General features: G+C 43.3%; 1 protein-coding gene across 4 annotated transcripts; it reads left to right on the top strand.

Annotated features, from left to right (window-relative positions):
• The first annotated feature begins 29,800 nt into the window (after positions 1-29,800).
• Positions 29,801-51,809, top strand: AKR1B10 (aldo-keto reductase family 1 member B10). Of its 4 annotated transcripts, none has more exons than XM_027538954.1 (10): positions 29,801-29,969; positions 31,549-31,716; positions 35,441-35,557; positions 36,555-36,632; positions 44,319-44,441; positions 44,715-44,821; positions 45,201-45,282; positions 46,083-46,166; positions 47,348-47,412; positions 51,465-51,809. In XM_027538954.1, the coding sequence occupies exons 1-10, from the start codon at positions 29,904-29,906 to the stop codon at positions 51,505-51,507; spliced, it is 933 nt and encodes a 310-aa protein (XP_027394755.1). In that variant the 5' UTR covers positions 29,801-29,903; the 3' UTR covers positions 51,508-51,809. The 4 variants fall into 4 exon arrangements, with proteins under 4 accessions (XP_027394755.1, XP_027394757.1, XP_027394753.1 ...); XM_027538952.1 differs by having other exon boundaries at positions 29,802-29,969; positions 47,348-47,430; XM_027538956.1 differs by lacking the exon at positions 31,549-31,716.
• The last annotated feature ends 20,280 nt before the right edge of the window (positions 51,810-72,089 follow it).

Below are 72,089 nucleotides of genomic sequence, written 5' to 3'. Positions count from 1 at the left end.
TACACAGAAGAACTGTACAAAAAAGAGCTTCACGACCCAGATAATCACAATGGTTTGATCACTGACCTAAAGCCGGACATCCTGGAATGTGAAGTCAAGTGGGCCTTAGGAAGCATCACTAGGAACAAAGCTAGTGGAGGTGATGGAATTCCAGTTGAGCTATTTCAAATCCTGAAAGATGATGCTGTGAAAGTGCTGCACTCAATATGCCAGCAAATTTGGAAAAGTCAGCAGTGGCCACAGGACTGGAAAAGGTCAGTTTTCATTCCAATCCCAAAGAAAGGCAATGCCAAAGAATGCTCAAACTACTGCACAATTGCACTCATCTCACACGCTAGTAAAGTGTGAGATTACTGCAGGATAAAACCACCTCCATTCTCTTCTCACAGGAGGGAGGGCAAAGCTAATTGGCTCTGTTGATAAGTTCTTCAAGAAACTTGTCAGCAAGCACGCTTTGCTTTGGTTCACAGCAGTTTCAGTTATTGTCTGTTATCTCAGAACAGGGCAGCCTGTGAGTTTCCCTTCAAGGTGCTCATGTACTGTGGCCTGAGCCAGGGTCAATGTTGGTATTTTTGCAAAATGTTGTAAGAGGGCTTTGCATCGGCTGCTGTTTGTACTTGGTTTCTGAGCAGAATGGTGGAAGGAAGGACAGATTCTTCATTTGTTGAACTTTAGTCTTGACATATCAAGTGGGCCACAAACTCTGAGCAAAGTCAGGCAGGAGTGAGGTAAGGACAGACCGGTGAGAGAAGAAAGAAAGCACAACAACAAAGAAAGGGTGCTTCTGGCTGTCTTTGATCCTGGCCAAATGAGAAGTGGAGAGGAGGTAAGAGGTCGTGGGGACAGCACTGGGAAATACCCTTATCAGCCTCGGGTCCAGGCCCCAGGACAATCACTGTCAAAACCCCAGAGCCTATCCCTGTCCCATGGAGCCATCTAATCTTCCTAGGCACAGCCTTTTCATTTATTTTCTTCTGAACTTTGAGGTTGCCCCTGAACCATTTAGAGAGAATACTTGTTTTTGAGATTCTTAACAAAATAACAGCTTAGTTAAAGTCACGCTTTCAGTTCAACTGCACTGAGTCACGTAGGCTAAACTTCAAGGCCTCAGCAGCTGAGCCCGGGGCCTGCTCAGGCACCTGGGGGCCCTCGGGCTCCTGCCCTGGCCTCCCTGGCCTGTCCAGGCGGCCCTGTTCAGTGTGAATGTTGTCCTGTCCTCACAGCTCTGCTCTTGGTGGCCCCCAACCCTTGAGGTGCCAAAGCCACAGTGTGGCATGCGGTGGGGGATGGGCCCTGGGCCTGAGATCATCCTCCTCCTTCTCTGCCACCTGTGCAGACAACTGTGGCCTTCTGGAGGGCTGGGATTGTAGCCGGGCCTTGAGCTCAGTGGCTGGCCCATGCCGGACACATAGTGGCTTAGTAGTGCTCAGTCCCTCGGTCGTGGCCCACTCTTTGTGGCCCCATGGACTGTAGACCACCAGGACTGTGGCCTGCCAGGCTCCTCTGTCCATGGGATTTTCCAGGCAAGAATACTGGAGGGGATTGCCATTTCCGTCTCCAAGGGATCTTCCCGACCCAGGGAGCGAACCTGGGTCTCTTGTGTCTCTTGACTGGCAGGTGGATTCTTTACCACTAAGCCTCCTGAGAAGCCCCAAGACATCTGAACTTTTACACTATTACAAGGTGATAATTCTTTGTAAGGTGGCAAGGGGGCCGACATCTTGGTTGAGGTGGTCTTTGTGCTAAGTGCTCTTCCTAAAGTGGAGACTTTCCTTCATTGAACTCAGATACTCAGCGCAGGAAATGTTTACTCATTACCAAGAGTGCTGAGAGGAGGGCAGTCTGTTAGTAATATCTTATTTCTCAGCCTGCTCCATTTCTCCCACCTGGGTCTTCTCCAGTCATCATACTAATGGCTATCAAGTCACCTCTGACCTCTGACCATCTTGCCCCAGCTTCCATGCTAGCACTATCAAGGTGGCAGGGTTTCTGTGGAATATACCAAAAGCCGTGGGCCCCCAGCACCGTGGCATGGAGGTGCCTTGCTTCTCCCAGGCTGGAACTGCTCCCTGCTTCTTCAGGTTGCAGCCAGCCTGAATGGGTTTTGCCTCTTCCCCATTCAGTGCTGCGGTGTTCTCTGAGAGCTCTGGACACTTTGTCCTGTTGCTCGTCCTGGCCCCTTCACTTCCAGCCACCAGATCAGACTGACTTTCTCTGCTTTAGCCCGTAAATGCATGATCTAAGAATGGGACCTCCTTTGTATCATAAGGTAGCTTTTTGAATAAGTGTTGTTAAATTCTATGTTTTGATATTATTAAAATTTTTACTCCAGTACCCATGAGTGTATTGGTTTGTAGCTTTTTTCCCCTGCCAGTTTTATTGAGATATAATGTATATCTTGTGGCATGATTACTTTAGTTAACATCCATCACCTCTCATAGTTACCAAAATACAAAAAAATACTTTCCATGTTGAGAGCTTCTAGGATCTACTCTCTCAGTGACTATCAAATATATCATAGAGCAATGTTAGAGTCATGGTGTTGTACGTTACGTCCCAGGATTCATTTATCTTATAACTGAAAGTTTGCACCTTTGACCACCTTTACCAGTTCCCCCACCCCCACTCTCTGCCTCTAGTGACCACAAATCTGATCTCCTTTTCTGTGGGTGTTCTTTTTTTTTTTTAAGATTCCACATATAAGTGAGATCATATAGTATTTGTCTTTCTCTGCTTATTTCACTAAGCATAATACCCTCAAGGTCCATCCACGTTGTCACAGAGCCAATAGTTTTCTTTTGGTGAAGTATCGTGATGCTTTGGTAACAGAGCCACAGGGAATTCATAAGAGAAATTGTGAAGCTTTTCTTACTTGGAAGGAAGTCAAAGAAAATCAAAACATAGAGTAATTATTTGTTCATTAAAGGTTTGAAGAAACTTGATCTATAAACCTGTTTGGATCTTTAATTTTTTAGGAAGTGGGAGGGAAAGAGATACTGCTCTTTGACAAATTTCTCATCTTTCTCCACAGATGCTTATGGGTTTAGTAAGTAGATACTTCTACTTTTGAAGTACATTTTAGCAACTTAAACACACAAATGTTCCACAATTCAAAATGCAATTGTATGGAATTATATAAGAGAATTGCAAAAAATTTAAAATTTCTCCTATATCCGTGATGATTTTTCCTTTTCTATTTTTGGGGATAAGTATTTGCGACTTTCTTGTTGTTTTCCTCATCAATCTAGTGGGAGGTGTTGTTCTTTTGTTATTGTAGCTCATCTTTATTTATCTCTTAAAAACATGTTATATAGATTCAGCTTTTTTACCCAATTTGATAAATTTTGATCATGAACTGAATTAATCATATTGATTCAATAACTATTTATTATACATAATCCTCAAAAGATACCAGAGGATTGTTGTAAAGATTGCTTCATGAACATTAGCACAATTGCAGAAGAATCATAGGTGCTCAACCAAGGTTATTCAATGTAGTAATAGATTATGAATAAGACAGTGTCCCTGTCCATAGAAACATGACAGTTTTCTTTGATTTTTAATAGGTAAATTCAACAAATTCATATTATTGTAATAAGTCTTTTCAGATTTCTATTATCTAACCTTATTTTGTTTTTGTCATGCTTTCCCGACTTTTTCCAGATTGAGAGGTTTCCTTTAATTCTGACTGTTTCTCTTTCTATTGGTTTGGGTGTTCTACAATCCACTCATTCATTCAATTATTTGCTCTTTCTTGGATAATCCTTCCTTCACCTTTTATCCCCAATTTTCCTCTAGGATCTTTCCACTATAAGCCATGAACTCAGAGAAGAAATGGGAGCACCAGTTCCGGGGGTAAACAGTTCCCTCTGATTGTGGAGAAAATGATAAATGACAGATACAGAGTAGAGCAGCAGGAAGACAGAGCTGTTGGTTAACTTTTTAAAATTTGCACTGACTCAAACTTTGAAGGAATGTAACAGGCTGGGTAGCCCACTCCCTTAAAGATGAAGGCGTTCACCAGCCACAATCATTCATTCATTCATTCATACACAAAGTTGTGCTGAATACCTGCTATGTACCAGGTACTCCCCAGGCAGTGACGGTGGTGAACAAGACAGGTAAGGTTTCTTCCATGTGGAGTTCACATTCTTGAGATGGGAGAAAGAAACAAGTAAACAAACACTAATTCAGGTTGTAATGAGTTGGCATGAGAAATAAATTGGATGGTAGAGAGCTGTTGTGGGGGGAGAGTGGGTAATCATACCACTTTACACAAGTTGGTCAAGGAAGGAAGCTTCATTTCAGAGGAGACAATTTGCTGAAACATGCAGAGAGAAGTCAGCTCTGCGAACAGCCAAACAAGAAGATTTCAGGCAGAGGGCACATGAATTTATGCATATGTTAGTAATCAGAAACCTGTACATCTAAAGAGTCTGTGTGCTAATTTTTAATAAAATTAAAACCTAATTATGCCAGTTAAAAAAAAAAAACGGACAACCATTATCCTATATTCTAATCTCAATCATAACTTTCCTTCCAAGGAGTAAGGGTCTTTTAATTTCATGGCTGCAATCACCATCTGCAGTGATTTGGAGCCCCCAAAAATAAAGTCTGACACTGTTTCCCCATCTATTTGCCATGAAGTGATGGGACCAGATGCCATGAACTTAGTTTTCTGAACGTTGAGCTTTAAGCCAACTTTTTCACTCTCCTCTTTCACTTTCATCAAGAGGCTTTTTAGTTCCTCTTCACTTTCTACCATAAGGGTGGTGTCATCTGCATATCTGAGGTTATTGATATTTCTCCCGACAATCTTGATTCCAGCTTGTGCGTCTTCCAGCCCAGCGTTTCTAATGATGTACTCTGCATAGAAGTTAAATAAACAGGGTGATAATATACAGCCTTGACGTACTCCTTTTCCTATTTGGAACCAGTCTGTTGTTCCATGTCCAGTTCTAACTGTTGCTTCCTGACCTGCATATAGGTTTCTCAAGACCACCCTAGATAGCATATTCAAAAGCTTTGCCAACAAAGGTCCATCTAGTCAAGGCTATGGTTTTTCCAGTGGTCATGTGTGGATGTGAGAGTTGGACTGTGAAGAAAGCTGAGTGCCAAAGAATTGATGCTTTTGAACTGTGGTGTTGGAGAAGACTCTTGAGAGTCCCTTGGACTGCAAAGAGATCCAACTAGTCCATTCTAAAGGAGATCAGTCCTGGGTGTTCTTTGGAAGGAATGACGCTAAAGCTGAAACTCCAATACTTTGGCCACCTGATGCGAAAAGTTGACTCACTGGAAAAGACTCTGATGCTGGGAGGGATTGGGGGCAGGAAGAGAAGGGGACGACAGAGGATGAGATGGCTGGATGGCATCACTGACTCGATGGACGTGAGTTTGAGTGAACTCTGGGAGTTGGTGATGGACAGGGAGGCCTGGCGTGCTGCAATTCATGGGGTTGCAGAATCTGACACGACTGAGCTGAACTGAATTTCCCTGAGAACGGACACCTTAAAATGTTTTTCTTAAAATGCTGAGCACAAAACTCAGCATCCATAATGAACTAAATAAAAATTCATATTAATGGTATTAATATATAACAATTTTAAATTAAATATCTTAAAAATTAAAAAAACAAATCAAGTGCCTATGTCCTGTGTTGACTAAAAGCAAAATGCAGCATGTATAAGTAGTGAGTTAAACTTTATCCACAGACCTTACTGAAGACTGTGGCCTGGGAAACAATGTCAGATACCTCTGAGAAACTGCTCCAAGAGGTAAAAGAGGAGCCAGGATGTCTCTGAACTTTTTTTGCTTGGAAAAAAATGTAGTCAAGCATCAAGAGATTACTGCTAATCATAAGGAACAAACATGTCAAGTTAATGATTTTAGTGCCTTTCTCTGCGTGGGGAAATGCAAGACTCTGGGGTCATTTGACATTTCTCCTTAGATATGTATCTTAACTATCTAGGAGCCATCCTGAATTCCCCGAAGGTGACTGTAGGGGCTAATGGTTTCATCTTTAAAGCACTGGAATGGCAGGCAACATTTTTTCCTTTACCCCTGGGACAGGAAAGAACTTAGACTCTTTGAGGAATGGCAAGGAACTCCAGTATTCTTGTCTGGAAAATCCCATGGACAGAGGAGCCTGGTGGGCTACAGTCCACAGGGTAGCAAAGAGTCGGAGAGGACTGAGCGACTTCACTTTCACTTTCACTTTCACTTTGAAGGAAGCCTGTAAGTGTGACACATGATAAGCCAAGGGAGTCACAAAATGAAGGGAAAAAAAGGTAAAAAAAGGACAAAGTGCAGAGGCCTTGAAGGTTCTAATGCAAGCCTGTGTTTCCCTGTGAGTGCAGTGGGAACTCCATGATATGATCCATTTTCATTGTTAAAAAGGTACAGCGAAGAGAGTGGTTTGCAGCAGCGGTTCTCATACTTGAGCACGCATCAGTACCACCTAGGTAAAATATAAATCGCTGGGCCCCACCTCCAGGGTGTCTGAATCAGTAGGTTTGGGGCAAGGCTTGAGACTGTGCCTTAAAACAAGTTCTAGGTGCTGAAATGGAGCAGGACTCTATGTCCTTGCCCCCGCATATCCTCGGCCTTCCGTTTGTCTATGGAAAACTTCAGCCAAAGAATAAGTTTAATCAGAGAAGTGAGAACGTGAAGAAACAAAGGAAAATAGTCAAAGGAGACTAAATAATGACAGTCCAGTCATTAAGCATAATCAAGCACCTTTTGTTCCTTTTTCAAGGGCTAGAGATAATATTCTGAGCCATATCCTGTGAGCTGTGTTATAGAGACTGAAACCCCTACCAGGATGAGAAGTTAATTACATGATGACCAGACTAAAGCCAAGACATAAGCTGCCACAATTCTGAGAACTGGCTTCAAGAAATGAAAACAAACCGACCCTGGAACTGAAGATTAACTGTTGTTGTTCAGTCACTCAGTCGTGTCCAACTCTTTGCAACCCCATGGACTGCAGCATGCTAGGCTTCCCTTTCCTTCACTATCTCCTAGAGTTTGCTCAAACTCAAGTCCATTGAGTTGGTGATGCCATCCAACTATCTCGTCCTCTGTTGTCCCCTTCTGAAGATTAACTGTGCTTAAAACAATCAAGATGACCTGATGCTGGTTAGACCACTGATGACCAGTTTCAAAATGATTGTCAGAGCTGATTATGTTGTTTCTGCATGTAGTTCCTCCTTCAGCCTATAAAAGCTCTTACCCAACTGATTGTCACTGGGAGAGTCAGCCTTTGGACAGACACCTGGCCCCCTCACACTCCCCACTGCGGTTGCTGTCGTTCAAAATAAAGCAAACTTTTCTTTCCACCAACATGGCCTCTGTATCGGCTTTTGAATGGTGAGCATCCAGATGTGGGTTGGATAAGAGGGATATTGTTGCAGTGAAATAAGAAAAAATTTTATTTTTCTCTTTTGCCTTTTGAGTCCTTCTGTACTTTAATTGTTCCTAATCTGTAGTCTGCATTGGTAACTAAGTTTTCTTCTTTTCTGTTAGTCTTCTGAAAGACTAGAGAACTTCCAGATGTTCAAGCTGGATTTAGAAAAGGGAAAGGAACCAGAGACCAAATTGCCAACATCCGTTTGATCATCAAAAAAAGCGAGTTCCAGAAAAACAACTGCTTCTGCTTTATTGGCTATGCCAAAGTCTTTGTGTGGATCACAATAAACTGTGGAAAATTCTTCAAGAGATGGGAAATACTGGACCACCTGACCTGCCTCCTGAGAAATCTGTATGCAGGTCAAGAAGCAATAGTTAGAACTGGACATGGAACAACAGACTGGTTCCAAATAGGAAAAGGAGTACATCAAAGCTGTATATTATCACCCTGCTTATTTAACTTTTATGCAGAATACATCATGTGAAATGGTGGGCTGGGTGAAGCAATAAGATGGAATCAAGATTGCTGGGAGAAATATCAATAAATTCAGATACGCAGATGACACCACCTTTATGGTAGAAAGCAAAGAACTAAAGAGCCTCTTGATGAAAGTGAAAGAGGAGAGTGAAAAAGTTGGCTTAAAACTCAACATTCAGAAAACTAGGATCATGGCATCTGGTCCCATCACTTCATGGCAAATAGATGGAAAAACAGTGGAAACAGTGACAGACTTTATTTTTGGAGGCTCCAAAAATCATTGAAGATGGTGATTGCAGCCATGAAATTAAAAGATGCTTGCTCCTTGGAAGAAAAGTTATGACCAACTAGAGAGCATATTAAAAAGCAGAGACATTATTTTGTCAACGAAGGTCTGTCTAGTCAAAGCTATGTTTTTTTCTAGTAGTCATGTATAGATGTGAAAGTTGGACTATAATGAAAGCTGAGCACTGAAGAATCGATGCTTTTGAACTGTGATGTTGGAGAAGACTCTTGAAAGTCCCTTGGACTGCAAGGAGATCCAACCAGTTCATCCTAAAGGAAATCAGTCCTGAATATTCATTGGAAGGACTGATGCTGAAGCTGAAACTCCAATATTTTGGCCACCTGAAGTGAAGAACTAACTCATTGGAAAAGACTCTTATGCTGGGGAAGACTGAAGGCAGGAGGAAAGGGGGATGACAGAGGATGAGATGGTTGAATGGCATCACTGACTCAATGGACAGGAGTCTGAGCAAGCTCTGGGAGTTTGGTGATGGACAGGGAAGCCTGGCATGCTGCAGTCCATGGGGTTGCAAAGCGACGGACATGATTGAGTGACTGAACTGACTAACTGAACTTGTTATGTAAACTATATCCTGCACCTATGCATCTGTCACCCTCTAACTCTGCATGAGCCACACTCTGCATCTATTATCTTCTAACTGTATGCAAGTCACATCCTGATGCTTAACTTTACAGAGCTCTTTCCTCAAACCACCATTTGTAGTTTGTTTTTCCTTTTTTTTGCATTACAGAAAGAAAGTTGCAGTGCAACCACAAAGGACAATGGATCCAACTACCAGACTGCCAGACACAAATTACTGAGCTAACTGATGCCAGTCTATTGAATGTTTTGAAACAATGCAAAAAGAAAGAAGAATACAGGATCCTTACACCTTGGTTCTTTATCTCCAACCCCTGAGTGTGAGCCCCAACTATATGATTCCCTTGATTCCCCAAGGAGGGGAGATAAAATGCTTGAGGCAGGAGGCTACTGCGCTCTCTCCTCTGCTGACTTGAGGATTAAGGCTATCTTCCTACTTCCTCCAAACTCTTTTCTCTGTATTCTCTTATTCAATGCTGGTAGGCAGAGAAAGCCAAAATTTTGGTAGCAGCACCATGGGCTGAATTGTGTCCCTGGCAAATTCACCTGTTGAAGTCGTAACCCTCAATGTGGTGATATCTGGATGAGGAGTTTTATGGAGGTAATTAGGTTTCAGTGAGGTTGTGAAGGTGGGGGTCCCCATGAGAGGATTAGTCTCCAAACTACCGCACAATTGCACTCATCTCACACGCTACTAAAGTAATGCTCAAAATTCTCCAAGCCAGGCTTCAGCAATATGTGAACCGGGAACTTCCTGATGTTCAAGCTGGTTTTAGAAAAGGCAGAGGAACCGGAGATCAAATTGCCAATATCTGCTGGATCATCAAAAAAGCAAGAAAGTTCCAGAAAAACATCTATTTCTGCTTTATTGACTATGCCAAAGCCTTTGACTGTGTGGATCACAATAAACTGTGGAAAATTCTGAAAGAGACGGGAATACCAGACCACCTGATCTGCCTCCTGAGAAATCTGTATGCAGGTCAGGAAGCAACAGTTAGAACTGGACATGGAACAACAGACTGGTTCCAAATAGGAAAAGGAGTTCGTCAAGGCTGTATATTGTCACCCTGTTTATTTAACTTCTATGCATCATGCGAAACGCTGGGCTGGAAGAAACACAAGCTGGAATCAAGATTGCTGGGAGAAATATCAATAACCTCAGATATGCAGATGACACCACCCTTATGGCAGAAAGTGAAGAGGAACTCAAAATCCTCTTGATGAAAGTGAAAGTGGAGAGTGAAAAAGTTGGCTTAAAGCTCAACATTCAGAAAACGAAGATCATGGCATCCGGTGCCATCACTTCATGGGAAATAGATGGGGAAACAGTGGAAACGGTGTCAGCCTTTTTTTTTCTGGGCTCCAAAATCACTGCAGATGGTGATTGCAGCCATGAAATTAAAAGACACTTACTCCTTGGAAGGAAAGTGATGACCAACCTAGATAGCATATTCAAAAGCAGAGACATTACTTTGCCAACAAAGGTCTGTCTAGTCAAGGCTATGGTTTTTCCTGTGGTCATGTATGGATGTGAGAGTTGGACTGTGAAGAAGGCGGAGCGCTGAAGAATTGATGCTTTTGAACTGTGGTGTTGGAGAAGACTCTTGAGAGTCCCTTGGACTGCAAGGAGATCCAACCAGTCCATCCTAAATGCGATCAGTCCTGGGTGTTCTTTGGAAGGACTGATGCTAAAGCTGAAACTCCAGTACTTTGGCCACCTCATGTGAAGAGTTGACTCATTGGAAAAGACTCTGATGCTGGGAGGGATTGGGGGCAGGAGGAGAAGGGGACGGCAGAGGATGAGATGGCTGGATGGCATCACTGACTCGATGGACGTGAGCCTGGGTGAACTCCAGGAGTTGGTGATGGACAGGGAGGCCTGGCGTGCTGTGATTCATGGGGTCGCAAAGAGTCAAACACGACTGAGCAACTGATCTGATCTGATCTGAAGGAGAGACTTCACTTTCTGTGCTATGTAAGGACACAGGTAGGATGCAGCTGTCTACAATCCAGGAAGCAAGCTCTTATCAGAACCCAACCATGCGGGCACCTTGATCTTGGGCTTCCAACCTCTTGAATTATGAGAAGTAAATTTCTGTTGTTTGAGCCACCCAGGCTGTGGTACTTTGTTATGGCAGCCAAGTTAAGATATTAGGTGATGCTGATACCGGGCTGGGGTCACTTGGCAGGGAACCGCTGCTCAGAGAGAGACAAGAATAGGTCTATGGAGACAAGTTAGGAGTTATTTCAGGGATCTGGGTGAACATGGACACCAAGGTACGGCTTCAGTGGAAAGGAAAGTGAGAGGGAATCAGTCAACTGATCTGTGAAAAGCATTTACCATCATATAAGCAAGAAGAGTTAATGTAGTTCTCCACTAAATTTTTTCTAAAGATTGCAAAGAAGTTATCTCAAATTTGTTTCAACATTATTCTATTTTTCTTTTAAGTATTTTAAAGTCACAAATAAAAATGTTCAGCGAGAGTCAGACGTGAATGAGTGACTGAGCATACCCACACAAAGTGGTGAAACTGAGAACTGAATGTTTTCTCTGACTTAGGTCATGTATGGGCATCATTAGGGCTTCCCAGGTGGTGCTGGTGGTAAAGAACCTACCTGCCAATGCATAAGTCATAAGAAAGGTAGGTTTGATCCCTGGGTCAAGAAGATCCCCTGGAGGATGGCCTGGCAATCCACTCCAGTGTTCTTGCTTGGAGAATCCCATGGGCAGAGGAGCTTGGCAGGCTATGGTCCATAGTGTTGCAAAGAGTTGCAGATGACTGAAGTGACAGCACACACATGCACACACACACACACACACACCACACATATACAGGAAACCTTAGAAAAATGTACAATCCCACTGTGGTGTTGGAGAAGACTCTTGAGAGCCCCTTGGACTTCAAGGAGATCCAACCAGTCCATCCTAAAGGAAATCAGTCCTGAATATTCATTGGAAGGACTGATGCTAAAGCTGAAACTCCAATACTTTGGCCACCTGATGTGAAGAACTGACTCATTGGAAAAGACCCTGATGCTGGGAAAGATTGAAGGCGGGAGGAGAAGGGGACAACAGAGGATGAGATGGTTGGATGGCATCACCAGCTCAATGGACATGAGTTTGAGTAAACTCTGGGAGTTGGTGATGGACAGGGAAGCCTGGTGTGCTGTAGTCCATGGGGTCACAAAGAGTCAGATACAACTGAGCAACTGAACTGAACTGATAATCCTCATGTCAGCATAGGATGTCCCTTCTTTTTGTCCCTGTTAAAAACACCTAATTAGGCCTTCATCCATGAATAAAAACACCTTGTGGACCTAGTGGGATCCAGGACTATACACCAAGGGACCCAAGAGGACTCTTGCCTACCTGTGCATCTATTAATAGGCAGACAGACTTCAGAAAAGGCTGTGGGACCAGAAGAGCCAGCAAACCTGCCCCAAACCCTCTTGGCTGTGGCCAGGGAAGATGTGGAGAGTGCTAACTTGGGCAAATAGCCAGTGTTGGAAGAGAATTCTGGCCTTCTGAAAAAAAGATTCAGAAAGCTGTTAGAAAAAAAAAACAAAAACACAAACACATGAGTTTGCACACAGTGGAGAAAATAAGAGGAACTCTGCCAGTGCTGCCCCTTCTTCACACTGACACAGAGGGGCTGAGCTGTTCCACGGACACCTTGCCCAAGGGGAAAGGGAAGTGAGTCTCTGGCTGAGTACAGAACACAGCTGGAGAAACCCATTTCTCTCCAGCAGTGTCCCTAGCACTGAGATAGGACTTTCGTGATGGGTGGGTGGGAGGAGATCAGGAAAGAGGCAGATTAAAAATACCAAAGGACAGTAAAGGGATGCAGTTCCTGCGGACTGAGCTCAGGACTCCCAACAGGAAGCTCGCCCACAAGCCACTGGGAGGACCTCACCTGACGGTCTCCCCACCAGCCTGCAGGCACCCCAAGTGCCCCAGGACTAAAGACACATCACCCCGCACTCTTTAGCTGGCTTGCCTCTGAGGGCAGTGGCAAGAGAGTCTGGTAAAATCAGTGCAATCAGAAAAACAGACCAGGATCTGTGGACGAGGGAGAAGCCACAAACTTGAGCTATAGCTCCACCTTCTGGAAAACAAGAGATTCCAGCAGTCAGCCGAAGGAGTTGAAAGAACCAGAGACAACCTAAAAGCTTGAGAATTCGGCAATAAAAGAAAGACGTGTGGAGCAGGTAGACCTATACAAAGGCAGAGGGGAAAGCCCAGATATAATAGGACCAATAAAAAAATACACCCCATCAGAAGGCAACTAGTAATCTTTTGAGAAGACTGCTACTTCAAATGCAAAAGCATCAATGCAAAGCTATAAGGAACACAGAGAATCAAGGAAATGGCACCAAAAATTAACAATAATCCTCCAATAACTGAGCTCAGAGGCATAAGCCCTTCTGATCTAGCTGCTGAAGAATTAAAAATGGCTGTTCTGACAAAGTCAATGAGCTACAAGAAACAGACAATTCAAAGATATCAGGGAAAAAAGTAAACTAAGTGAGAAATTTAACTAAGAAATATAAAGCATAAAAAAGAACCAAGCAGAATTTCTGGAGCTGAAGAATTCAAGAATGAAATGAAAAATGCAATAGAGAAAATCTGTACCAGAGTAGATCAAAGGGAAAACAGAACAAGTTACCTAGAGGACAGGAACTTTGAAATAACCCAATCAGAGGGGAACAAAGAAGGGTGGAAGAAAAAGAGCAAAGAAATCATACATGATCTATGGGATGCAATGAAACATACAGATATTAGAATAAACAGGTTTCCAGGAGAAGAAGAGAAAGAGGAGGCAGGAAGATTGTATCAGGAAATAAGAACTCAGGTGATGAAAATGCTCTGGAATTAGTGGTGATGTTGTGGCTCAGATGGTAAAGCATCTGTCTACAATGTGGGAGACCTGGGTTCCAGCCCTGGGTTGGGAAGATCCCCTGGAGAAGGAAATGGCAATCCACTCCAGTACTATTGCCTGGAAAATCCCATGGACAGAGAAGCCTGGTAAGCTACAGTCTATGGGGTCGAAAAGAGTCGGATACGACTGAGCGACTTCACTTCACTTTCACTTTTGCAATTACTTAGTCATTAAACACTGTACACTTTAAAAGGGAGGAAAAAAAAAAAAGAAATAATAGCTGAGAACTTCCTGACCCTGAGGAGAGATTTGGACATCTGTATTCATAATGCTATTATCCCTTATCTCAATGCAAAATGACCTTCTCTCAGACATATCCTAGTGGTCAACAGTAAAGAATCTGCCTGCAGTGCAGGAGACACAGAAGACTCAAGTTCAATCCCTGGGTCGGGAAGATCCCCTGGAGAAGGAAATGGCAACCCACTCCATTATTCCTGCAGGGAAAAATCCCATGGACAAAGGAGCTTCGTGGGCTGCAGTCCATGAGGCTGCAGAGAGTCGGACATGACTGAGCAACTGAGCATTCACTCACGCAAGATATATTATAATGAATCTATCAAAAATAAAAGATAAAGACACCATGGCTGCCATCAGGAAGACAGGACACAAGGCAAGGATGTGGAAGGAAGAGAACTCTGACACATTGTTGATGGGAATGTAAATTGGTTATCCAAATAGAAAATGGTCTGAAGGTGTCTCAAAAATTAAAAATAGAACTATCGTATGATTCAGGAATCTCACTTCTAGGCATATAGCCAAAGAAAATGGAAACAGGATCTCAAGAATATATCTGTACTTGCATGTTTATTGCAGCAGTATTCATAATAGCCAACATATATAAATAACTGAAATATATGTCAACAGATGGATGGATAAAGATGTGCTATGTACATGCAATGGAGTAGTATTCAGCTTTTAAAAGAAGGAAATCCTGCCATTTGTGACAACATGGATGGATCTTTAGGGCATTAGGCTAAGTGAAAAGACAGAGAAAGACAAATACTTCATGGCATCACTTACACATGGAATCTACAAGAAAAGTCAGACTCATAGAAACAGAAGAGAATGATGGTTGCCAGGGAAATAGGGAGAAGTTATTAAAAGGGTACAAAATTTCAGTTATAAGGTGCATAAGTCTGAAGATCATTGTGTAATATGGTGGCAATAGTTAACTGTATTGTATGCTTAAAATTTTCCGAGAGAATAGAACCTAAATGTTCTTTCTTTCTCATACACACACACATGTACACATACAAAGGGCAAATATGTGAAATGAGGAATGTGTTCACTAACTCAAAGTGGGGGGGACCACTTTCACAATGTGTACATATATCAAATCATGTTGTGCACTTTAAATATCTTAGAATTGTGTTTGTCCATTATACCTCAATAAAGCTGAAATATAATAAGTAAAAACCTATTGGGCTGTGTTGTGCTTAGTAGCTCAGTCTTGTCCGACTCTTTGTAACCCCATGGACTGTACCATCAGGCTCCTCTGTCCATGGAGATTCTCCAGGCAAGAAAACTGGAGTGCACTGCTGTGCCCTCCTCCAGGGGATCTTCCCAACCCAGGGATCGAACCCAGGTTTCCTGCATTGCAGGCAGATTCTTTTTTTTTTTTTTTTTTTGGGTGGACACCATCCAACCTACTACAATGTGATAAATGACTATACCAAGGGTCATAGGTCAGAAAGCTAGAAGATTCTGAGTGCTTGGAGGCAACACTGAAGCCCTATACCTGCTTATCTGGTCCTTTTTATAGGTTAAAAAGGACTTATCCAATAAAATAAGTCCATTTGTTTAAGCCATGGTGAGTGGGACTTTTGTTACATGCAGTAAGCAGCAGTGAGGATTTTTCTTTTCCTTACTGGTAAGGTAGCTAAGCTATGTGTAGCTAAAAAGCTGGCTTATCTCATGGGACTTGGCCCCTATGCTCACTGAACTTTAGTGGACTTAGTAGAAGATGCTGGAGCAAGCTGGCTACACTGCTTCTTAGTGAAACAATCTCCAGAAAGAACTTTATCAGATTCTTTACCGTCTGAGCCACCGGGGAAGCCTTCTACTGAGAAAAAAGATTAGGGCAACTGAAACTTAAGTTTCATGACAAATCTACCTTTGTGGGCATGGCTCTGTAGCTCTGCACCATCTGGTTTCCATATCCTTCTCTGGCTTCATCCTTAGCTCTGTTCTTGGATCATCCACTCTGTTCTGTGTCTCACCATTTTGGGAATTGTTCTTTTCCTCCTTGTTCCCATCAGATACATGAGTTGCTGCTTCCTCTCCCTCTTGGATATATTGACGTGGGAATATTGGACAGGTGAAAAATGATCGCTGCCTGTCACTTGTTCTTCTGTAAAGTATTGGATTGGCCAAAAAGTTCATTTGGGATTTTCACGTTACTGAAAACTCAAATGAAATTTTTTGGCTAACCCGATCATTTTCTCTTAACTTTTATCTTACACAAAGTAAAACATTGTACATACATATTCCTCAGACCAAATGAAAGAGAAATTCAGCTTCTTAAAGTATAAAACAAAGAAGAGGGAAGGTACCTAATCAAAGCTCTTACTAAACCTCCTGGGGTTGATTAAACGCAGCCACAAATTCTTCGTAACAACTCTCATCAAGAAGTAGAGTTTGTTTTCCCACATCTTGACTCAGTGTTGGCCCTGTGACTTGCTTTGACTAATAGAATGTGGTGGAATTAATACTGCAGACGTTCTAAGAATAGGTCGTAAAATGCCTCGGTCTGGAAACCTGGCGAGGATGATGGACAGGCATGTGGAGAGGGGTCTCGGCTGTCATAGCTGGCAGCCACCTCAGTCAAATGAAGCTGGAGGTGTGAGCCCAGCTGACACCATGTGGAGCAGAAACAAGTTTGCTGAGGAATTGCAGCCCGAGTTGCCAACCCATAGACTCATAAGCAAATAAATGGTGGTTGTTATGACAAGCTCATTCACACAGAAACAGCTGATACACCTTTCTAATCCCAGTTATCCAATAAAGATCTTTTTCCTTCTCATTGGATCATTGGTTAAGTGGTTCTAGAAGAAACATTGTGAAGGCTAAATGAGACACATTTCAGTATTCTGTGAGTCACAAAGAACTTACTAATTCAACAATACTTGCACTGCCATGGCATCAGTATGTGCTGGGACAATAAGATGGCCCTGTGCGATTCATGAGACTTTCTACTATGACCTAGTGGCCACAGTTATGAGACAGGCGTATGTTACCTGTTATTGAAGTAGACCATTTAACAAACATTATTGGAGTCTGAAGATTTTCTATTCATAGGTGCAAATGCCATGTCAGTTGGCCTCAATAAGTTATATCATAATCCACAGTCTAGAGGTTAATGTTCACTTCAAGAGTCAATCAGAGGATTTCCCTGGTGGCCCACTGGGAGCGGCTAAGACTTTGCACTCCCAATGCAGCGGGCTCAGCTTCAATGGGAACTAGATCCCCCATGCTGCAAGTGAAGATTCTGCACGCCACAACGAGGATCAAGGACCCCTCATGCGGCAACTACAACCTGGCACAGCCAAATAAAAATAAATAATTAAAAAAAAAAGTCAATCAAAGCCAACTCACAAACAAGTGAGACCACAAAGACAGAAACCCCACTACCTGCAGGCTGAAATCTATGCTGTGCCATGCCACGAGACTCTGTCATGTCCTCTGTATTGCAGACTACCCAGCTAGTCACAACCGACTTGAACAAGATCAGGATCTGGCCATCTTGCAACTAAACCTAGAATTGCAACCCTCATTACTGAGTCACTGCTGCTCCCCTCTCCTTTTCTAGACCCCACTCACAGTGGAAACAATTACGAGGTAAGAGAGTCCCTTTATCCTCTTCCTTTCTTTCTTTTCCTCTCTCCCTCCCACCTCGCCGTTCCTCCCCATGTCTCTCCTCTAGCTGAGATCCTTTTACACAAAAGAAGTGCACCTTTCCAACTTTCGCACGTGCTGACTTTGTTACCTCACCGTGAACAAACAGAAACTTCTATTGCACTTGTGATCTAGGGCTCTGAAACTTAATTCGGGGCTATTAGCAGGCACTTGATCAAATAGTTTAGTTTCTGCTAATCGACCTAAAGCTACCCTCAAAATGAACCCTATTAATGAAAAAAAAAAGTCACACAAAAAAGGATGAGGCTGTCCCATCTCAAAATGAGCTATGTGCAGGGCCCATAGGTCCATGAAACCCAGTAGGCATGGGGTCTAGGGTCTATGATATTTTTTACGGACCTGCAAGGATGTTTTAATTTTCGTATCTTTAAAACTCAGAAGAAAAATATGTAATATAATAATGTGCATGTGTGCTCATTCAGTCCTGTTGGACTCTTTAGCGACGCCACGGACTGTAGCCCACAAGACTCCTCTGTCCATGGAATTTTCCAGGCAAGAATACTGGAGTGGACTTCCATTTCCTCCTCCAGGGGTTCTTCCTGACAGGGATGGAACCTGCATCTCCTGCATTGGCAGGCAGATTCTTTACCACTGTGCCACCTGCTGCTGCTGCTGCTGCTAAGTTGCTTCAGTCGTGTCCAACTCTGTATGACCCCATAGACGGCAGGCCACCAGGCTCCCCCCATCCCTGGGATTCTCCAGGCAAGAACACTGGCGTGGGCTGCCATTTCCTTCTCCAATGCATGAAAGTGAAAAGTGAAAGTGAAGTCGCTCAGTCGTGTCGAACTCTTCATGACCCCATGGACTGCAGCCTACTAGGCTCCTCTGCCCATGGGATTTTCTGGGAAGCCCCTAATACAATAAACTGCATAAAATAAAACATCAGTTCAGTTCAGTTCAATCACTTAGTTGTGTCCGACTCTTTGCGATTCCATGGACTACAGCATGCCAGTCCTCCCTGTCCATCACCAACTCCCGGAGTTTACTCAAACTCATATCCATTGAGTCAGTGATGCCATCCAACTATATCAGCCATCCCCTTCTCCTCCTGCCCTCAATCTTTCCTAGCATCAGGGTCTTTTCAAATGAGTCAGTTCTCCGCATAGGTGGCCAAAGTATTGGAGTTTCAGCTTCAACATCAATCTTTCCAATGAACACCCAGGACTGATTTCCTTTAGGATGGACTGGTTGGATCTCCTTGCAGTCCAAGGGACTCTCAAGAGTCTTCTCCAACACCACAGTTCAAAAGCATCAATTCTTTGGTGCTCAGCTTTCTTTATAGTTCAACTCTCACATCCATACATGACTACTAGAAAAAAACATAGCTTTGACTAGACAGACCTTCGTTGACAAAATAATGTCTCTGCTTTTTAATATGCTCTCTAGTTGGTCATAACTTTTCTTCCAAGGAGCAAGCATCTTTTAATTTCATGACTGCAGTCACCATCTGCAGTGATTTTGGAGCCCCCCCAAATAAAGTCTGTCAGTGTTTCCACCGTTTTCCCATCTATTTGTCATGAAGTGATGGGACCAGATGCCATGATCCTAGTTTTCTGAATGTTGAGTTTTAAGCCACCTTTTTCACTCTCCTCTTTCACTTTCATCAAGAGGCTCTTTAGTTCTTTGCTTTCTGCCATAAAGGTGGTGTCATCTGCATATCTGAATTATTGATATTTCTCCCAGCAATCTTGATTCCATCTTATTGCTTCACCCAGCCCACCATTTCACATGATGTACTCTTCATAAAAGTTAAATAAGCAGGGTGATAATATACAGCTTTGATGTACTCCTTTTCCTATTTGGAACCAGTCTGTTGTTCCATGTCCAGTTCTAACTATTGCTTCTTGACCTGCATACAGATTTCTCAGGAGGCAGGTCAGGTGGTCCAGTATTTCCCATCTCTTGAAGAATTTTCCAGTTTGTTGTGATCCACCCAGTCAAAGGCTTTTGACATACTCAATAAAGCAGAAGTAGATGTTTTTCTGGAACTCTCTTGGTTTTTCGATGATCCTATGGGTGTTGGCAATTTGATCTCTGGTTCCTCTGCCTTTTCTAAATCCAGCTTGAACATCTGGAAGTTCACAGTTCACGTATTGCTGAAGCCTGGCTTGGAGAATTTTGAGCATTACTTTACTAGCGTGTGAGATGAGTGCAATTGTGCGGCAGTTTGAGCATTTTTTGGCATTGCCTTTCTTTGGGATTGGAATGAAAACTGACCTTTTCCAGTCATGTGGCCACTGCTGAGTTTTCCAAATTTGCTGTCGTATGGAGTGCAGCACTTTCACGGCATCATCTTTCAGGATTTGAAATAGCTCAACTGGAATTCCATCACCTCCACTAGCTTTGTTTGTAGTGATACTTCCTAAGGCCTGCTTGACTTCAAATTCCAGAATTTCTGGCTCTAGGTGAGTGATCACACCATCGTGATTATCTGAGTCATGAAGAGCTTTTTTCTATAGTTCTTCTGTGTATTCTTGTGGACTTCCCAGGTGGTACTAGTGGTAAAGAACCTATCTGCCAATGCAGGAGATGAAAGAGATGCAGATTTAATCCGTGGATTGGGAAGATCCCCTGGGGGAGGAAATGGTAACCCATTCAAGTACTATTGTCTGGGGAATCCAATGGACAGAGGAACCTGCCAGGCTACAGTCCATAGGTTCAAAAAGAGTCAGATATCACTGTCGTGACTTAACAACCAGGCACAATATGTATAATATAATGCAATATATATAATCATAAATTCATCCTTTATACCAGCTTACTCATAAAATATACTTTAAAATATTTTTATGGGTTCACAAATGTCATAACAAGGCCCTTGCTGTGTGGGGGTGAAATATAACACCCAGTGAACTTGGCTGTGAGCCTGTTCCATGGCTGGGGCTCAGCTGGAAATGAGCTAAGAGCTTTAAACCGAGCTGGGATGTTAAGAAACGAAGGGGCCTAGGGCCTAGTTTCAGAAGAAGCTTGGGCAACCAGCCTACTGGAAAAAAAAGTAAAAAGCAAGTTAGAAGCAGCGTGAACAGGAGCAGAATGAGGCTGGTGGTGGGGTATGGGGTGGGAAGCTAGAGTATTTTGTGTTTGGGATAAGAAACTGGGCCCTGAGGAACAAAGGCATATGTGTGTACTAAGTCATTTCAGTCACGTCTGACTCTTTGCGACCCTATGGACTGTAGCTCGTCAGGCTCCTCTCTCCATGGGATTCTCCAGGCAAGAATACTGGAGTGGGTTGGAACTATGGCATTAGGTACCAATTACATGGGGAACTGCCTATGGATGCTGTGTTCCTGGAGACAGGGCCCAGGTAAGACAGAAGAGTCCTGTTCTCAGGGTGTGGGGACACCAGAGCGGGGACCCCACTCTGGCTGGGCAGAGACTAAACAGGCCTGGAAAGCACTTCTGTTACTTGTGTTTAACAAAAAAAAAAGAAAAGAAAAGAAACTAAACAAAACAGGAAATCATTCCTGTTCTCCTGGTGGAAAACTGGTGTGTCTTTATCTGTCACAGATAAGAATGCTATGGCCTTGACTTAGATCCATCTCATGAATCCCATTTGATGTGAATAAAGGAAACATATTCTATCACCCCCAGGGATAAGCAATCTAACCAAAGAGTGCTTTCACGAGTTACAGAAGTATATAAATGTCTTTAAACTATCCCTATGGAATGAGGTTCGTGACATTGTACAGGAGACAGGGATCAAGACCATTCCCATAGAAAAGAAATGTAAAAAAGCAAAATGGCTGTCTGGGAAGGCCTTACAAATAGCTGTGAAAAGAAGAGAAGCGAAAAGCAAAGGAGAAAAGGAAAGATATAAACATCTGAATGCAGAGTTCCAAAGAATAGCAAGAAGAGATAAGAAAGCCTTCTTCAGCGATCAATGCAAAGAAATAGAGGAAAACAACAGAATGGGAAAGACCAGGGATCTCTTCAAGAAAATCAGAGATACCAAAGGAACATTTAATGCAAAGATGGGCTCGATAAAGGACAGAAATGGTATGGACCTAACAGAAACAGAAGATATTAAGAAGAGGTGGCAAGAATACACAGAAGAACTATAGAAAAAGCTCTTCATGACTCAGATAATCACGATGGTGTGATCACTCACCTAGAGCCAGACATCCTGGAATTCGAAGTCAAGCGGGCCTTAGGAAATATCACTACAAACAAAGCTAGTGGAGGTGATGGAATTCCAGTTGAGCTATTTCAAATCCTGAAAGATGATGCCGTGAAAGTGCTGCACTCCATACGACAGCAAATTTGGAAGACTCAGCAGTGGCCACATGACTGGAAAAGGTCAGTTTTCATTCCGATCCCCAAAAAAGGCAATGCCAAAGAAAGCTCAAACTGCCACACAATTGCACTCATCTCACACGCTAGTAAAGTAATGCTCAAAATTTTCCAAGCCAGGCTTCAGCAATACGTGAACTGTGAACTTCCAGATGTTCAAGCTGGATTTAGAAAAGGCACAGGAACCAGAGATCAAATGGCCAACATCTGCTGGATCATAGAAAAAGCAAGAGAGTTCCAGAAAAACATCTATTTCTGCTTTATTGACTATGCCAAAGCCTTTGACTGTGTGGATCACAATAAACTGTGGAAAATTCTGAAAAAGACGGGAATACCAGACCACCTGATCTGCCTCTTGAGAAATCTGTATGCAGGTCAGGAAGCAACAGTTAGAACTGGACATGGAACAACAGACTGGTTCCAAATAGGAAAAGGAGTACGTCAAGGCTGTATGTTGTCACCCTGTTTATTTAACTTCTATGCAGAGTACATCATGAGAAACGCTGGACTGGAAGAAACACAAGCTGGAACCAAGATTGCCGGGAGAAATATCAATAACCTCAGATATGCAGATGACACCACCCTTATGGCAGAAAGTGAAGAGGAACTAAAAAGCCTCTTGATGAAAGTGAAAGTGGAGAGTGAAAAAGTTGGCTTAAAGCTCAACATTCAGAAAACTAAGCTCATGGCATCCGGTCCCACCACTTCATGGGAAATATATGGGGAAACAGTGGAAACAGTGTCAGACTTTATTTTTGGGGGCTCCAAAATCACTGCAGATGGTGATTGCAGCCATGAAATGAAAAGACGCTTACTCCTTGGAAGGAAAGTTATGATCAACCTAGATAGCATATTCAAAAGCAGAGACATTACTTTGCCAACAAAGGTTTGTCTAGTCAAGGCTATGGTTTTTCCTGTGGTCATGTATGGATGTGAGAGTTGGACTGTGAAGAAGGCTGAGCCCCGAAGAATTGATGCTTTTGAACTGTGGTGTTGGAGAAGACACTTGAGAGTCCCTTGGACTGCAAGGAGATCCAACCAGTCCATTCTGAAGGAGATCAGCCCTGGGATTTCTTTGAAAGGAATGATGCTAAAGCTGAAACTCCAGTAGTTTGGCCACCTCATTCGAAGAGTTGACTCATTGGAATAAACTCTGATGCTGGGAGGGATTGGGGGCAGGAGGAGAAGGGGACGCCAGAGGATGAGATGGCTGGATGGCATCACTGACTCGATGGATGTGAGTCTGGGTGAACTCCAGGAGTTGGTGATGGACAGGGAGGCCTGGCGTGCTGCGATTCATGGGGTTGCAAAGAGTCGGACATGACTGAGCGACTGATCTGATCTGATCTGACCTGATTCTTGTAGCAAGCTTTCAAAATTAACGATGCCTGAGAGGAGTAGTACTTATCTATAAATCCTCCCTGAAGGCAATTAAAGTCATCATTCCCTTTAGTTGTTGTATGTTCATCAGTTTCAAAAGATCTTGGATGGAGAAATATATTACCAAGTCTGGATTGACTTCTTTGCAGCATGGCATAATGCATTGGTTCTTCAACTTAGGTGTATGTAAGAACCACTTGGATGGTGGTTGTTAAAACAGTAGACTCCCAAGGACCACATCCCCGCTCCCCATTTTAGTTCACTGGATGCTGTTATCTGCATTTTTAACAAAGAAATCTGAGTTGGTTTAGGTGCCAGTGATGGTATTATGAGAAACATCTTCATAGTACTGCAGGTATACTCTCCAGTGGAAAGAAGAGTGTCTCCGCCTTGGGAACACCTTGAGGACCTCCCTAGGGAACTTTTTACAATGCCACTGTTTTACCCTCAGGCTTAGCAGTTCAACTCCCATGTAAATACCCACCGAAAATATGAACATATAATCACCAGTACATACATACAAGACTGTTAATATCATCATTAGTTCATAATATCCCCAAACTGGAAAGATCCTAATGTTTATCAATAGTTGAACAAAATGTCATAGAGTGGAATACTACACCACAATAGGAATAAACAGACCACAGCTTCATTCAGCAACACAGATGAACTTTACAAGCATACTTTTCAGTGAAAGGGATGAGGCACAAAAGAATATGCAATGTATGAAAAAAATAAAGTCGCTCAGGTGTGTCTGACTCTTTGTGACCCCATGGGCTTTTAGCCTGCAATGTATGCATGCTTGCTAAGTTGCTTCAGTCGTGTCCGACTCTTTGTGACCCCATGGAGTGTAGTCCAACAGGCTCCTCTGTCCGTGGGATTCTCCAGGCAAGAATACTGGAGTGGGTAGCCATTCTCTTATCCAGGGGATCTTCCTAACCCAGGGACGAAACACGGGTCTCCTGTATCGCAGGTGGCTTCTTTACCATCTGAGCCACCAGGGAAGCCCACACAATTAGTTCAGAACCAGGCACAACTGCTCCGTGGTGTCAGAAGTCAGGAGAAAGGTCATCCTTGAGGATCTGGACAGTGACTGCAAGAAGGTGTGAGGGAGTTTCTGTGTCTGTAGCGTTGTTTCTTGTTCTGGTGTGTTTACATGGGTGTGTTCACTGTGTGAAACTCACCAGCCTCTGCTCAGGTTCAGAGCACTTGTCTTGAGGGGCATGTTAAACTGCGACCAAATAACTGTGTGCTAAGTCGCTTCAGTCGTGTCCAACTCTGGACGACCCTATGGACCTGAGCCCACCAGGCTCCCCTGTCCATGAGATTCTCCAGGTGAGAATACTGGAGTGGGTCGTCGTTTCCTCCTCCAGGGGATCTTCCTGACCCCAGTGATCGAACCCCATTTTCTTACATCTCCTGCATTGGCAGGCAGGTTCTTTCCCACTAGCCCCACCTGGGAAGCCCCATACTTAAGACTAAAAATTAAGTTCAGTTGGTGTCTGGGTTCTCCTGGAGCCGAGCTAAATCTGAACTTGAGTGAGTGTGGGTGTGTATAGGTGGGTGGTCCTGAGTGTCAGTGGTTATAAGTTCCCCAGGTGATGCTAGTGTACAGGCAAGGTTAAGAACCACTGCTCAAGGAAAAGCCTAATCTGGGTCTATGTGTGACCTTTAAGGTGACCAATGTTCCTGCAGATAAATTGACCTGAATAGTTTACCTAATCTCCTTGAAGCTCTTTCTCTACCATAGGAGGATGATAATGATGTCCACTCAGTAAAGTTACCTGGGATGAGAAATGGGAAAATAGCCCACAAGTGCTTGGCCTCGTGGCAACAGCATCCTTCCTTTCCCTCTCTCCTTTTCCAGGGTGTTTCCTCTTCTACCTGATCTCTCCCTTGCCTGACAGACTGTCTCAGGGAATCCTATACTCCTGAGCTGTCCTTCTCCTTGAGAAGGAAGGGTCTCTTTACCTGGATAAAGATGGAGATTGTAAGCAGAATGCACAGCGCAGAGCACTGTGTGGAGACTATGGACTAAATGCTCATAACACAACACTGTTTGTATTAACTCCAAACGCAGGCAGATTTCACATCAGTATCATGAAAGCAATTCACCAAAATGTTAGCATATGGCCTCAGCATGAGGAACAGAAATAAAACAGGGTGAACACATAAATCCATGGGCTTCCCAGGTGGCTCAGATGGTAAAGTATCTGCCTGCAATGTGGGAGACCTGGGTTCGATCCCTGGGTCAGGAAGATCCCCTGAAGAAGTGAATAGCAACCCACTCCAGTATTCTTGCCTGGGGAATCCCATGGACAGAGGAGCCTGGTGGGCTACAGTCCCTGGGGTTGCAAAGAGTCAGATACAATTAAGCGACTAACACTTGACATTTTATCAATACTCAAACATTGGGTGAAGCAATGATGTTCATATGCCATGGATGGAGTCAGTTCATGCGTCTGACCACTCCCCAAGTACATGAATGAAAAACATAGACATTGATATCTAGAAACATGTATTTTTATGGAAACAAAGACAAAACCCCATCTGACTTCCTTCTACACTCCAGGGACCCCTGAACCTGAGGACCCTTTCTCGTGATAACATGGTTTTATGGGTAGCAGAAATGAAACTTGAGAGCTTTTGCCTATTTTGGCAATCTTGCCTCAAAATATGTTTTCTTTTATGCTCTAGATGACTCATATTTCCTTAATTTACATAGCTGAATACATGCTTGATCAGTCTGGACGTCTGGGTTTGCTGGTCATGGATCACTGTGACTCATCAATCCACACAAACTATGAGAAAATAAATGTTTGTTGTTTTAAACTGTTATTTTGGGAATAACTTATCATGCCGCAGTAGGTAACCACTGCACCAGAGAACGGCCTTCTCATGCTCATGGATGCACCCTGTTGGCCATTGTCTGCCATGTGCTGGCACCACCACCCCTTCCAATGAGTGTGTAAGACCTACAGATACTGGCATCATATGTCAGCCACCTCCACTGGTTGTCAGTGTCCCCAAGAATCCCCACTGCCATCCCCTACCAGATGCTACAGCCTCTCTCCTGCTCTGGTGTTTGCTTATGTTTAGTTGCTAAGTCATATTCGACTCTTTTGCGACCCCATGGACTGTAGCCTGCCAGGCTCCTCTGTCACACTGGCTTTGGCTTTAGAGCCCAATAACCAGTATTCATATCCTAGCTCTACCATTTACCTTGAACAAACTACTGAACATCTCAATGTGTCAGTTCCTCTGTTATGAAATGGATAGTAATAGTATCTACCTCATGAGGCTACTTGAAGAATAAATGAGAAAATGTGTTAACACATGCACTATTGTGTATTGCACATGGCTACTAGTAGTAATAATAATAATAGTAAATCAGAATCAGAATTACCTCTTTTCTCATCTGACAGTGAAGGTTTTTTGTTTGTTTTAAGCTGAGTAAGACTTGTGGCTGGATCATTCTTCCTGTGAGATAAATTCTGAACCAGATATTCCTCAGTTCATCATGGGACTAAAGCTTGCTTTTATTTGTAAGTGAGACTGAAATTAATTTTTGATGGCATGAATGAAAAAATGGGCTGCAAGCAACTGCTTCTGGCTGATGATATCCACTTCTGAAAATGTTCTGTGTTACACTTTCAGCTTACACGGCCTTTCTTTTTTGCCAGTCTTTACTTTTAGTTTCTTGTATTTCAGGATTAAAATCCACTAATTTAGGATTCCTTCTCTGTAGGTATCAGCAGGGTTTAGAAGAGACTTGCAAAATCCAGCAGTGTGGGAAAAGTACCTGGTGTGAATCACCATCTATACAATGACTTTCCCTGAAATGGGATTTGTATATCTGGTCCTTAGGTGTGATCATCCATCCTTTTGTATAGTTATCTGAGATGTCCTTATTCCCACTGAATCCTTAGTTATACAGCCCACTCTACAACCTCCATCCAGCTCTCCTGAATATCATATGCATGACGAACTTGTGTTCATCACAACTTTCACAGTCTCTGACTTGAGACGTTCAGGGGCTCACTGATTCCTTCTGAAACCTTACCCTGAATTGTACACACTCAAGGATCATAAGGTAGAAGCAAGACAATTAACAGAGACCTCCCCCTAAGCTTGTCTCGCAGAGCACCAGGGAAACGAGGTACGGAAACACTTACTAACTAACAGCACTTTCCACTGGCACATTGAGGGACTAAAATGCTCGATCGTGAACTTTGTACATCGTTCGCCAAAAATCTACCATGTATAACATGTGGAACTATCCTGATACTGCACAAGCCACCTGTGAAGAGACGTGAAGGACAGTCATCCCGTGCACAAAATTCCTGAAACTTCTCCTTCATTTCCACCAAATATTTCAGAGCCGCCTCCCCATCTTGCTCCCTACTTCCACAATAAATACCCAACACAAAAGCCCATCGGGGAGACAGATCTGAGCTTTGCTTCCTGTCTCCTTGCTTGGCTGCCCTGCAGTAAAGCCTTTCTCCTTCTGCAAAAGACCTTTGCCTCTTTTGGTCTTGTGCAGGGCAATGGTTTCACTTGTTTGGTTTCACTTCCTTTCAGCCAGCTTTGCCAGTGGACTTGAGTAATCAGGCTGCTCTCCCAGCCCCTGGGGCTCATGGGACACTCTGAGACTACATTTAGCCACTCATCCGGACACCTCCTGTGGTCATGAAGACCCTACAGTTTTGGGAACCAAGAGATCCCATCCTAGACTTGATGCCTTCTCCACAGCCTCACCCTGGGAAATGAGGCACAGTTCTCCTCCACTTTGGGGCATCCAAACTCAACTGGGTATCCATAGATATGCTCCAAAATATTAACAATAATCATTTCTAAATGTGGGACTATGTGTGGGTTTTATTTTCTTAATCTATCCTGTGTTCTCTACTGATTTTTCTTTTTATATTTTATAAAGAATATAATATTAAAAAAAAACGAAAGTTGCAAATAATTACTGAAACATCACAAACGGTGGAGTGTGTTATTGTATAAATGGTGTTGCAAAAATACCCGTTAATTTTGGGACTTTCCTGGCGGTCCAGTGGTTAAGAACCTGCCTGCCTGTGCAGGGGGACACAAATTCGATCCCGGGTCCAGGAAGATCCCGCATGCGGCAGAACAACTAAGCCCTTGACCCACAACTACTGAAGCCCGAGTGCTCTAGAGTCCATGTGCCACAGCTACTGAAGCCTGAGTGCCTAGAGCTCATGCTCCCCAGCAAGAGGAGTCCCTGCTCACCGCAACTAGACTAAGCCTACCCACAGCAATGAAGACCCAGCATAGTCAAAAATTAATTAATTAATTAAAAAAATCACTATTAAAAAAATTCGATTTTGAACCACATTTCACATGATAAACAAAAACAGATTTCCTTTGACTACATATTCCCCTTTCTGGAGAAAAGCACAGAGACCTCAGATTAGTTGGAACCAGAAGGCTGGGGATGCTGACTTCTGATTACCTCACCACCAACCAATCAGAAGACTGTCCATGAGCTGAGCCCACACACCCCATAACCCTCTCCTAAGCATGTGGTCTCTTCCTCTTTTCCCTCTGTTATCTCAGAGCAAAACCTGGGGAGTCATGAGTTGGTTTTTTGGGACATGAGTCCACCTTCTCCCCAGAACTGTGGGCTTCTGCAATAAAGCTATCTTTCCTTTCCACCAAACCAATACTACTCAGTATTGGTTACTTAAGTGACTAGCAGTTAAACCTGAGTTCGGTAACATATGCAATGTATTAACTATATATTTTGAATGTGTATACACACACGTGAACACACATTTACACATATACAAAAGTCTGGAGGAAACAGTACTTACTCTTGTAATGGTATCATGAATGGTGAGAATATAGGTGATTAATATTTCCTTATTTATAACCTATATTTTTCAGTTTTACTATAATGAGTATAAATCATTTTTTCTTGATAAGAAATTACTTTAACAATTTCACTAACCCAAATTAACTTCTTGATCAGTTTTCTATATAGCACACTTACATTATTTCCAATTTTTTCACGTGAATAAAAATATTGAAATTAAAAGAAAAAGAGGAATCTCACATGAACATTGTCTTAAGGGAAAAGAAGCCTAAAAGTTTAGGGCTTCTTAGGACTTGAGTACATAGCATTTTTTTTCCAATCACAAAGTTTGTTTTTTAAGAAAGTGACAAGAATCACTAATATATGATGAATATTAGCATACAAGGATCCTGTCCAGGTGGTTAACAGACAAACATATTCTTATACTTCGATAGTTTCCATGCTCTGAGGGGAAAAAAAAATTTTACAACAGTTGAGTAATAAGATAGGAACAATTAAAATAGATGCACATTTTAATTTTCCATGTGCATTATTTTAATTTGTTGATAAAATTTCACTCTTATAAAATAATTCATGCATTTTTTTTATCAGGGAGAACTTTCTCGAGGTAACAGTGTTTGATGTTCATTAACTTGAATCTTATGAAAGGATGAAAGGACTTTCCTGCTCGTGCCAGGGCAGGGTGCTTCCTCTGCAGCCAGCACATTTCAGTGGGGCAGAAGACCTCTAACTGGCTCCCTCGGGGCTGTTTCTGCACGCACCATGGTCTCCTTTGTGGAGCTCAGTACCAAGGCTAAGGTGCCCATCTTGGGCCTGGGCACCTGGAAAGTAAGTGTGCACATATGTGGACACCTTCTTCCCTTGAGGGCCTTTGGGCATTTCCTCCTGTCCTGAGGGAAAGCCCAGAGGCAAGGGTTTTGGGGAAGTAAATATTGGGCGCTGGAGGCAGGACTGAGTTGCTTTCTGAGGGCTGATTCAGCGGTAGTGCTCCAAGACTGACTTTTTCTAGCAGTGGTGAGAGCTTTCTTAGCAAGTATCAAGTTTTAAGCGGTTTAAGTGGAAGTGTTAGTTGCTCAGTTGTGTCTGACTCTTTGTGACCCCATGGACTGTAGCCCACCAGAAGAAAGGATAGGTTGATCAGTCGTAAATGTTTCTTTTTCTTTCATTCTTTGGCTTGGCTAGATTAGACAGAATGTGGTATTTTTAATGCCCTTCCTTCCTTCCTTCTCTCTTTTTTCTTCCTCCCTTCCTTCCCCCCTCCCTCTCTCTCTTTCCTTCTCTCTTTTCTTCGAAGAAAGAAAAACTTTCTGCCTTCGAGTGAGGGGAGACATTCCATTTTTACAAGGTTTTCTATTTCTCCTTTTCTGAAACAATAATTATATAATGTCTTTTATCTACTGACTCTTAGGTGTATGCCTGGTGCTGTACTTCAAATTTGACACTCACTATGGCACTTACCACAATCACCTCATGTATATTCGTGCAAGTGCGTGCTAAATCACTTCAGTCTTGTCCAACTCTTTGTGACCCTATGGACTATAGCCCACCAGGCTCCTCTGTCCATGGGGTTCTCCAGGCAAGAACACTGGAGTGGGTTGCCATGCCCTTCTCCAGGGGATCTTCTTGATCCAGAAATCGAACTCTCATCTCTTACATCCCCTGCATGGGCAGGCGGATTCTTTACCATTAGCATCACCTGGGAAGCAGCAATAGCTTCACGAGGCAGATTCTCTCGTCATTATTCCCATTTTGCAGACAAGGTTTAGAGAAATTAAGCAATCTTCTCAGATCACACACCTAGCATGAGATAAGCCTGAATTTATGAGGTAATAACTACTTTCTCTCTGGAAATTCCTTTAGTTTATTTCAAAATCCAGTGTGTAGCCTGGTCATTAGAAAAAGTTTTCAGTCTCTTTTACGTACCTTGACTTCCCTGGTGGCTCAGATGGTAAAGTGTCTGACTGCAATGCGGGAGACCTGGGTTTGATCCCTGGGTTGGGAAGATCCCCTGGAGAAGGAAATGGCAACCCACTCAAGTACTCTTGCCTGGAAAATCCCATGGATGGAGGAGCCTGGTAAGCTACAGTCCATAGGGTTGCAGAGAGTCGGACATGATTGAGTGACTTCACTTCACTTCACTTCTGTATACCCGGAGACATTTCTGGGCTGGAGCATGAACCTGAATCAGAAGGGAATAGGCTTGAGCTAGGATGGGACATGATGCTCTAATCATAAAGTTAATTCACTTTTCTTCCTTCTCTTTTGAAAAGTTTTCCAAAGCATGCTTTCTTCCCAGGTATCCCCTAGAAAAAGGGATCTCAGGGAAATCTTGGTTTGGAGAAGTTGGCTGAGTAAGACAGTCTGTTGAAGGTGGTCTGGGGAGATGGTTTTTTCTTTTTCCTTCCAGTCTGGCCTAGGAGAAGTCAGAGAGGCTGTGAAGGGGGCCATTGACATAGGATATCGCCACTTGGACTGTGCTTATGCCTACGAGAATGAGCATGAGGTGGGGGAAGCCATCCAAGAGAAGATCCAAGAGAAGGCTGTGAAGCGGGAAGAACTCTTCATAGTGAGCAAGGTACCCAGGGCTCACCTGGTGGGAAGACTGCACTTCAAAGCAGGCAGAAGTGTTGGATCTAGTCAGCACCCAGAATTCTGTCTTTCCGTACTGTTCGAGGGGTTCTGGAGGCAAGAATACTGAAGTGGTTTGCCATTCCCTGCTCTAGTGGATCACATTTACTATCTAGAGTCTCAGTGACCCTAGCACAAATATATATAATTCATCTCACTATATGGCGCATCCCTGTTGGCTCAGAACTCTCCACTATGACCCATCCATCTTGGGTGGCCCTGCACAGCATGGCTTTGTTACACAAGGCTGTGATCCATGTGATCACTTTGGTTAGCTTTCTGTGATTGTGGTTTTCATTCTGGAGGCTTTGGGATTATAGTTTTTGCTTCTGGATGAGGTTAAGAGGCAAGCTTCATTATGGGAGGGACTGGCTGTGGGGAAATCTGGGTCTTGTTCAGGTGGGCAGGGACATGCTCAGTTAATCTTTAATCCAGTTATCTGCTGTGGGTGGACTGTGCTCCCTTCCTATTAGTTGTTTGGCCTGGGGCAACTCAGTCCTGGAGTTTACATGCTCTATGGTAGGGCTACTCAGCTCAGTTTAGCTTAGTTGTGTCCAACTCTTTGCGACCCCAGGGACTACAGCACGCTAGGCTTCCCTGTCCTTCACCAACTCCCAGAGCTTGCTCAGACTTCTGTCTATTGAGTCAGTGATGCCATCCAACCATCTCATCCTCTGTCATCCCCTTCTCCTCCCTCCTTCAATCTTTCCTAGCATCAGGGTTTTTTCCAAGGAGTCAGTTCTTCGCATCAGGTGGCCAAAGTTTCAGCTTCAGTATCAGTCCTTCCAATGAATATTCAGGACTGATATCCTTTAGGAGGGACTGGCTGGATCTCCTTGCAGTCCAAGAGACTCTCAAGAGCCTTCTCCAACACCACAGTTCAAAAGCATCAATTCTTCGGTGCTCAGCTTTCTTCATAGTCCAACTCTCACATCCATACATGACCACTGGTAAAACCACAGCTTTGACTAGACGAACCTTTGTAGGTAGGGCTACTGGAGACCTTCAAAAAGGAGGAGATACCAAGGGAACATTTCAAGCAAAGATGGGCACAATAAAGAACAGAAATGGCAAGGAACTAACAGAAGCAGGAGCAATTAAGAAGAAATGGCAAGAATACACAGAACTATACAAAAATGATCTTAATGACCCAGATAACCATGATGGTGTGATCACTCACCTAGAGCCAGGCAGGCATCCTGGAATGCAAAGTCAAGCGGACCTTATGAAGAATTACTACAAACAAGCTAGTGGGGGTGATGGAATTGCAGCTTAGCTATTTCAAATCCTAGAAGATGATACTGTTAAAGTGCTGCACTCAATATGCCAGCAAATTTGGAAAAGTCAGCAGTGGCCACAAAACTGGCAAAGGTCAGTTTTCATTCCAATCCCAAAGAAAGGCAATGCCAAAGATTGCTCAAGCTACTATATAATTGTGCTCATTTCACATGCTAGCAGGACAATGCTCAAAATCCTTCAAGCTAGTCTTCAACAGTATGTGACCTGAGAACTTCTAGATGTGCAAGCTAGATTTAGAAAAGGCAGAGGAACCAGAGACCAAATTGCCAACAACTGTTGGGTCATAGAAAAAGCAAGGGGATTCCAAATATATATATATACTTCTGCTTTATTGACTACACTGAAGCCTTTGACTGTGTGGACCACAACAAACAGTGGAAAATTATTAAAGAGATGGGAATGCCAGACCACCTTACCTGCCTCCTGAGAAAACTGTATGCAGGTCAAGAAGCAACAGTTAAAACCAGACATGGAACAAAGGACTGTTTCAAAATTGGGAGAGGAGTATGATAAGGTTGTATATTGTCACCCTGCTTGTTTAACTTATATGCAGAGTACATCATGTGAAATGCCAGACTGGATGAATCACAAGCTGGAATCAAAATTGCCAAGAGAAATACCAACAGCCTCAGATATGTAGATGATACAGCCCTAATGGCAGAAAGAGAAGAGAAACTAAAAAGCCTCTTGATGAAAGTGAAAGAGGAGAGTGAAAAAGCTTGCTTAAAACTCAACATTCAAAAAACAAAGATCATGGCATCTAGTCCCATCACTTCATGACAAGTAGATGAAGAAAAAAATGGAAACAGTGGCAGACTTTATTTTCTTGAGCTCCAAAATCACTATGGACAGTGACTGCAGCCATGAAATTAAAAGACACTTGCTCTTTGGAAGGAAAGCTATGACAACCCTAGGCGGAATATTAAAAAGCAGAGATATCACTTTGCCAACAAAGGTTCATATAATCAAAGCCATGGTTTTTTCAGTAGTCATGTACGGATGTGACAGTTGGACTATAAAGAAGGTTGAGGACTGAAGAATTGATGCTTTAAATTGTGGTGCTGGAGAAGACTTTTTAGTGTCCCTTGGACAGCAAGGAGATCGAACTATTCAATGCTAAAGGAATTCAACCCTGAATATTCGTTGGAAGGACTGAGGCTGAAGCTGAAGCTCCAGTACTTTGGCCATGATGCAAAGATCTGACCCATTGGAAAAGACCCTAATGCTGGGAAAGATTGAGGGCAGGAGGAGAAAGGGTTACAGAGGATGAGATGGTTGAATGGCATCCCTGACTCAATGGAGCAAACTCAGGGAGACAGTGAAGGACAGGGAAGCCTGGCATTCTGGGTCCATGGGGTCACAAAGAGTTGGACATGACCGAGTGACTGAACAACAAGAACAATTCAGGTCATTTCCCCCAGCTGTCTTCATCACTGCCTTTATAACATCCCTGGACGCAAACATCCACATTATCATCCAGTGTCGTGCACTGATGCTGATGCTACCCACCCTTCTCGAGTGGGTTCCCCCCAGAGGAGTAGTCTCCATTGAGCCAGGGTGGTGTCTTTAGCATCTCTGTTCCCTATTGGTGGGCTCCATCTTCCCCCTGGCAGCCAAGAGCTAAGGCTACAATTGGATCCTGAAGCTCCACCTTTCAGCACTCTGGTCTCAGTGGTTGTAGGCCAGAGGTTCTCAGCTGGCAGGTACTGTGGAAAATGGTGGGACATACTTATTGTCATATATGAATTTCGCTTCAGTTCAGGCTAGTAAAAGGCAAGTTACAGAATGTTATAAAAAGAGGGAGGGGTGGGGTGAGAGAGGGTTGAGAATCACTGAATATGCATTATACCCAATTTACTAAAAGGGACTAGTTACAGGTACTTGGAAAGTGCATGTATCTAGTGGGACAAATAGACCCCACTGGTTGTGTCTGGATAAATTCCTTGTAGAGTTATTATTGGTGGCCCATGGGCTCAGAGACATAGGAGAGCAGTAGAGGACCACCTGTTCCCAAAGGCTTAGGAACTTAAATCCTGGCCACAATCCACGACTTCAGAAACCCTACTGCTGAGGAAGAGAATAGCGCCTGTAAACAAACACTGAGTCTGTGCCCAAATATGGTACCTGATGTAACAAATACATAGAATACCAGGTGAGTCAAAAAGATAACTTGCCCTTGACACTTGAGATGTCAGTGACTTCCAGAGTGACCTGGTGACCTTGCATCCCTGGATGATACATCTTAACCAGCTGTGCTGTAAATGGCCTGCCCCTGGGGTTAGCTCAAGCTGAGGGTCAAAAAGCAGGGAAAGCAGAGAAAGGTAGCCCCTTCTCTGTCCATTGCTGATTTCTCCCTGCTCTGCTCTCTGCAGTTGTGGCCCACCTTCATGGAGAAGCATCTAGTGAGGGAATCCTGTCAGAAGACCCTCAAGGATCTGAGACTGGACTATCTGGACCTCTACCTCATTCACTTTCCACAGGCTTTACAGGTTGAAGTTCCTCCCCGTCCCAATCTCTGGTTCCTGGGCACGTGTTGGAAGATAGCAGCTGTGTCAGGAGTGGGGAGGGGAGGGTTGGGGGCTGGAGGCTGGGGACCAAGGGGAGCTGAAGCAAGAGGCCTTGCACTTCAGGACTCCACAGGAAAGTTTTCAGGATGAGACGGTGGAGCAGAAAGACACTGGCCTGAAAAGGAGTCCAAGTCCATGGACCAGTGTGGAGGTGACCCCACATCTTGGCTTTCTCTGTTACATTTGAGAAAACCATGATTTCTAGCAGCCCAGGCAAGCTGCAACTGCCACTCTGCTTTGGTCCTGATTCCATGCCAAGGGCTCTCCTCCCAGGGCAGCTCTTACATAATGCTGTTTCAGGGTTCAATCCTCTCATTAACTGATGCACTGGGAATGGCGTTTTGGAGAAGAGCCCAAGTATGATCGTGCTGAAAGGTAGGCAGTGCTCAGTGAGGAAATAGGACTCTGCTCCTACCAGAGAGCCTGAGGGACATGAATTCCCAGCTCTCTCACCTCATGAAATTGAACTTTGTCCCCAACTGTTTGTGAGAAGTCCATGTCCCCGGGGCTAATGGTGGCTTCTGGAATGATTTTATGATAGATTTTAAAATCAGTCCAGCAATTTCTGGGAATTCCTTGAGGGTCCAATGGTCAGGACTCCATGCTTTCATGCCAAGGGCATGGGTTCAATCCCTGATTAGGAAACTAAGATCTCAGAAGCCGTGTGGCATGGCCAAAAGAAGAAGAAAAAAAAGTCCAGTAATTTCTAAAATATAAGAACTTATGTTTTATACTCTAGCAGATTGATCTAGAGATTTTATTTCAATTCAGCTTCTTGAAATTTATACTGTGGAGCTCAGAAAAAAAAAATGGTATGCAGATGTGGGTGTTTAGGATGAGTCAGGATCCTGAAACCTCACTTGACAGAATCAAGTGTTCAGATGCACACTGCACTAAGCTTCTTGTTTTGCATTTACAGCCTGGGGAGGACCTTGTTCCCAAAGATGATAAAGGCAATACCATCATCAGTAAAGCAACATTCTTAGACACTTGGGAGGTAGGTTCCGTCTTATTCTCAGTGGGCTAGAGTGAAAACTTGCCTTCAGTCATCTACAAGGGTCTATACCAGTGTGAAGGAGCCCAGGTGCTCAATGAGGTTTTACCTCATCATGATTTTCTCCTTCCTAATCACCTTAGACTTTTGGGGTTCACCTGACACTTCTTATATTTTTGAAAACTAAGACCAAATCCTCAAAGGAGACTGGGAATACAACATGCCTGACTTCAGAGGATACCCAGTTTATTCTTAAACCAGGGTTTGAAACAGTGTTGCCCTGGGATTGCAGGTATTGATTAAAATAACTTCAGTCAGTTCAGTTCAGTTCAGTCGCTCAGTCATGTCCAACTCTTTGCGACCCCATGAATCGCAGCATGCCAGGCCTCCCTGTCCATCACCAACTCCTGGAGTTCACTCAAACTCATGTCCATCGAGTCACTGATGCCATCCAGCCATCTCATCCTCTGTCATGCCCTTCTCCTCCTGCCCCCAATCCCTCCCAGCATCAGAGTCTTTTCCAATGAGTCAACTCTTCGCATGAGGTGGCCAAAGTATTGGACTATCAGTTTCACCATCAGTCCTTCCAATTAATACCTAGGACTGATCTCCTTTAGAACGGACTGGTTGGATCTCCTTGCAGTCCAAGGGACTCTCAAGAGTCTTCTCCAACACCACAGTTCACAAGCATCAATTCTTCGGTGCTCAGCTTTCTTCACAGTCCAACTCTCACGTCCATACATGACCACAGGAAAAACAATAGCCTTGACTAGACGGACCTTTGTTGGCAAAGTAATGTCTCTGCTTTTGAATATGCTATCTAGGTTGGTCATCACTTTCCTTCCAAGGAGTAAGCATCTTTTAATTTCATGGCTGCCGTCACCATCTGCAGTGATTTTGGAGCCCCCCAAAATAAAGTCTGACACTGTTTCCCCTGTTTCCCCATCTATTTGCCATGAAGTGATGGGACCATATGCCATGAGCTTAGTTTTCTGAATGTTGAGCTTTAAGCCAACTTTTTCACTCTCCTCTTCTTTCACTTTCATCAAGAGGCTTTTTAGTTCCTCTTCACTTTCTGCCATAAGGGTGGTATCATCTGCATATCTGAGGTTATTGATATTTTTCCCAGCAATCTTGATTCCAGCCTGTGCTTTTTCCAGCCCAGCGTTTCTCATGATGTACTCTGCATAGAAATTAAATAAGCAGGGTGACAATATACAGCCTTGACGAACTCCTTTTCCTATTTGGAACTAGTCTGTTGTTCCATGTCCAGTTCTAACTGTTGCTTTCTGACCTGCATATAGGTTTCTCAGGAGGCAGGTCAGGTGGTCTGGTATTCCCATCTCTTGAAGAATTTTCCACAGTTTATTGTGATCCACACAGTCAAAGGCTTTGGCATAGTCAAGAAAGCAGAAATAGATGTTTTTCTGGAACTCTCTTGCTTTTTCCATGATCCAGCGGATGTTGGCAATTTGATCTCTGGTTCCTCTGCCTTTTCTAAAACCAGCTTGAACATCTGGAAGTTTACGGTTCACGTATTGCTGAAGCCTGGCTTGGAGAATTTTGAGCATTACTTTACTAGTGTGTGAGATGAGTGCAATTGTGCGGTAGTCTGAGCATTCTTTGTCATTGCCTTTCTTTGGGATTGGAATGAAAACTGACCTTTTCCAGTCCTGTGGCCACTGCTGAGTTTTCCAAATTTAGTGCATGTTATTTAACTCCTCCAAACCTCAGTTTCTTGTGCTTTTTAAAAGAAAGATCTTCCAATAGATACTAATAATATAAAGCTTCCTGGGTGACTCAGTGGTAAAGAATCTGCCTGCCAATGCAGGGGACATGGATTTCATCCCTGATCTAGGAAGATTCCCTGTGCCTGGGAGGAACTAAGCCGGTGCACCGCAATAATGAGACTGTACTCTAGATTGTACTCAGCAGGAACTACTGAAGCCCATGCACCCTAGAGCCCGTGCTCTGCAAAAAAGAGCAGCCCCTGTTCACCACAACTGGAGCAAGCCCTCGTGCAGCAATGAAGACCCAGTGTGACCAAAAATAAAAATAAATTCATCAAAAAATAACAGAAAGACATTTAAAAGTTAGCAATAATAAAAGAGCAGTGATTATGTGATTAAAAGCCATTCTAAATAATAAGCCATTGGCAATATCTCATGAGCAAGAGCGTATACACACACACACACACACACACACACACACAGTTGCTTCGGTTGTGTCTGACTCTTTTCGACCCTATGGTCTGCAGCCCACCAGGCTCCTCTGTCCATGAGATTCTCCAGGCAAGGATACTGAAGTGGGTTGCCATGCCCTCCTCCAGGGATATATGTGTGTGTGTGTATGTGTGTGTATATATATATATATATATATACACACGTAAATCAAGTTCTCTTGGGAAAATCTTATGAAGGCTTCATTCTGTCAAACATTCTGCTATCTTGAGCATATAATTAAGTATAAACACATAGTAAATGTGACAGAACATCACTGCTGTACAAGCCAAAAGCTGGTTGAGCCCACATACATGAAGGTGGGTTCAAACTTCAAGTTTAAAAATGCTGTTTTTCTTAGATTTACATATTCTGTTTAACCTAACGACCACACAAGTCTTTATCCAACTACATAATCTTAAACACTTGTTTGATATACTCAATAAAACAAATTTATGAAGCCTGAATTTTCAAGAAAATATACTACTTTCTTTCTGCTAGTGCCAAAAGAGTACCCATAAAGAGAAAGGTGAATTCTGGTACTTAGCTAGTTTTTTAAAAAGTCAACATGTTTATTTTCCTACCACAAACAACCTCCTGTGAGAGAAATATTTCAGGAGGAAGATTTAATGAACCATCTAATGGTGGGAAATCAATCCTGAATATTCATTGGAAGGACTGATGCTGAAGCTGATGCTTCAATACTTTGGCCACCTATTGCAAAGAACTGACTCATCAGAAAAGACCCTGATGCTGGGAAAGATTGAAGGCAGGAGGAGAAGGGGACAACAGAGGATGAGATGGTTGGATGGCATCACCAACTTGATGTACATGAGTTTGAGCAAGCTCGGGAGTTGGTTATGGACAGGGAAGCCTGGTGTGCTACAGTCCATTGGGTTGCAAAGAGTTGGACGTGACTGAGCGACTGAACTGAATTGAATGTTTTATGTGCATGGACTCAATTCAGTGAATGTTTTATTCCTGAGAATGGAAGTTATGATAAGACCTACCACAGAGCCTACGATTTCAATAGACTAAGCTTTTGCATTAAATTTGACAAGAGGGCTCTGTCATATACATTACCTTGGTAAAACAAGACCTCTGAAATATCTTAGGGATTATTCTTTGTGAGATATGGAGTCTGAGACACCTCTAGTGTTGTTTCCACAAAAGTTTTGACCTTATTCTTATTTTCTATTTCTTTTTTTTTAAGTTATGAAATTATGAGAACACATTTACATGAGACTTGGAAAACACAAGACAAAGTTACATATAGTTCCACTAAATGTTATGATGTTTTTAAGTAGATAAATTGAGATTTTTAGTTGGAGTTTCAATATCAAACTCTCAAAAATTAATAGAATGAATAGACAGAAAAGTAGAAGGAAATAGTAGACCTGAAAAGTACCATGAACCAATTCAACATAATTAAGATTTACAGAATTTTCACACAACAATACGATACGAATTCAAGTTCTCATAGACTATCAACTGGGAGACACTGGAACACATCCAGGGATATAAAACAAGTTGCAAAAGTTTTATGGTCTAAATGTATTGAAATCATACAGAGTCTGTTCTCTTCATCACTGTGGATTTATGTTAGAAATCAAGATATGTGAATATAACCCACATATTTTCAAGTGCAGTGTGACATTTACCAGGAGAGAGCTCTTTGACTTATCCATTGAAAGCCTCAATAAGGTTAGAAGACAGAAAGAACACAGAGGGCGAGTGCAGGGAAGAAAGCATTTAAACGAGAAAGTAGTATCAAAGGTACTTTTAAAACTCCATGTATTTGGAAATTAAATGTCCACTTTTAAATGATGTTGCCCTCATTCTTAATGAATACTTAATATATTGTTTTCATTGTGATAACTATATCATTGTTCTCTGCAAAAAGTACCCTGATTTTCACATTGCTGTATCCTTAGAATGGATTTGAGAATGATTACTAAATGAAAGATTTTGATGATCAGGTTCAAAGCATCTAGGAAGAAAAGGCAGGACTGAAGCAATCAACGTTTATGTGGACCCATAACCAGTTCAACAGAAACCTTCTTGAACACCCTGAAGCAGATGGGAGAAAAAGAGTGGAACAACGTCAAGATGTATCATGCACCCACCTGTACCTGCCCCACAGTACACAGAAACAGTTACACTGCTTCATGGCCCAACTCAGGCGGCTTGGGGACTTTGCAATCTCATCAGTTCTAAATTTTATTTGTCCAATTTAAAGACTACATCAGCTACCCTAGTGGTTCTCTCTATGCATTAAAATCACCTGGGGAGTTTTAACGATCCCAGTGCTGAGGCCACATGTTACACAAATTTGGTAAGAAACTCTAAGGGTAGAATCTGGGCATGTGTATATATATATACACACATGTATTTTTAACTATTTATTTTTGGCTGCCCTGGGTCTTCATAGTTGCCCTTGGGCTTCCCCTAGTTATGGAGAGCACGGGCTACTCTCTAGTTGCAGTGCACCAGCTTCTCGCTGCTTCTCTCCTGGGACATGGGCTCCAGGTGCACGGGCTCAGTAGTTGTGGTGCACGGGCTTAGTTGCTCCACATGCAGCATGTGATATCTTCCTGGACCAGGGATCCAACCCGTGCTCCCTGCACTGGGAGGCGGATTCTCAACCATTGGACCACCAGAGAAGAGTCTAGGCATCAGTTCAGTTTAGTTCAGTCGCTCAGTCATGTCCAACTCCTTGCAACTCCATGAATCGCAGCACGCCAGGCCTCCCTGTCCATCACCAACACCCGGAGTTCACCCAGACTCACGTCCATTGAGTCAGTGATGCCATCCAGCCATCTCATCCTCTGTCATGCCCTTCTCCTCCTGCCCCCAATCCCTCCTAGCATCAGAGTCTTTTCCAATGAGTCAATTCTTCGCATGAGGCGGCCAAAGTACTGGAGTTTCAGCTTTATAATCAGTCCTTCCAAAGAAATCCCAGGGCTGATATCCTTCAGAATGGACTGGTTGGATGTCCTTGCAGTCCAAGGGACTCTCAAGAGTCTTCTCCAACACCACAGGTCAAAGGCATCAATTCTCCAGCGCTCAGCCTTCTTCACAGTCCAACTCTCACATCCATACGTGACCACAGGAAAAACCATAGCCCTGACTAGATGAACCCTTGTTGGCAAAGTAATGTCTCTGCTTTTGAATATGCTATCTAGGTTGGTCATAACTTTCCTTTCAAGGAGTAAGCGTCTTTTCATTTCATGGCTGCAATCACCATCTGCAGTGATTTTGGAGCCCCCCAAAATAAAGTCTGACACTGTTTCCACTGTTTCCCCATCTATTTCCCATCAAGTGACGGGACCGGATGCCATGATCTTCGTTTTCTGAATGTTGAGCTTTAAGCCAACTTTTTCACTCTCCTCTTTCACTTTCAGCAAGAGGCTTTTGAGTTCCTCTTCACTTTCTGCCATAAGGGTGGTGTCATCTGCATATCTGAGGTTACTGATATTTCTCCCGGCAATCTTGATTCCAGCTTGTGTTTCTTCCAGCCCAGAGTTTCTCATGATGTACTCTGCATATAAGTTAAATAAGCAGGGTGAAAATATATAGCCTTGATGTACTCCTTTTCCAATTTGGAACCAGTCTGTTGTTCCATGTCCAGTTCTAACTGTTGCTTCCTGATCTGCATATAGATTTCTCAAAAGGCAGATCAGTTGGTCTGGTATTCCCACCTTTTTCAGAATTTTCCACAGTTTATTGTGATCCACACAGTCAAAGGCTTTGGCATAGTCAATAAAGCAGAAATAGATGTTTTTCTGGAACTCTCTTGCTTTTTCCATGATCCAGTGGATGTTGGCAATTTGATCTCTGGTTCCTCTGCCTTTTCTAAAATCAGCTTGAACATCAGGAAGTTCACGGTTCACGTATTGCTGAAGCCTGGCTTGGAGAATTTTGAGCATTACTTTACTAGCGTGTGAGATGAATGCAATTGTGCGGTAGTTTGAGCATTTTTTGGCATTGCCTTTCTTTGGGATTGGAATGAAAACTGACCTTTTCCAGTCCTGTGGCCACTGCTGACTTTTCCAAATTTGCTGGCATATTGAGTGCAGCACTTTCACAGCATCATCTTTCAGGATTTGAAATAGCTCAACTGGAATTCCATCACCTCCACTAGGTTTGTTCGTAGTGATGCTTTCTAAGGCCCACTTGATTTCACATTCCAGGATGTCTGGCTCTAGGTCAGTGATCACACCATCGTGATTATCTGGGTCGTGAAGATCTTTTTTGTACAGTTCTTCTGTGTATTCTTGCCACCTCTTCTTAATATCTTCTGCTTCTGTTAGGTCCATACCATTTCTGTCCTTTATCGAGCCCATCTTTGCATGAAATGTTCCCTTGATATCTCTGATTTTCTTGAAGAGATCTCTAGTCTTTCCCTTTCTGTTGTTTTCCTCTATTTCTTTGCATTGATCACTGAGGAAGGCTTTCTTATCTCTCCTTGCTATTCTTTGGAACTCTGCATTCAGATGCTTTTATCTTTCCTTTTCTCCTTTGCTTTTCACTTCTCTTCTTTACACAGCTATTTGTAAGGCCTCCCCAGACAGCCATTTTGCTTTTTTGCATTTCTTTTCCATGGGGATGGTCTTGATCCCTGTCTCCTGCACAATGTCACGAACCTCATTCCATAGTTCATCAGGCACTCTATCTATCAGATCTAGGCCCTTAACTCTATTTCTCACTTCGCCTGTATAATCATAAGGGATTTGATTTAGGTCATACCTGTATGGTCTAGTGGTTCTCCGTCTAGGCATCAGTATGTTTTAAAGCTGTCAGGTGATTCCGAATTGCAGCCACGTTTGAGAACCACTGGCTCGACTGTCCCCCGGTCACCTCATGCTTGTCCTCGCCTCAGAGGCTTTGCTCCTACTTTCCTCTCTACTCATGGGCTGGATGGAAAATTCCTTTTCCCCCCTTCTTTCTTATTTTTTAAATTATGGACGTATGATAACACATTTACAGGAGAGTTGGAAAATACAGAACAAGATTACATATAGCTCCACCATATATTACAATTATCTTTTTAGTAGATAAATTAAGATTTTTAGTTGGAATGTCAATTACAAGCTCTCAAAAATTAATAGAATGAATAGTCAGAAAAGTAGAAGGCTATAGTAGATCTGAAAAGCACTATCAACCAATTCGATGTAATTAAGATTTATGCAATTTTCACACAACAGCAGGATACAGATTCTATTCAAGTTCCCACGGACTATAAACCAGGAGACACTGGAACATATCCAGAAACATAAAACTAGGTACAAAAATGTCATGGCCTTTTGTAATCATGCAGAGTCTGTTCTCTTATCTCTGTGGGTTTATGTTAGAAGTCAAATTCTTTTTATTAGTTCTGCTAATCCACACACATATTCCTGTCCCAGAGAGGACTAAGCCAAACTAGGGTCCCTCTGGCAGTGGCCGAAGTTGTCCCTTTCTATGACAGGCCATGGAGGAGCTGGTGGACGAGGGGCTGGTGAAAAACATTGGGATCTCCAACTTCAACCACTTTCAGATCGAGAGACTCTTGAACAAACCTGGACTGAAATACAAACCAGTGATTAACCAGGTAAATTGTTTAGTAAAGGGTAAGGGTTCTGCTCTATTATTTCTTAGATGTCTGGAGGCAAGTTCAATGATTTGCACTAAGTCTCATCTTGAAGGTCAGGCATCACATACTTTGTGGGTCATGGGAGAAGGGTCTTGGGGTCTGGTTTAGCCAGCCTAGCAGGGGCCAGGATTTGGCCTTTGCTGATAGACCTTTTTCTCTGTGTAGAACTCCCTATGAGCAGCTCAAAGAGCAGGTGGATTTTCCCAGTGATGAGAATTCTTGCTTTTACAGATTGAGTGTCACCCATATCTCACGCAGGAGAAATTGATCCAGTACTGTCAGTCCAAGGGCATCAGTGTCACGGCTTACAGCCCGCTAGGCTGTCCAAATAGATCTGGGTAAGGCATCTGATCTTTCTCTCGACATTCTTTTAAGAAAGCCATCAGAAAGAAAAATGCGTGTAAGGCAATGTGCCTGGCATACTCAAACAGTGGGGAAAATATGGGAACTTAAAGAAAAAAAAAAAAAACAAAAATGGCAACCCTTTGGGAATACTCCAGTTTAGCCACCCAGCACTGGACCAGCCTTTGCAAAAATTCCTGAGGCTTCAGAACCCATGGGTGGACCCATGGGTAAGACATGAAGCTTTCAAATCCTTTTGCCTTATCTACCGCATGAGGAAGACTGAGATCAGCCTTGGGCCCATCACTGGAGTAATATTCATCTATATATGGTAGCCATGGTGATTATGCACACCAACCATCTTTCTCTCCCTAGGGCTAAACCAGAGGACCCTTCTCTACTGGACGATCCCAAGATTAATGAGATTGCTGCAAAGCACAAAAAATCCACAGCCCAAGTATAATGTGTAGTTTCTTAACCTGCCACAAACTAGTCTTGTGTGATTCTTAATATTGTCTTCATTTAACTCCTGTATTTATTTTATTTTGGGGGCTATGCCGGGTCTCCATTGCTGCGAGAGGGATTTCTCTAGTTGGGGTGAGTGGGGGCCACTCTCTGTTGCCATGCATGGGCTTCTCACTGCAGTGGCTTCTCTTGCTGCAGGCTTCAGTAGTTGTGGTGCATGGGCTCAGTTGCTCTGAGGCATGTGGGATCTTCCCAGATCAGGGATCGAACCAGTATTCCTGGCAAGGCAAGGAGGATTCCTAACCACTGGACCATTGGGAAAGCACCCATTTTACTCCTTGAAGGGAAAGCAAACAAGAGGAAGCCCTCTAAGGCCTTTCCTTGAAAGTCTGTTTGTTTGGACCTCCAGGAAATAGCATGGTTATCACTGAAACAGGGATGGCCTCTAACAAGTTCTGTTGAGACTGGAGGACCAAGAATAAGAACATGGCTTTGCAGCCAAAACTCTTGGGTTCAGATCCCAGGTCCGCTACTTATCAGCCTCACGATCCCAAACACTATCCCAGGTCACTTTATTTTTTAAAAAGGAAGAAGACAGGGTTGTTGTGAGGATTAAGGGAGAGATTGAGCAGAGGACTGAGAAGTTACCTGATAGCTATAAAGTGCTCAGTGTATATTAGCTATTGTAACTTAATAAAGACATAGTGAATGGCAGAGATGTTTCATTTTCTGAAAAAGTAGAGGGAGTGGTCGTTGCAGATGAGTGTAAATGAGAAGTCCCCTTCTGCACAGGTTCTGATCCGGTTCCATATCCAGAGGCACGTGATTGTAATTCCCAAGTCTGTGACGCTCGCACGCATCGCTGAGAACTTTCAGGTAAGGTTCTGGCTGGTTCAGTTCAGTTCAGTGGCTCCGTCGTGTCCAACTGTTTGCAACCCCATGGACTGCAGCACACCAGGCTTCCCTGTCCTTCACCAACTCCCGGAGCTTGCTCAGACTCCTGTCCATCGAGTCAGTGATGCCATCCAACCATCTCATCCTCTGTCATTCCCTTCTTCTCCTGCCTTCAATTTTTCCCAGTATCAGGGTCTTTTCAAATGAGTCAGTTCTTCACATTAGGTGGCCAAAGTATTGGAGTTTCAGCTTCAGCATCAGTCCTTCCAGTAAATATTCAGGACTGATTTCCTTTAGGATTGACTGGTTTGATTTCCTTGCAGTCCAAGAGACTCTCAAGAGTCTTCTCCAACACCACAGTTCAAAAGCATCAATTCTTCGGTGCTCAGCTTTGTTTATAGTCCAACTCTCACATCCATACATGACTACTGGAAAAACCATAGCTTTGACTAGATGGACCTTTGTCAGAAAAGTAGTGTCTCTGCTTTTTAATATGCTGTCTATGTTGATCATAGCTTTTCTTCCAAGGAGCAAACTGGTTTTCTCAGTGGAGGAGGGGATGGGAGAGACTCCGTCACCAGGTCTCTCATGCTGTCCCTGTGTTTTCTGTGGGCTTCCACCACCTTCTCACCACCTTGCCATCTCTCAGGCCAGGGAGCTGACCTCAGGGCTGAGATGAATGACCCATGACCAAGGGTGGGCTAGGGGAGCAGCCGGTGATGTCCTGTCAGGTCTGAGCACAGCTGTACCTCTCACCACTGACCGAGAAGGTCTTGGCTGTCCCTAAGCAGTTATGTTGTGGGCCACACACAACAGCAGACTGTCCTGCCTAAGCCTCTGCCTCCCAGCAGCAGGAGAGGTATAGATCGTACTAGAAGACCTGCCTTCCTGGAGGAACCCACGTGTCCATCGGGGGCATGCGCACTGTGCAGTTCAGAGCCTGTAAGGCAAGGAGGCTTACAGGCTTTGGAACACAAAACCTCAGAAACAGGCAGTCTCTGTGTAGCACCCAATTTAGAGCCATTCGTGTCTGGTGGACATAAGGGGAGAAACTCCCTTGGCTAGTTACTGCTGTGGATGTGAGCTTGCTCCCTGCTAGTGTGGCTGGAGATCTCAAATTGCACTGGCTTGCTGATGATGTTCTGGAACTCTCACTTTTCCAGGTCTTTGACTTTAAACTGAGCAAGGAGGAGATGGCGACCCTACTCAGCCTCGACAGAAACTGGCGGTACTACACCTTTAACTCGTGAGTGGCGCCGGGCTGAGTTAATTAGGAGGATTGCCAGGAGTCTGTCTCAACTGGTAGAAGTTTAGCTAGAAGGATTGAAAGACAACCGGAACTACTTTTATTTCAAATGCCATTTTCTGGCGGTGTTGAAAATCAAAACTGGAATATCTAGACTCATTGGGAGAAAAGAGTGGGCATGTGTGCTCAGTCACTCAGTTGCATCTGACCCTTTGTGACCCCACAGGCTGCAGCCCACCAGGCTCCTCTGCCCATGGGGATCCTCCAGGCAAGAATACTGGAGTGGGTTGCCATGCCTTCCTGCTGGGGATCTTTCCGACCTAGGGACTGAGCCCAGGTCTCCTGCATTGCAGGCAGATTCTTTACTATCTGAGGCACCAGGGTAGACATATCCTTAACTGCTGCATATTGTTGGAACTCCTGGATGTCGAAGTGGAATCTTAAGAGAGAACATGTTGTCAATAGGTAGAAGGCAGAGGCAGTCATTCACCCTTTCATCCACTAAGTATTTATTGAGCATTTACTATGTGCCAGGCACTCTCTAGTGCTTGGGATATCATCTAGACAAAGTTCCTGCCTTCACAGTCTTACATTCTAGTAAGGGAGTGCAGAAACAAACTCACAAATGAATATGTTGAGTAAGTGTGAATCCTACAACTGACAAAGAAAGTGAATTGTAGGAAGACATTGTCTACCTTCTCTACTCCATTCCATTCCCTGTTCTATCTAACTTCTCTATTTTCTATTGAGAGAATACAGAAATAAGCTCTCTCTTTATATATATGTGTATATATATATATATATATACACACACACACACACACATATATATATATATCAGACTGCAATAAAGGCTATGCAGAAAAATCAAGTAGGGTAGTAAGGGAATAGGGACTGGAGAGTGGTGGGGGAGTGATCCCTTACAATAGGGGGAGTTAGAGGAAGCTTTGCTGATCGGTGACAGTTGAGCAGAAACCTGAAGGAAGTGAGGGATGAGCTGTGTGGATACCTGGGGAAGAGCATTCTAGGCAGTGAGGACAGCATGTGCAAAGGCCCTGAGGTGGAATTGTGTTTAGAGCACTTGAGTAAGATGGCGAGTGGGGCTGGAGCAGAGCGAGTGAGCAGCAGAGGGAGAAGAGGCGAGGTCAGCAGTGTCAGGGGCTCAGAGCAAGCAGAGCCAGGTAGACACTGTGAGGAAGGCCTTTTGTTTGGGCTCTGAGGGTGCTGAGAAGCCAGTTGAGGATTCTGAGCCAGGGAGTGGCATGATGGGGCTTGTGCTTTAAAAGCCCCACTCTGACTTCTGAATTGAGAGACTACAGGGAGACTGTTGTGATAACCCAGGGGAAAAGACGACAGTGGCTGGACCTGGGTAATGGTAAGTAGAGAGAACCATCTTATTCTAAATACATTGGGAAAGCAGAGCCAATCGGATCTGAGCCATTAGGATTCAAAGGAGGCTCCAGATCTTTGGTTCTGGTGTTGCCTGAATCACACACAAGATGGAATTGCCATTTGGGGGAAAGAAATCAGGAGTTTGCCTTGGGAAATGTTTACAATACCCAGTAAAGTTCTAAGTGTGTGAAAAGTGAAAGTGTTAGTCACTCAGTCGTGTCTGACTCTTTGCAACCCCATGGACTGTAGCCCGCCAGGCTCCTTTGTCCATGGAATTCTCCAGGCAAGAATACTGGAGTGAGTCGCCGTTTCCTACTCCAGGGGATCTTCTTGACCCAAGCATTGGACCCGGGTCTCTTGAGTCTCCTGCATTGGCAGGTGGATTTTTTACCACTGCGCCACCTGGGAAGCCCTTACTTTTGTTGGAGAACAACAAGCAGCAGCTACTTAGAATGAAAAGGAGTGTCAAAAGTAAAATGAGGGAGGTGGGAGGGAGGCTCAAGAGGAAGGGGATATATGTATACTTATGACTGATTCACCTTGTTGTATGGCAGAAACCAACACAACATGGTAAAGCAATCATCCTCCAATTAAAAAAAAAAAAGTAAAAACAGCAAAAAAAAAGTAAAATGAGGGACTTCCCTGGTAGTTCAGTGGCTAGGACTCCATGTTCCCAATGCAGGAAGCCTGGGTTCTATCCATGGTTGGGCAACTATTAATAAATCCCACATGCCACAATTAAAGATTCCACATCCCAAAATGAAGTTTGAAGATCCTATGTGTCGCAACGAAGACCAGAACAACTAAATAAAATAAAATTTTAAAAGTAAAGTAATATCTTCCTGGAGAGGAAACTGCTTTTCCCCCAGAGGCATTAGAGGGGTGGGACTCAGGAATGAATCCAGATCAGATCAGATCAGATCAATCACTCAGTCGTGTCCGACTCTTTGTGACCGCATGAATCGCAGCACGCCAGGCCTCCCTGTCCATCACCAACTCCCGGAGTTCACTGAGACTCACATCCATCGAGTCAGTGATTTTATCCAGTCATCTCATCCTCTGTCGTCCCCTTCTCCTCTTGCGCCCAATCCCTCCAGCATCAGAGTCTTTTCCAATGAGTCAGCTCTTTGCATGAGGTGGCCAAAGTACTGGAGTTTAGCATCATTCCTTCCAAAGAAATCCCAGGGCTGATCTCCTTCAGAATGGACTGGTTGGATCTCCTTGCAGTCCAAGGGACTCTCAAGAGTCTTCTCCAACACCACAGTTCAAAAATACCAATTCTTCGGCGCTCAGCCTTTTTCACAGTCCAACTCTCACATCCATACATGACCACAGGAAAAACCATAGCCTTGACTAGACGGACCTTTGTTGGCAAAGTAATGTCTCTGCTTTTGAATATGCTATCTAGGTTGGTCATAACTTTCCTTCCAAGGAGTAAGCGTCTTTTAATTTCATGGCTGCAGTCACCATCTGCAGTGATTTTGGAGCCCCCCAAAATAAAGTGTGACACTGTTTCCACTGTTTCCCCATCTATTTTCCATGAAGTGATGGGACCGGATGCCATGATTTTAGTTTTCTGAATGTTGAGCTGTAAGCCAACTTTTTCACTCTCCTCTTTCACTTTCATCAAGAGGCTTTTGAGTTCCTCTTCACTTTCTGCCGTAAGGGTGGTGTCATCTGCATATTTGAGGTTATTGATATTTCTCCCGGCAATCTTGATTCCAGCTTGTGTTTCTTCCAGTCCAGCGTTTCTCATGATGTACTCTGCATAGAAGTTAAATAAACAGGGTGACAATATACAGCCTTGATGAACTCCTTTTCCTATTCATTCCTTTTCCTATTCCTTTTAAATAGGAAAAGGAATGAATCCACCCAGTTCAAATCCCAGCTCTAACACTTAATGTTATTAGACTTGTGACCTTGGGTAAATTTCCCAGGCTGGTTTCTTTATTTACAAAATTGGAATGATAGGATTAAATACAGCTCAGATCTCTTGAGTGTTAGCTTAGAATGTGCCAGGCACCCTAAGCCCAGTGCATGTATCATTAACTCATTCAGTGATCATAACAAGCCCAAGTTATTCTATTGTTGTTCCTTCCAGGGTTATTATTAGCTACCATTATGAAGCTTTCTCAGAGAAGGCAATGGCACCCCACTCCAGTACTCTTTTGCTTGGAAAACCCCATGGACGGAGGAGCCTGGTGGGCTGCCGTCCATGGGGTCGCTAAGAGTCGGACATGATTGAGCGACTGCACTTTCACTTTTCACTTTCATGCATCGGAGAAGGAAATGGCAACCCACTCCAGGGTTCTTGCCTGGAGAATCCCAGGGACGGGGGAAGCCTGGTGGGCTGCCATCTATGGGGTCACACAGAGTTGGACAAGACTAAAAAGACTTAGCAGCAGCAGCAGCAGCAGCAGCATGAAGCTTTCTGGTATCCTGGTCACCGTCCTCCCACCCTCCCTCCTAGCACACCCTTCAGATCTGTTTGATGGAAGGTGGAGGAAGACTTGGGTTCTTATAAAATCTTGGGGGAAGGGGAGAAGCTGAGAGGGCACAAAGCTCATAGGATCCATGAGGAAGAATGCTGTTTAACCCAGAGTTTAACATTGGCATATCCTTTACGACTGTTTTCTCTGCAGGCTGAAAAGTCTGGAGGAGTATCCCTTCTATGCAGAATATTGAAGCTGAATCTCTTAATGCACATTCTCCTTCTTCATCTTACTGAAGTGTAATTCTCTCCACCAGTGTCCTGTTGTAGCCAAGCTTGTCTGAAATCACACCGAGCCTGCCCTGCTGAAGTCCAGGGGTTAGGCAGTTGCTGTATCTGGACTGATTTGTTCAACCAAAGGAACAGAGTACAAAGGGGAGATTCGACTTAGATAAGCCACTTACACGTTTTTTTCTGCTTCTTAGATCTGATCACGGGGACTCCACTAAACTTGAGGATACGATGACTGAAAATAATAAAGAATAATAATAACCAACAGGTATTGAGAGTTTACTATGCGCCAGCACTATTTGGGTGATTTTTGTATGTGTGATTCACTGAATCCTGCCCCTTAGAGGGAGATATGCTTACATTTCTCAGAAGATGAAATGCAGGAATGGGGAGGCCAAGGCACTTCGTCAGGGCCACTCAGGTTATAAGTGGATGAGCCAGGTTTCAAAGGCTCTGGGAGATCTTCGGTTTCATTGGCAATCAAAATGTCATCTACATACTGAAGAAAGGCTCCCTCATATAACTGTAGGTCCTTTAGATCTTTGGCTAGGGCTTCCCTAAAACTGGGAGAAGCATTCTTGAATCTCTGGGGAGGCACAGTCCACCAGAACTGCTGTTTCAATTTGGTCTCTGGGTCATCTTATTCAAAAGCAAAAAATCCCTGTGATTCAGGACTTTAGGATGTGCAATAAAAGGTCTCTTTGTGACCCCATGGACTGTAGCCCACCAGGCTCCTCTTCCATGGGATTCTCCAGACAAGAATACTGGAGTGCGTAGAAGATCTCTTCTCCAGGGGATCTTTCTGACCTAGGGATGGAATCCAGGTCTCCTCCCTTGCAGGTGGATTCTACCATCTGAGCCACCAGGGAAGCTATATAGGCCCAAAACTGTAAGCCAGCAGAAATCTCCAAAGAAAGTAAGGTATAGGGGTTGGGTGCCACCAGATGAATGTCCTCAGCTACCTGATTTATTGCTCTCAGGTCCTGTATAAAGTGATATTCTTGGGTCTCTGGCTTTTGGACTGGTAAGATGGGAGTGCTGTGTGGTGACTGGCAAGGACAGATGAGGTTATATCCATGAAGGCACATATTACTGGCTGGATTCCCTCTTTGACATGTTCCCTTAAGGTCTATTGTTTTAAGTTCAGAATGTTAGACCTTGGATGGAGTTCTGCCTATGCAGGGTGTTGCTAACTTTTCTCTTTGTGGGTTCCCATCTGCCCAAACATCCCATCTTACCTTCTGCAAGATCTCTTCAGGTAATTTCAGGCACTCAGCATTTCCTACCTATAGTAATGCTGCCTGAAGCAAGTAAGATTATCCTGGCAGCACCTTCATGTCCATCCTTTCTTGGGAAAAAGTTTCTCTTGCATTTATTTTACTCAAGAGGTCTCTCGTCCCAGCAGACGTACTGGACACTCTGGCATGTACAGGAAACTGCTTCAGATAAGTCTCTCTCATCTGACATTCCTGTGGTTTCCAAAAGGGCTTTTGGAGAGGTTTAGGAGACAGTCTTACTTGGGCTTCTCTTACCTTGGATGTGGGATATCTCTTCACGGCTGCTCCAGCAAAGTGCAGCCGCTTGCTCCTTACCTTGGATGTGGGGTAGCTCCTCTCGGCCACTGCCCCTGACCTTGGACATGGGGTAGCTCCTCTCAGGCGGTGCTGTGCTCCTGTGCCATTGCAGCCGCCACATCCGGTCCCATCACTTCATGGCAAATAGATGGGGAAACAGTGCAAACAATGGCTGACTTTATTTTTCTGGGCTCCAAAATCACTGCAGATGGTGACTGCAGCCATGAAAAGAAAAGACGCTTACTCTTTGGAAGGAAAGTTATGACCAACCTAGACAGCATATTCAAAAGCAGACACATTACTTTGCCAACAAAGGTCTATCTAGTCAAGGCTATGGTTTTTCCTGTGGTCATGTATGGATGTGAGAGTTGGACTGTGAAGAAGGCTGAGCGCCAAAGAATTGATGCTTTTGAACTGTGGTGTTGGAGAAGACTCTTGAGAGTCCCTTGGACTGCAAGGAGATCCAACCAGTCCATTCTAAAGGAGATCAGTCCTGGGTGTTCATTGGAAGGACTGATGTTGAAGCTGAAACTCCAGTACTTTGGCCACCTCATGCAAAGAGCTGACTCATTTGAAAAGACCCTGACGCTGGGAAAGATTGAGGGCAGGAGGAGAAGGGGACAACAGAGGATGAGATGGCTGGATGGCATCACTGACTCAATGGACATGGGTTTGGGTGGACTCCGGGAGTTGGTGATGGACAGGGAGGCCTGGTGTGCTGTGGTTCATGGGGTCACAAAGAGTCGGACACGACTGAGCAACTGAACTGAACTGAAGGAGACAGTCATTAACACTGAGGAGGTGTGGCCAGTTTAGACTTAACACAGAGAAGTTAGCTCTGATATCAATCAAAATATCAACAAGCTTATTTCCCCCAGTAATTTTTACCCAGGGCTCCAGGTGGAAAATATCAGAGGAACCAGTGCTTCCTAGGGGAGCCCCCTAGGCCCTGTCATTCTTGGCCACAGTCTGGGGCATCCGTGAAAGGAGGAATGAGCCTACTGTTTCTGTATCTATGGTTTCCCTGGCACTCTGCTAGAGAGCTTGGGAGTCTGTTTTTACCTCATGAAGCTTGTAAGTTACAGAGTATGGTATCACACTTTCCATCCATATTTTTACATTCTTGCTATTATACATTCATAATCTATGAGATTGTTTTGAGCACTTTCAAAAATTAAAAATTTTTTCCTTCATGTGATTATGATTTCCTTGATTTAAAATCTTAGGTATAGAATAAAAAGATTATATTCCTATCAGCAAGTTATATGACATTTTTTGTTTCACTTGATTTTAACCAGAGGTGAATTAAAATGTGGATATGGAGAAATATTTTAAAAAGCAACTTCCTAGTTTTTTCTGATTTTATTTTTCACATTTTATCTCAAATAATAACTTTTCAGACCTTAGATTCTTCAATTTCACAATTCTAACCAATACAATGATTCCATCTTAATATTTTTTCATTGATTTTGGATTGCTGGGAATAAAGCCACACTAGGCAATGGCAACCCACTCCAGTACTCTTGCCTGGAGAATCCCACGAACAGAGGGGCCTGGTGGGCTGCAGTCCATGGGGTCTCGAAGAGTTGGACATGACTGAAGTGACTTAGCAGCAGCAGCAGCAGCAGCAGCCATCAACTAGGTGGCTCAGTGGTAAAGAGTCTGCCTACCAAGGCAGGAGACTCATGTTTGATCCTTGGGTTGGGAAGATTGCCCAGAGAAGGAAATGGCAACTCACTTCAGTATTCTTGCCTGGAAAATTCCATGGAGGACTACAGTCCATGGAGTTGCAAAGAGTCAGACACGACTGAGAATGCGGCATCTAGTCCAATGTATACACTACAGGTGTGTTAACTCTGTTTACTCTATGATTATGTCATTATGTAGTGAATTTTCCTTTTCTTACGGGGAGAGAGGACAAGGAGTAATGGAAGGGGAGGATGCTGAGGCAGGATATGGAAAAGGAAGGAAGCTTGTCACAGGAAGTAGGTGAACAAGAAGTAGTCCTCATGTCCCAAGTATGTCTCTCCAGCCATATTTTTCTCATTGAGCTGGGAAGATGGGTACCAGCCAATATGGAGATCTGCAAACAAGTCCCAGGGACTCTCAGGACCAGACTGGACCCATTAGTATTTAAGCAGGGTCTGATAAGGGCTTCCCAGGTGGCTCAGTGGTAAAGAATTTGCCAGCCAATCGATGCAGGAGCTGCAGAAGATGTGGGTTCAATCCGTGGGTCAGGAAGATCCCCTGGAGAGGGGGATGGCAACCCACTCCTGTGTTCTGACACAGGAGTCTGGTGGTCTACAGTCCATGGGGTCGAGAGGAGTTGAACATAACTCAGAGACTAACACTTTCACCTCACTTTCAAAGTAAAGTCTATCTAGAAAAATATATATACAAGATTTTTTCCTAGGTGGTAACCAGTGAATTTCATTTTTTGTTATTCTCTTACATAATTTTCACATTTTCTAAAGTAAAAAATTCATGTTTATAATCAGAAATGTATTAAGTATTAAAAAAATAACAAACATCCAACTCAGTTATTTCACACACTTATTGGGAAAGTCAAATCATAGAAACACTTATACTTTACATTATTTTCATTCAATTGGCCTTTCAACTTCAGAAAACAAACACACTTAATATACTACAGGTGGAGTTTGATTGCTGTTGTCGTTCATTCACTCAGTCTTGTCCAATTCTTTGCGATGCCATGGACTGCAGCAGGCCAGGCCTCCCTGTCCCTCACCATCTCCCGGAGTTTGCCCAAGTTCATGTTCATTGCATTGGTGACACCATCCAACCATCTCACCCTCTGTTGTCCCCTTCTCCTTCTGCCCTCAATCTTTCCAACATCAGGGACTTTTCCAATCAGTCATCTGTGCACATCAGATGACCAAAATACTGGAGCTTCAGCTGAATATTCAGGGCTGATCACCCTTAAGACTGACTGGTTTGAGGTCCTTGCTGTCCAAGGGACTTTCAGGAGCCTTCTCCAGCACCACAGTCCAAAGGCATCAATGCTTTGGTGTTCTGCTTTCTTTGTGGTCCAGCTCTCACAACTGTAGTGACCACTAGGAAGACCACAGCCTTGACTATACGGACCTTTGTCAGCAGAGCAATGTCTCTGGTTTTCAACACACAGTCTGGGTTTGTCATCACTTTCCTGCCAAGAAGCAATCATCTTCTGATTTTATGGCTGCAATCACCATCCGCATTGATTTTGGAGCCCAGGAAGAGGAAATCTGTCACTACTTCCATGTTTTCCCCTTCTATTTGCCATGCAGTAATTGGGCCATGATCTTAATTTTTTTAATATTTAGTCTTAAGCCAACTCTTTCACTCAACTCTTCACTCTCATTAAGAGGCTCTTTAATCCTCTTCACTTTCTGCTGTTAGAGTGGTATCATCTCCATGTCTGAGGTTGTTGATGTTTCTCCTGCCTATCTTGATTCCAGCTTGTAACTCATCTAGCCCAGCATTTCTCATGACGTGCCCAATGTATTGGTTAAACAGGGTGACAGAAGATAGCCCTGTCATACTCTTTTCTCGATCGTTGAATCAACCGGTTGTTCCATACAGGGTTCTAAGTGTTGCTTCTTGACCTGCATACAGGTTTCTTGGGAGACAGGTAAGATGGTCTGGTGTTCCCATCTCTCTAAGAGTTTTCCACAGTTTGTCATGATCCACACAGTCATAGTCGATGAAACAGAGAGCTGTTTTTCTGGAATTCCCTTGCTTTCTCTATAATTCAGCAAGTGTTGGCAATTTGATCTCTAGTTCCTCTTCCTTTGCTAAACCCAGCTTGGACATCTGGAAGTTCTTGGTTCTCATAATGCTGAAGCCTAGCATTCAAGATTTTAAGCATGACCTTACTAACATGGGAAATGAGTGCAACTGTCCAATGGTTAGCATTCTTTGGTACTCCCCTTCTTGGGAATTGGGATGAGGATTGACCATTTCCAGTCCTGAGGCCACTGCTGGGTCTTCCAGATTTGCTGACATAATGAATGCAAACGCTCTATAAATTTGATTACATCGTGTTTAAAATTCTATCCAGTTTGTATTTTCTCTTCTGTTGTCATCAGGGTAAATGTTTTCCCAGCAACTCTGGGGAAGTTTTTCACCTTTCACCTTTCAGGGCTGGCTTTCAGCACTTTTGTTGGTTCAGAACGGTCAGGGCCCACATAGGCTGAAAGGACCAAGAAGAAGACTTTGACCATTGCTTAAAAATTACACAAGAGGGGTGGTTTGAGATTACCACTGAGTGTGCGCTCCAGGGCCTCAGTCCTGGTGGTTCTCACTGCCCGGGATGTTCTATCTACCCTCAGACAGTGCGAGCCATTGTGTGTCTCAGATTCTTTGGGTCTTTGCTTGTTTGTCATCTTCTTTGAAGGCCTTCCTTCACCACACTATTTAAAATTAATCCATCTTCTCTGGTGTTCCCTCTTTCTCTTCTCTGTTTGCTTTTTTTCCCTATGGCGTTTATTTATCTAACATATTACATATTTTATTTATTTGTTGTTTGTTTGAGGAAACATCAGACAATCCCATCATAAGAGCTGTTTGACAGAATTAGTGGTCATGTATCAAAATGGTAAAGCTGAAGCTCAAAGGGACAGAAAGAGTGTTCCTTTTGATAGTGTATTAAGAATGTAATTAATGTTTTTTAAAGCACACAGAAATGCCAAGGGTTTTGTCAAGGTCCCAGGCCACTCCTTTATATAGCAAGAAGCAGGGGTTTTAATAGTTTTCTTTTAATTTTAAAAGGAGTTAATATTTGCTGATTATTTTTACATATTTCTCCTAGAATTCAGCAAGCAGTAAATACAGAGGGCCTACATTTTGGTTTCTGTTTTTAAAAAAAAAATCACCCTGGACTCTTTCTTTTTTAATTAGTTGTCTTAACAAACTTACAAACATCAGTCTCTGGACATAACCAGAAACAAGGTCAGCAGTTTCCACTTTCTGAGCAGCCCCACTGCCTTCTGTGTGTTTGTTTCTCTGCACTTGGCACTACCACGTCCAGATACAATCTTATCAATTGTTACATGGTTGGCCAAGTTCCCTGCACCATGACTTTGCATATGCATCCTCCTCATCCTGTCTTTGAATCTGGGCTTTGGCCTTTTGTTGACAAAAGACATATCACTGTCTCTTTCTCTCCCACCAAGGCAAGGGCAGTGGAGTTAGAGGGGGCAGGCTTCTGAAAATCAAAAATATCCACAAACCCCAGCTCATTTATTTCTCTTTACAACCTTTCTTTTTCCTGGTGTTAGTTATCATAATAAAGTGACACACACATCACCTAAATATATTCTGCAGAATAAATCAAACACCAAGTATTTTTGTAAGTCCAGAAACAGGTTAGTAGAATGAAGTTAGAACCTACAGCTCTTCTGAAAGTATTAATAATCGCGCAAGTGACAAAATAAAGCTCCTTCCCTTCTGCCTGCCTCTCAGAAGACATGGCTTTTCCTAGACCCACTCTTTCCACTTCCTGGCAACAATTTGAAAACCAGCTAGTCCTGAGGGCTCTTAAACTCTTGAACAAATTCCTTAATTTCTGCTTGAGAGTGCAGAGGGAAAACATTATGTCAGGAAAATACATGTCTCTACGCCTTTCTTCTCTGATTCCAGAACTTTAAATGTGCCTCTTCTTTCAGATTTGGTTGACTTATTTCTGAACCAACTGGTGATATTCAAAAGTGGAAAATACTGCTGCAATTGCTGTTTTCTAATTTTTTGTAATTTATTGCTTTTCTGCCTATAAGCTAGAAGCCAAGCACCCAGACAGGGACTTAAATATTTGCTTTCTGTGCTGTATGCCAAGTCACTTCAGTCATGTCCAACTCTTTGCCACCCTATGCACAGTAGCCCGCCAGGCTCCTCTGTCCATGGGATTCTCTAGGCAAGAATACTTGCCATGGCAAGTGGGTTGCCATGCCTTTTTCTAGGGGATATTTCCAACCCAGGGATCAAACTCAAGTCTCCCATGTCTCTTGCATGGGTAGGCAGGTTCTTTACCACGAGCGCCGCCTGGGAAGCCCACATATTTGCTTTGTGTGCACACTCAGGTTTGTCTAGCTCTTTATGACATCCTGGACTGTAGCCAGCCAAGCTTCTCTGTCCATGGGATTCTCCAGGCAAAGATACTAGAGTGGGTTGCCATTTCCTTCTCTAAGGGATCTTCCCAACCCAGGGGTCCAACTGGTATCTCCTGGGACTCCTGCATTGGCAGGCAAATTCTTTTACCACTGAACCACCTTTGCTTCATTCTAATTATCAACCTTGCAAATCTATCAACTGAAAGATAACTGTGCAACATGAGGGTTGTGAGTTAAGTTATATTCAGCGTCTTACTGAGGACTATAGCCCAGAAGACTATGGCCTCTTTATAGCTCTGAGAAACTACTTCTAAGAAGTAGGAGGGATGATAGTTCATATATGTTTTTTTTTTTGTTTGACTGGGGAATCCATGCAGTCAAGTACATCTTGGTAAAAGATTGCTGCTAGTGTTGCAGTGAAATAAGAAAACAATTTTCTTTCTCTCTTTTGCCTTTTGAGTCCTTCTCTACTTTAACTGTTCCTGATCTACTGTCTGCATTGATAACAAAGTTTCCTTCTTTTCAGAAGACGAATCTGTTGTGTAAACTACATCCTGCACTTACGTACCTGTCACCCTCTAACTCTGCATGAGCTGCACTCTGCATCTATTATCTTCTAACTTTATGCTAGTCAAATCCTGATGCTCGACTTTACAGCACTCTCTCTGCAACCCCCCAGCTTGTAGTTTGTTTTTCTCTCTTTTGGCATTACAGAAAGAAAGTTGCTGTGCAAGCCACAAAGCACAATGGGCTTACTACCAGACCAACTGCCAGAGCCAAATTACCAGGCTAACTGATGCCAGCCTATTGACCGTTTTGATACGATTCAAAAATAAAGAAGAATACAGGATCCTTACAACTTGGCTCTTTATTGCCAACCCCTGACTGTGAGCCCCAACTATATGATCCCCTCGATTCCCCAAGGAGGAATCTTGAGGATTCTTCTTGAGGCAGAAGGCTACTGTGTTCTCTCCTCTGCTGGCTTGAGGATTAAGGCTATCTTCCTACTTGCTTCAGACTCTGTCTCCATATTTTCTTATTCTGCTCCGGTGGGCAGAGAAAGCCAAGATTTTGGCAGCAACACTAGTCCAAACAACAGATATCTCAAGTCAGTGATTTTAGTGCTTTACTATGTACGGGAACATGCAAGACGCCGGATTCATCAAAGTTCTCCCTGAGATATACATCTAACTCTCTAAGGGGCCCGTTTGTTGCAGGCACAGGACATCCTATTATGGTCTTTGTTTCCTCCGTCTGGAGCACAGAGTGCGTCCTCCTGTTGTCGTCTTGATCTCTTCTATCTGAAGTATAGGATGCACTGTTGGTCAGCCACTGCAGTGGGTTAATCTTTGTAGAACTGGCTGGTGACCTGGTGACCCAAATGCTCTTTGCTCTTCCTCTGTTTGCAAATCTACCAGACGTTAAGCAGTCTATTCACAGCTGTACGCTCTACAAGTTCTGCTGAATAAATAGGTTTGTCTCCCTGGAGTTATGCCCTGCTTCTTTGTATGAGGTAGGCCAGAGCCAGCAGCCGAGGGAGCCCCAAGGCTAACATGCATCTGTGTGTTTTGGGCTGTGGCGGAAACGATAGGACTGATTTAAGAGAGTCACCTGGTGCCAGCCAGACTAGACCTACAGGCTATCGAGGCTGGTGGGGCTTTAGAAGCACTGAACATTTTCCAGGTCTTCAACATCACAGTCTGGCTAATGCCCAGCCTCCTCTGGTGGCCAGGAATTCACTTCTGACAACTAGTATTCAGGAAAATCTTGTGTTAAGAGAGGTCTTTCTTATGTTGAGGCGTACTATGCCTTCCTATATCTTCTGAGGGCTTCCCTGGTGGTTCAGATGGTAAAGAATCTGCCTGCAATGCAGGAGACCCAGGTTCTATCCCTGGGTCAAGAAGATCCCATGGAGAAGGGAATGGCTACCCACTCCAGTATTCTTGCCTGGAGAATTCCACGGTCAGTGGGCTACAGTCCGTGGGGTCACAAAGACTGGACATGACTAACAGTATGTATCTTCTACTTATAGGTCTCAGTTTGGTATACTGTGATCACATGCCATTCTGATCCTTTTGTAATAGGGAAAAACAAATCTGACTCCATATTGAATCTGTTTCTTTTACTTTAACCTTTGTATTCTATTGCTTTTTCTGCAAGGTAATCACAGAGGAATGTTGCCTATAGCTTATAGTATACACAATGGCTCACCTCTGGGACACCTGCCTCCCAGGCCTGAGCATTAAGCTAAAATACCATTGTTTAGCTCACGGGAAACATCCTGACCAGGCCCACTTATGAATGGCTGCAAAGAAATTAATGCAATGCCTCTGCAGTCTGGCCAGAACCAGGAAATATTTGTAAATAGTTTTTGCCTTTTTTTTTTTTTTACTTTACTTTCTTCACCTTCCCCTCTTTAACCTATAAAAGAAACTAGTATCCAAACCTGGGTAAGGGGCTTCCCTGGTGGTCCAGTGGTTAAGAATCCACTTGCCAATGCAGGGGACACAGGTTCGATCCCTGACCCAGGAAGATCCCACATGCTGCGTGGCAGCTAAGCCCATGAGCCACAGCTACTTAGTCAGCCACTGAGCCCCGAGCTGAGCATACTGACCTATGCCTGCTGGCCATTGGGTGGATCCTCTTTCCATAATGCTGGAGGGAGAGTCTGGCAAATTCTGGATGACTCTTCCTTTAAATATTCTTTATCTGCCTCAAATGTGCTCCATCATCATGTCTGTTCTTGCCAGTATGAAGCAGATAGGAGTCTTGGCTAAGTCAATACTTGTCAATTGAATGATTGAATAAATGAATAAAAAATCATCGAATAAGAAGAATGATGTAAATTAAAGTTGGAAAGAATAGAATATATTTTATGTTGGTTTGTGAATTTTTTAACGAATAGTTTAAAAACACTGTCTTTGAAGACGAGATTTGTAAGAGCTACCACCCCAGCAGATTAGATCATGCCATTGAAGCAATAATGGGATTGGTGGCTTTATAAGAAGAAAGGGATCCCTTTTGTGTTCTGTATGCATTCAGGGAAAGACCATGGGACTTCACTGGTAGTCAGTGGTTAAGAATCTTCCTGCCAATGTGAGGGACACAGGTTCGATCCCTGGTCTGGGAAGAGTCTACATGCTGTGGGGCAATTAAGCTCATGAGCTGCAACTACTGAGCCCGTGCTCTAGAGCCGGTGCTCTGCAACAAGAGAAGCCACCACAATGAGAAGCCTGTGGACAAAGAGAAGCCCCAAGCTCACTGCAACTAGAGGAAGCCCAAGCACAGCAATGAAGACCAAAAATAAATAAATGAAAGACCACATAAGGATGTAGGGAGGAGGTGGTGCTCTGCAAGCCAGGAAGAAAGTGCTCACCGAAAATCAAATGTGCCCACATCTTGGAATTCCCAGCCTCCAAAACTGTGAGAATAACTCTGTTGATTCAGCCACCCAGATGTGTTGTTCTGTCGGCCTGAGCTGACTAAGAGAGTAACATACCATTCAGAGGAGTAAGTTAATTCTGAGATGAGATGTAGGTGGTCTGTTTTCTTACTTTGCCTTGAAGAAGATGGGATTTCTGACATCTTTCCCATTCAACTCAAGAAATGTAACACAGAGAACTCTGTTGGTCCTGTGCTCAGTCTGCTGTGGAAAGGACCTGCACAAGAGGATGGGATGGATGGTCCCAGTTCTCCAGACAAGGGAGGATGTGAGATCACCTGCTGTGGTTGAGGAGCCGAAACGCAGAACAGGATTTCCGGGAGTGGCGAAGGCTTGCAATTGCTCCTATGAGCAATGCCCCAAGCAGTTAACAAAGAATGAAAGAAGCAAACTTGAGCAGCCTTGAGGTTGCCACCGAAGTTACATATCATGGATTTAGTGTTGATTCAATGTGTAGACTTTTGTAACTTTCTGCAGGAGCACCTGGCTGTCCAAAAGGAGAGAGACAAGAGGGTTGATTCCATCTAGCAATAGGAATTGGAAAGGCAGTTAAGAACAAAGAATTCCAGAGGCTTGTTGGCATTAAGTAACTAACTCTTAACTAGAAGCAGCTTCAGAGCCATTGGGCAGGGGATGTCTCAAAGCAGGAGGAGACTACCCATGTATACAGGTATGAAATGATTACAGACAATGAACCTGGGAGAACCCTGCCGTCTCCATCATAGCTCAGGTCTGGCCACTTCGCTGGTTTACAGTTATATGAAGCTCAAGTTCTTCTTGTCCCCCGCTGACTGACCTTCGGCATGATCTATTCTTTGTTTAATTCCACTGCCCCATCAAACTTGAGGGTCCCAATATAAGTAACAGTTACCATACCCTACTTGGTGTCCAATTTGGTGGACAGTTGAGACTCTACTGCCACCTGGTGGCCATTGGTCACTTCAGATGTCCATGGGATCCAAGCTAGGAAAGAGGCCAAGTGAAAAACCAAGACAGAGCTGAATACTTGGGTATGAGCGTTCAAGAGGTCTGGAGTTCATGATGAGGGTAAGGAAAATATTAATAGGTATAAGAAATACAGAAGAATAAGAGTTTGTGGTTTAAGAGAATTTCAGAGTTTTAAATTTTGAGTATTAAATGAGGTCCTCTTCATGGATCAGAGCCTTGTTCTGGTGAAGGGGCTTGCATAACTCAGTGAAGCTATGAGCCATGCCATGAAAGACCACCCAAGATCAATGGGTCATGATGGAGAGTTCTGAACAAAACATGGTTCACTGAAGGAGGGAATGGCAAACCACTCCAGCATTCTTGCATTGAGAACTCCATGAACAGTATAAAAAGGCAAAAAGATATGACACCAGAAGAAGAGTTCCCCAGGTCGGAAGGTGTCCAATATGCTACTGGAGAATAGTGGAAGGCAATTACTAATAGCTCCAGAAAGAAAGAAGTGGCAAGTCCAAAGCAGAAAAAATGCTGAGTTGTGATTGTGTCTGGTGGTGAAAGTAAAATCTGGTGCTACAAAAAACAATACTGCATAGGAACCTGCAATGTTAGGTCCATCAGTTCAGTTCAGTTCAGTCGCTCAGTCGTGTCCGACTCTTTGCAACCCCATGAATCGCAGCACGCCAGGCTCCCTGTCCATCACCAATTCCTGGAGTTCACTCAAACTCACGTCCATCAAGTCGGTGATGCCATCTCATCCTCTGTCGTCCCCTTCTCCTCCTGCCCCTAATGTCTCCCAGCATCAGAGTCTTTTCAAATAAGTCAACTCTTCCTCTTTGCATGAGGTGGCCAAAGTACTGGAGTTTCAGCTTCAGCATCAGTCCTTCCAAAGAACACCCAGGGCTGATCTCCTTCAGAATGGACTGGTTGGATCTCCTTGCAGTTCAAGGGACTCTCAAGAGTCTTCTCCAACACCACAGTTCAAAAGCATCAATTCTTCAGCGCTCAGGTTTCTTCACAGTCCAACTCTCACATCCATACATGACCACAGGAAAAACCATAGCCTTGACTAGACGGACCTTTGTTGGCAAAGTAATGTCTCTGCTTTTGAATATGCTATCTAGGTTGGTCATAATTTTCCTTCCAAGGAGTAAACATCTTTTAATTTCATGGCTGCAGTCACCATCTGCAGTGATTTTGGAGCCCCCCAAAATAAAGTCTGACACTGTTTCCACTGTTTCCCCATCTATTTCCCATGAAGTTATGGGACCAGATGCCATGATCTTCGTTTTCTGAATGTTGAGCTTTAAGCCAACTTTTTCACTCTCCTCTTTCCATAATTCAAGGTAAACTGGACATGGTCAAGCAAGAGATGGCAGGAACATCAACATCTTAGGAATCAGTGAACCAAAGTGGATGGGAATAGGCAAATTTAATTCAGATGATCGTTATGTATACTACGGTGGGCAAGAATCCCTTAGAAGAAATGGAGTAGTCCTCATAGTCAACAGAAGAGTCTGAAATACAGTACACAAAAATGATAGAATTATTTCAGTTCATTTCCCAGGCAAAGCATTCAACATCACAGTAATTCAGTTTTTGCCCCAAACACTAATGCTGAAGAAACTGAAGTTGAACAGCTCTATGATGACTTACAAGATGTTCTAGAACTAACACCAAAGAAAGATGTCCTTTTCATCATAGTGGACTGGAATGCAAAAGTAGGAAGTTAAGAGATACCTGGAGTAACAGGCAAGTTTGACCTTGGAGTACAAAATGAAGCAGGCACAGCAAAAGCTAACAGTTTTGTCAAGAGAACACACCTGTTCATAGCAAACACCATTTTCCAAAAACACAAGAGGAAACTCTACACATGGATATCACCAAATCAGTTCAGTTCAGTTCAGTCACTGAGTCATGTCCAACTCTTTGCGACCCCATAAACAACAGCACACCAGGCCTCCCTGTCCATCACCAACTTCTGGAGTCCACTCAAACCCATGTCCATTGTGTCAGTGATGCCATTCAACCATCTCATCCTCTGTCATTCCCTTCTCCTCCCACCTTCAATCTTTCCCAGCATCAGGGTCTTTTCAAATGAGTCAGCTCTTCACATCAGGTGGCCAAAGTATTGGAGTTTCAGCTTCAACATCAGTCCCTCCAATGAACACCCAGGACTGATCTCCTTTAGGATGGACTGGTTGGATCTCCTTGCAGTCCAAGGGACTCTCAAGAGTCTTCTGCAACACCACAGTTCAAAAGCATCAATTCTTCGGCGCTCAGCTTTCTTCACAGTCCAACTCTCACATCCATACATAACCACTGGAAAAACCATAGCCTTGATTAGACGGACCTTTGTTGGCAAAGTAATGTCTCTGCTTTTTAATATGCTGTCTAGGTTGATCATAACTTTCCTTCCAAGGAGTAAGCGTCTTTTAATTTCATGGCTGCAATCACAATCTGCAGTGATTTTGGAGCCCAGAAAAATAAAGTCAGCCACTGTTTCGACTGTTTCCCCATCTATCACCAAATGGTCAATACTAAAATCAGATTGGGAGAAGGCAATGGCACCCCACTCCAGTACTGTTGCCTGGAAAATCCCATGGATGGAGGAGCCTGGTAGGCTGCAGTCCATGGGGTCGCTAAGAGTCGGACACGAATGAGCGACTTCACTTTCACTTTCCACTTACACGCATTGGAGAAGGAAATGGCAACCCACTCCAGTGTTCTTGCCTGGAGAATCCCATGGATGGAGAAGCCTGGTAGGCTGAAGTCCATGGGATCGCACAGAGTTGGACACAACTGAAGTGACTTAGCAGCAGCAGCAGCAAAATCAGATTGATTATACTCTTTGCAGTCAAAGATGGAGAAGCTCTATACAGTCAGAGAAAAAAAGACCTGAAGTTGACTGTGGCTCAGTTCATCAGCTCCTTATTGCAAAATTCAGGCTTAAATGGAAGAAAGTAGATGAAACCAATAGGCCATTCAGGTATGACCTAAATCAAATCCCTATGATTATACAGTGGAGGCGATGATTCAAGGGATTAGATCTGGTAAACAGAATGCCTGAAGAACTATGGACAGAGGTTTGTAACATTGTACAGGAGTCAGTGACCAAAATCATTCCCAAGAAAAAGAAATGCAAGAAGGCAAAGTGGTTGCTGAGGAGACTTTACAAATATCTGAGGAAAGAAGAGAAGCAAAAAGCAAAAGAAAGGGAAAGATATACCCAACTGAGTGCAGAGTTCCAGGGAATAGCAAGGAGAGGTAAGAAGGCCTTCTTAAATGAAAAACACAAAGAAATAGAAAATATTTCGTTATTGGAAATATTGGAATAGAATACTTCAACTACCATAAAATTGGATTCAATGTTAGGAAGGTTATACTCAAAATCCTTCAAGCTAGGCTTCAGCAGTACATAAACTGAGAACTTCCAGATGTACAAGCTGGATTTAGAAATGGCAAAGGAACCAGAGATCAAATTATCAATAGTTGTTGGATCATAGAGAAAACAAGGGAGTTCCAGAAAAACATCTACTTCTGCTTCATTGACTAAAGGCTAAAGCTTTTGTGTGGATCACAACAAACTGTGGAAAATTCTTAAAGAGATGAGAATACCAGACCATCTGACCTGCCTCCTGAGAAATCTGTATGCAGGTCAAGAAGCAACAGAACTGGACATGGAACAACAGATTGGTTCCAAACTGGGAAAGGAGTACATCGAGGCTGTATATTTTCACCCTATTTATTTAATTTATATGCACAGTACATCATAAAAAAATGCATTTTTTTTTTGCATTTATGTGACTGGATAATCACAACCTGGAATCAAGATTTCCAGAAGAAACATCAACAAACTCAGATATGCAGATGATACCACTCTAGTGGCAGAAAGTGAAGAGGAACTAAAAAGGCTTTTGGTGAAGGTGAAAGAGAGTGAAATAACTGGTTTAAAACTCAACATTCAAAAAATGAAGATCGTGACCTCCAGGCCTATAACTTCATGGCAAACAGAAGGGGAAAAAGTGGAAGGAGCGACAGACTATTTTCTTGGTGTTAAAATCACTGCAGATGGTGACTGCAGCCAATAAATTAAAAGACGCTTGCTCCTTGGAAGCAAAGCTATGGCAAACCTAGACAGCACATTAAAAGAGCAGAAACATCACTTTGCTGACAAAGGTCCATCTAGTCAAAGCTACAGTTTTTCCAGGAGTCTTGTACGGATGTGAGAATTGGACCATAAAGAAGACTGAGCGCTGAAGAACTGATGCTTTCGAATTGTGGTGCTGGGGAAGACTCTTGAGAGTCCCTTGAACTGTAAGGAGATCAATCTAGTCAATCCTAAAGGAAATTAACCCTGACTCTTTATTGGAAGGACTGATGCTGAAGCTGAAGCTTCAATACTTGGGCCACCTGATGTGAACAGCTGAATCATTGAAAATACACTGATGCTAGAAAAGATTGAGGGTAAAAGGAAAAGAGGGTGTCAGCTGATGAAACGGTTAGATAGCATCACCAGCTCAATGGACATGAGTTTAAGCAAACTCCAGAGATAAGGAAGAACAGGGAAGCCTGGGGTGCTGCAGTCCAGGGGGTCAAAAAGAGTTGGACCCCACTTAGCAACTGAAGAGCAACAACAATTAAGTGAGGATCAATACAAAGGAGTGGCCGTAGTTGTGTATGGCTAAAAATGTTCTGAAGAAAGACAATAAAATTGAGAGTCAGAGAATCCAGGGCCAGGTTTTTGCAAGCATCATTTACATTCCCCACTTGGAGTGATTATTCCTGTGATAGAGTCCATATTTTAGTAATATATTCATCTACAGCAGTTCAGTTCAGTGGCTCAGTTGTGTCCGACTCTTTTGCAACCCCATTGGCTGCAGCATGCCAGGCTTCCCTGTCCATCATCAACTCCCAAAGCTTGCTCAAACTCATGTCCATCGAGTTAGTGATGCCATCCAACCATCTCATCCTCTCTCGTCCCTTTCTCCTCTGTCTTCAATCTTACCCAGCCTCATGGTCTTTTCCAATGTGTAAGTTCTTTGCATCAAATGGCCAAAATATTGGAGCTTCAACTTCAGCATCAGTCCTTCCATTGAATATTCAGGACTGATTTCCTGATCGACTGGTTTTAGAATCGACTGGTTTGATCTCCTTGCAGTCCAAGGGACTCTCAACAGTCTTCTCTGACACCACAGTTCAAAAGCATCAATTTTTTGGCACTCAGCTTTCTTTATGGTTCAACTCTCAAATCCATACATGACTACTGGAAAAATCATAACTGACTAGATGGACCTTTGGTGGAAAAATAATGTCTCTGCTTTTTAATATTCTGTCTAGATTTGTCATAGCTTTTCTTCCAAGGAGTAAGCCTCTTTTGATTTCATGGCTGCAGTCACCATCTGCAGTGATTTTGGAGCCCAAGAAAATAAAGTCTGTCACTATTTCCATTGTTTCTCCATCTATTTGCCATGAAGTGATGGGACTGGATGCCATGATCTTTGTTTTCTGAATGTTGAGTTTTAAGTCAGCTTTTTCACTCCTCTTTCACTTTCATTAAGAGGCTCTTCAGTTCCTCTTTGCTTTCTGCCATAAGGGTGGTGTCATCTGCATATCTGAAGTTACTGATATTTCTCCCAGCAATCTTGATTCCAGCTTGTGCTTCATCCAGTCCAGCATTTCTCATGATGTACTCTGCATAGAAGTTAAATAAGCAGGGTAACAATTTACAGCCTTGACGTACTCCTTTCCCAATTTTGAATCAGTCTGTTGTTCCATGTCCAGTTCTGTTGCTTCTTGACCTGCATACAGATTTCTCAAGAGGCAGGTCAGGTGGTCTGGTATTCCCATCTCTTTCAGAATTTTCCAGTTTGTTGTGACCCACACAGCCAAAGGCTTTGGCATAGTCAATAAAACAGAAGTAGATGTTTTTCTGGAACTCTCTTGGTTTTTTGATGATCCTATGGATGTTGGCAATTTGATCTCTGGTTCCTCTGTCTTTTTTAAATCCATCTTGGACATCTGGAAATTCTCGGTTCACATACTGCTGAAGCCTGGGTTGGAGAATTTTAAGCATTACTTTGCCAGCGTGTGAGATGAGTGCAATTGTGCAGTAGTTTGAACATTCTTTGGCTTTGCCTTTCTTAGAGATTGGAATGAAAACTGACCTTTTCCAGTCCTGTGGCCACTGCTGAGTTTTCCAAATTTAATGACATATTGAGTGCAGCACTTTCATACCATCATCTTTTAGGACTTGAAATATTTCAACTGGAATTACATCACCTCCACTAGCTTTGTTCGTAGTGATGCTTCCTAAGGCCCACTTGACTTCACATTCCAGGATATCTGGCTTTCTATGTTAGTGATCACACCTTCATGGTTATCTGGGTAATTAAGGTCTTTTTTTGTATAGTTCTTCTGTGTATTCTTACCACCTCTTCTTAATATGTTCTGCTTCTGTTAGGTCCATACCATTTCTGTCCTTTATTGTGCCCATGTTTGCATGAAAGATTCACTTGGTATATCTAATTTTCTTGAAGAGATCTCTAGTCTTTCCCATTCTACTGTTTTCCTCTATTTCTTTGCACTGATCACTGACGAAGGCTTTCTTATCTCTCCTTGCTTTTCTTTGGAACTCTGCATTCAGATGGGTATATATTTCCTTTTCTCCTTCTCCTTTAGCTTCTTTTCTTTTCTCAGCTATTTGTAAGGCATCCTCAGACAACCATTTTGCTGTTTTGCATTTCTTTTTCTTGTGAATGGTCTTGATCACTGCCTCCTGTACAGTGTCACAAACCTCCATCCATAGTTCTTCAGGCACTCTGTCTATCAGATCTAATCCCTTGAATCTATTTGTCACTTCCACTGTATAGTCATAAGGGGTTTGATTTAGGTCAAACATGAATTGTCTAGTGGTTTTCCTTACTTTCTTCAATTTAAGTCTAAATTTTGCAATAAGGAGTTCATGATCTGAGCTGCAGTCAACTCTCAGTCTTGTTTTTGTTGGTAGAGCTTCTCCATCTTTGAATGCAAAGAATATAATCAGTCTGATTTCAGTATTGACCATCTGGTGATGTCCATGTGTAGTTGTCTCTTGTGTTGTTGGAAGAGGGTGTTTGCTATGACCAATACATTCTCTTGGCAAAACTCTGTTGGCCTTTGCCCTGCTTCATTTTGTACTCCAAGGTCAAACTTGTCTGTTGCTCCAAGTATCTCTTGACTTCCTACTTTTGCATTCTAGTCTCCTATGGTGAAAAGGACATCTGTTTTTGGTTTTAATTCTAGAAGGTCTTGTAAGTCTTCATAGAACCATTCAATTTCAGCTTCTTTGGCTTTAGTGGTTGGGGCATAGACTTGGATCACTGTGATATTGAATGGTTTGCCTTGGAAACAAACAGAGATCATTCTGTCATTTTTGAGATTGCACCCAAGCACAGCATTTTGGACTCTTTTGTTGACTATGTGGCTACTCCATTTTTTCTAAGGATTCTCATATACCACAGTTGTCTACAAAATGTTGGCTGTATCAGTTTGGATGTTGGAAAATCATAAATGGTGATAGTAGGAGATAGAAGTGGAGATGATAGGAGTGGTAGGAGGTAGGAGTGGAGATGATAGTTAGGAACTGGTTGAGCTATACTTTTAAAGAAGACATAGTTTTAAGTACTTGGTTTTCCCAAGCTAAATAGCTGTTTTCAACCTTTCAACCTTTAACACATGGCCATTGTGAAAATCTCCCCATTCACAGTTTTATGCATGTCCTCCTAGGGTGGGAAAGCATCCGTGATGTTGTTACGTGTTCATTGCCTGAATTAGGCACACCACACTCAGAAATGCCCTGCATTATAGTAAGTGAAATGGAGAATGACAGTACTGTATGATCTCACTTTATGTGGCATCTAATTTAAAAATAACTCACAGAAAGAAGAGATCAATTTTGTAGTTACTGTAGGTGGTGTGTGGGGGAAGGGGGAATTAAAAAAAAAAAAAAAGAAATGCCCTGGACAGCAGGTTCAGCTCAGTTCAGTTCAGTTGCTCAGTCATGTCCGACTCTTTGCGACCCCATGAACCATAGCACGCCAGGCCTCCCTGTCCATCACCAACGCCTGGAGTCTACCCAAACCCATGTCCATCGAGTTGGTGATGCCATCCAACCATCTCATCCTCTGTCATCCCCTTCTCCTCCTGCCCTCAATTTTCCCCAGCATCAGGATCTTTTCAAATGAGTCAGTTCTTCACATTAGGTGGCCAAAGTATTGGAGTTTCAGCTTCAACATCAGTCCTTCCAACGAACACCCAGGACTGATCTCCTTTAGGATGGAGTGGTTGGATCTCCTTGCAGTCCAAAGGACTCTCAAGAGTCTTATATTTCACATGGAAGCATAGGAGTGGTTGACTGAAATTCACATACTTTGCCCAGTATTTTTCAAATAATTTCCTGAATATGACCTTCAAGCTCTTATTTATAAGCTGAATCCTAA

This window comes from Bos indicus x Bos taurus, chromosome 4, assembly GCF_003369695.1.
Source record: "Bos indicus x Bos taurus breed Angus x Brahman F1 hybrid chromosome 4, Bos_hybrid_MaternalHap_v2.0, whole genome shotgun sequence".
Classification (NCBI taxonomy): Eukaryota; Metazoa; Chordata; class Mammalia; order Artiodactyla; family Bovidae; genus Bos; species Bos indicus x Bos taurus.
Note: the sequence above shows the minus strand (reverse complement) of the source record. Positions and strands in the feature narration are given on the sequence as shown.

Excerpts from the sequence above, each read along its gene's own strand:
- AKR1B10 (XM_027538952.1), top strand. The coding sequence starts at position 29,904 with ATGGTCTCCTTTGTGGAGCTCAGTACCAAGGCTAAGGTGCCCATCTTG. Across the intron at positions 31,717-35,440 it reads AACTCTTCATAGTGAGCAAG|TTGTGGCCCACCTTCATGGA; the intron begins GTACCCAGGGCT and ends TGCTCTCTGCAG. Across the intron at positions 46,167-47,347 it reads GCATCGCTGAGAACTTTCAG|GTCTTTGACTTTAAACTGAG; the intron begins GTAAGGTTCTGG and ends TCACTTTTCCAG.